This window comes from Fringilla coelebs, assembly GCF_963513975.1.
Source record: "Fringilla coelebs genome assembly, chromosome: 3".
Taxonomy (NCBI): domain Eukaryota; kingdom Metazoa; phylum Chordata; class Aves; order Passeriformes; family Fringillidae; genus Fringilla; species Fringilla coelebs.
In genome coordinates, this window is record NC_140030.1 from 14,167,419 (window position 1) to 14,239,507 (window position 72,089).

Here is a 72,089-nt window from a genome sequence, read left to right on the forward strand (position 1 = left end):
CTATCTGCTGGTCACCTTCAGATAAAGAACAAACAATGCCACTGGCCAATACATTTGCCAACTTTTGAGGGTCATCTGGCCTTGGCTATATGACCGAGAAACTGCTCAGGCATTAGGACCACAAGCAAGGGAGGACTTAGAAAAAAAATCTCCCCTCCCCATCACTGTTTAGTGTAGCAATATTATGGAGTAAATTTGTAGTTTACACAGTAACTTCAGAGCCTGGTCTGTGGCAATACATCCTTCAGCCTTTGGCTCACTCCCATCACCATACATCACGGAGAGAGCCACAGGACACAAGGGCAAAGAGGTGGATGCTTTGAGGCAGGTTGTTTATTTTAAGGTTTAAAGCTGTTGGAATAGGATCAGCTATTATCCTTTCATATCTTTTTTTAAGCAGTTATTTCTATATCTGTGAAGGAAACAGAAAATTAATGTAAGTTATGGCCTTTCCTGAGAACTTTCCAACATGTTCATTTCTTGGCCTTTCTGAGCATGAAATCTCAGCCGCTGTGCTGTGTACATCCTAGGACCAAGTGTTCACTATGCCTCTCTACTGATGCAAAATTGCAGGCTTCTGAGAAAAAAAAATTATTTATTGAACAGGCAAGAACGTATTGAGTGAGTCACTGTGTTTTTCTGCTGTCTGCATTAAACTGGAGTGAAATTGAAATCATGCTTCAGTCCTTATTTAAATGCCTTTTCTTGGCAGGAAGAAGGAAAGTTTGGCCTCCACACTCCGATTGGCAGCATGCTGCTTGGTTGGTAGCTAACACTCAGCCTTACTGGGTCCTCCCTGTTGTCAACAGGACGGATCTTTTCCAACAAAAGCAACATCCTGTCAGCTACTCCTTCTTCCAGGAACCTGCCTTTCCCTCCCCTGACACTGCTCTCTTGCTCCAGGCTCAGGCAAGAAAACAGTGCTGTGTGAAAGTGAGAGCTACAGAAGGAATAGCCATCAGACTTTAAATTCATGCTTCCTATGGGCTGGATAATATTCTTCCCCATTCATAAGGTCATAAAGAGTGAACAAAATGCAGCCTTTGTCTTTAACTGTTAAGGAGAATTAGTTAAAGGGGGAAAGTAGTTTTAATGTGAGGAAGTCATAAGGAAAGAAGGGGATACATTCATAGGAATCTCTCCAAATACCCCATGAATATGATGAATATGGTCTTGGGGGTGCAGCTACAGGAATCCCAGAAAGGAAAACTGAGTTACTTGGGACAAGGAGAACAACCAGGCAGGTAGTACAAAGACAATGACTGGCTTCTCGCCAGCATCCTGCCACTGAGACAAAATCCCACACTTAGAGGCTCTTCTTAAGGGCATACAATGATATATTTCCAGATGTTAAAAAACAGCTGTGTAAAAGTGGAGCATTCTGGGAAGAATGAGAAAAGGAGGAGGGAACAAGGATGGCTGCAGATGATGTGTCAGTTTCTCACTGCAGGCTGGACAGGCAATACTCCTTTCTTTGATGATCTCTTCTCTGAGATTCTACATTCCTCTGTCTTTAGCCCAGATTTGGAAAGACATCAGAGAGACACGGTTCATCGAGGAGAGGGGAAACAGAGCTGCTCATGGGATGAGAGAACTACCAGAGCAATAGAAAAGTCCTTCCATTAGCTCCAAGGGAGACCCAGGACCTCAGGCTGTAAGGGAGAGAGAGAAGACCAGGTGTTGGCAGCCAGAAAACATGCATATGTCTCTTCATAAATGAGATGTATGGGAGAGAAATTGCTTTCTTTCAGAGGGGAAAGGAAAAGGCTGAAAAGCTGACCTAGAAACAGGGGATAACACACACAATGGGGAACATGCAAGAGAGCTGATGACAGCCTTAGGCATGACTTCAATATAGCCTAATAATTTAAAGGAATGGATTAGCTGAGAACATCCCATAAAGAGTGCACAGTGTTTTCAATTAATACTTAGGTATACTCCATAATTATAAAGTACCTTTGGGCTATCCATTTTTCAATAATGTGTCTATATTAATCCTGTGTATTTTTTTTCACTAAATGATGGCTGCTACTGACTGCTAAGAATGTTCTGCTTCAGTAAACTTTGATTTCACTTGCAGTTGTGCATTTATTAGGCAAGATTATCATCATCCAAGTTTCCAGGGTTGGGAATTCATTTGAAAAATATGGTCTATTTGCATTTAATTATCACATATTTACTGAGGAAAAATATAAACACGCCTGTTTTAGGCAAGGAATGGAGCCAGTAATGTACTGCAGACTTGGGATTGTGCTTTTTAATATAATCAAACTACTGTTATAAATAATTCACAGTTTCCACTGTGGAAAAAAAAACTGAATATGGATTTCCTGATAGGTTGTTGTGAAGGTTTTTCAATTTTAAAAAAATGGACACTTTACAAAATACTAAAATTACTAAGATTGCTTGTAGCACATGAGATATTATTAAAATTCACCTTGAAAGAGGATGTAAAAGAGAAAAGAATCCCCCCCATGAGAAGTAACTACCAGCTCCAGCTGCAGGGAGAAGAAAAAAGAAGAAATATAATTTTTTAAGACACCAAAGCAACACAACCAGACAAGAAGAGGAAATGTCAAATTAACTTCTGGGAAACAAATCCTCTGTTCAAAGTTCACATAGTTCCAGTTACTGCACAGACACTTCATGTTGTCACCAGTATAATTGACTCACAAACTGCAGATGAGGGATTCTGACCTTACCACAGAAAAGGCAGAATTACTGAACGAGAAGAGAAGAGAAGAGAAGAGAAGAGAAGAGAAGAGAAGAGAAGAGAAGAGAAGAGAAGAGAAGAGAAGAGAAGAGAAGAGAAGAGAAGAGAAGAGAAGAGAAAGAAATCTCATGGCATTTCAGAATTCCTGCATCAGTTATTTTCATGTCCATCTGCTGTGGTGTCCTCTGTACAGATTTTGGTGGACTCTAACAGAAAGAACAATCAGCTTCCTTTCAGCAGCAGCAGCAGATGCTCATCCTTCCCCAGTGGACTGTCACTGACAGTGACAGAGGACTGTCACTGGCACTCACCAAGCTATTAGCCAACACCAGCCCTCTAGTTGCACTGGGCTGGAACAGGGAGACCCTGCAGGGTCCTGGGGGGCTGATGGGTGGGTGCTTGCTGCTGAGCTAGGGAGCAGGTAACCTGGGGGCATGGCTGTGGGCTGATCTGAGGGGCCATAAATGGCTGAGAAGGAAAGCTGAAGATGTCAACAGGCTTTGTGAGGCGCGTCAGGGACCACATGGAGGTGACCAGAACAAGATAAAGCTCTTTGAACTTCCCTGGTAGCCCAGATATCGAGCTCACGTGTAAAACTGTCAGAGACCTAAGCAAGTATCTTAATGACACCTGAGGGGCACGACATGCTGCTGTGAGAGACCTTACACTGGTCTTAGAGAACACCTGCATTCTCTCAACCAGCAGCTGAAGGCTGGGCAGGCCAGCCCAAGGTGTCTCAAGCGGTGCTAGAAACACGTGTTTAAGTAACTGAATCCCACCTTAGGTGAGGAGCACAGGTTTTGCTTGGTGGCCCCAGAAAGGGACCCTGCAGCCCAGAAGAACTCATATTTTAGGTGAGGAGAAAGGAAACATGCTGTGTATTAAACAAGGTGGGGAAGCATGCCATGTAGTGACTGCTGTGGGAGTGGCAGAAGACCTTCATGATAGTACATTCAGAAGTCTGCACATGACCCTTCCTCAGATACCAGTCATTTCAAGCTGATGGTTCCCCTGAGATGATCTTGTTGAATTACAATTGCCTGAAACTTCTACTTTAAGTAAGTTCAAAGTAGGTTTCTTTTTAGCTTGATTTTGAGACTATCTAAATGTTTGCTTGAAACGTATTGTAAATTTCTACAGGTTTCATCTTTTATTATTGAACAAACTAATATTAATTCCTGTTCCTACTACTGCACGAAGTATAATGTTCCCTTTCATTATATTGCTCTCTAATAACTAGTTTTTACTTTTCAGCTTCCTTCCTCCTCTTTAGATGGTGTCATTGTCAAACTTGTCATGTCTGTCTTCCACAGTCTTGAACGTAAGAGTCTGGTATATCGAGTAATTCAAAAATCTCTCTGTACGAGTCTGTTCTTTCAGCAAAATCAATACTCAATGAGATTCTAATGGCATGAGACAGATCCAATTTTATATTTTTACTAAGCATATCAAGAGCCTCTATCTTTGCCCTAAACACATCATCCCTTGCTTTCGAAATTACTTGCAAAACAATTTGCTACTTCTGAATTTGATTTCTTCTATCTGCCTTTTTAAAAAAATAAAAATTGTATAGGGGTGCATACATTGCCAAAAGCAAGTAAATTTATGCCATCAGCTAAAGATTTGTGACAACTAGAACTTCAGTCTAGATTTAAAAGATGTTGCACAACCTTGGTTTTTTTCCCACCTTCAATTCACCACTACTGTCAATAGGCCTACTTAGGTGTGTAAGACTCATTTGTATGAATAAGTACTTGTAGTTATGTCCCATGAAGAAAACAAAAAAGGCTTCAGGCAACTGGCCAGCTGATTGTTGATGATTTGACATTTATGCAACTCATTCTCCCCATGAACAATAACATTTATTGTATTGAGTGTTCAGGAACTGGGTATAACAGGAACCAGCAAAAGATGACTAAAATTAAAGCTAAGCAGAAAGGAAGGCTATAATGTAGAGCCATGGCTGTTATTTAATTTCCCTTCAGAAATGAGAGGAAAAACCGGGACCATTTTTTTATCCATTCTTCTTCTCTAAAAAGAAAGAAAACCCAAACAACAACAATAATAATAGCACAAGCAAACAAAATCAAGCAAACAAACAACAAAAATAACAAAACAAAACCAAAAAAAAAAAAAAAGAAAAAAAAAAAAAAGCCCACCAAAACAAAATAAACGCAAAACACTGTTACAGACCATAGAAACTCCAGACCCAAGGTTCTGATTTGCAGAGATTCAGCTTTTGCCAAATGGGCGTAATTAACAGTGTGGGATGACTCTAAATGAAAGCAGAATATGAAATAAAGCTGAATATGAAATATCCCAGTATCCACTAAAGAGAATGGTATCCTGAAGACAGACACATCCCCCCACCTACATGCATACTCAGGATTCAAAGAGAATTGCATACAGCATCCAGGCAGAAAGACAGCAAGGAAACAAAAAAAAAAAATTAGTCTTTTTTTTCTTCCCTGAAAAAGTACCTAAAAGGTTAATTCCTATAATCTTACTCAATAAGGAGCCAAATCCTGAGAGAGCAGATGGTCATTACTTTTTAACTTGTGTGTACATTACTGATGTACATCACTGTGTAAGCATTTTTAGAGTTTTTTAAAATCTTTAGTTTTTCATTTAGAAATTAGAAAGAAAAGAAATTCAGTGGCCCTATAGAACATCTAAAATGAAAATCTGGTCCCAGCAAGGTCAATGCCTGGGCTTTGATTCCCTTTAACTGGTCCACAATTTTTACCACAGAGCTTTTAAGAAATCCATGTAGAACCTAGGCTTAGTTTTTCTCAATACTGATGAATGTTTGAATAATTTGCTTGTGATATTCAACCAAAACAGTTCTCAGAAAATAACAAGGAGTTAGAATCAGAACATATACCTCTAGCTTATGTTAGCAAATTAATTTTTCTGATTGTAGTATCATGGTATGTGAACCACAAAATGGAAAGCAATAGGCAGTAGTCCAAAAATAGAGGAATCAGTCCCAAATCTAGAAGAATCTAGATTAAAATCAGAATTTCAGTCTAGAATAGCTGGGGTACTTTGATGCTGGTTTAAGAAGCAGCTTTGTACCAAAGACAGTTTCTCCTTCAGCTCCTTACAATGTCTTGTCTGCAATATAGTGAAGAGAAACATGACTGAGAAAATCAATATACGAAAGGTTAAAGTCAGCAAACCTCTTACTCCACCTGGAAAGTATCTTGGATATGTATGGTTTCATATTTAATCCCTTTCCTGATGGTGATTAGTAATTAGCAACATCCTATTCAGTTAACCACACAGAGAAGTTAGCACATAATTATATTGTCCAGAAAAGATCAAAAGAAGCCTTCTTGTGGGATTTCTGGTTCATTCTTAGCTAGAAAAATGATGTAAGAATTCCCTGTCCCACAGCATTTCACAGTCCTGTTTACAGATGTTCTTGGGGGAAAAAAGCCCAAAACAAGCCATTAAATAGCTGTGAAAAAATAAGCTGCAAAAAAACCACCCCAAACAAATACGCTAAAATTACCTGACGTCTTTTGATCTCATTAGATTGAGGTTGAGTAGTTTGGGTCAATTCTTCTTTTATCAGCACGGTTCACAGGTTGCTACCAAACATGATTTAATACAGTGTATTTACAAATTCTCTCTCTCTAAAACAGAAAAGCAAAGAAAAGCTGTTAGAATGAGCTTATTCTTCCTGAATGAACACCAGTCCCACTTCAGCAAAGAAAAAGCCCTATTGTTTAACAGATTGAGACATGCTAAAGCAAAATCAAGTGACTTGCTGTCTGTTGGACAAACTATTGACTGGAACATTATAATTTATGCTGATTTCAAAAGGCCAAATCTTACAAAATCTAAATGAAATTCTGCTACAGTGCATTCAAGTGTGATTGAATGTAATAAGAGTTGGGGATAGTGGTTGTGCTAAACCCTCAACTGCCTTGCAGCAATTACGAAAATCCAAAATTGCCCACTCTTTCCAGTTTCTGTGTGACTCTCCAAACATGTGGGGAATAGAAAAGGGGATATTTCCCTTTCAGACTGTTGATTTTGAAGGGGAGAAACTGTACAATAGAAGGGATAATTTATTTCATCAGATCACTGCACTCTGCAATTCATGATTCAGGAGCTGCAGCACCATTCACAGAACAGGGGGGAGTCCAAAGGAGAGGGAAGGGAAGGGAAGGGAAGGGAAGGGAAGGGAAGGGAAGGGAAGGGAAGGGAAGGGAAGGGAAGGGAAGGGAAGGGAAGGGAAGGGAAGGGAAGGGAAGGGAAGGGAAGGGAAGGGAAGGGAAGGGAAGGGAAGGGAAGGGAAGGGAAGGGAAGGGAAGGGAAGGGAAGGGAAGGGAAGGGAAGGGAAGGGAAGGGAAGGGAAGGGAAGGGAAGGGAAGGGAAGGGAAGGGAAGGGAAGGGAAGGGAAGGGAAGGGAAGGGAAGGGAAAGGCAAAAGTAATAGATTCAGATCAGGAAGATGCTGGATGACTATGGAGATGTGAGTTCTTTCAATCCATTTGCTAAACTTTTCCTATTTCCTGTAGGCATTGGTACCATCAGCCACCTGAGTCATTCTGCCCTAGAAGCTTCTCAGAATGAAAGCAGAATCTGTGCAATGAGGCATCTACAGCCTGCTCCTTTGTCACTAGTGGCTCTGCTTAGCCCTGCTTATATGAAAGGAATGACAGAGCAGCCTGATGAAATAGGCCTTTGTCATGCAGCATGAGAACTTGTTCCTTACCTAGCTGAATAGAAGAGGCTTTTGGTTTTGTTTATACATAAATGCATAGATTTAAAGAAGCAAGTATTTTCAAATTACACTTATACAGAAATCTATTTTATTACACTACATAATTTTAAGATGTAATATGTATCATATGGTATTAATTACAGGGAATATTTATATAGATGTTATATATTTTAAAAATAGCTAATTAATAAAAATAAATAATGATACAAAATACTTTTTGTATATTGAAACTCAGCTTCAGACAGGTCTGGAACTTGTAAGCTACCTCCAATATGTCATAGGCCAGAAACAGGATCAAAACAGCATTACTCCTGAAGGTTCCTGGTGTGAAATGGCCATCTAAGTGCTTTTCTGTCTTATCAGTTTCTTGATAATATGCATTATTTTTATTATCTTTTGTTTCTGACATTTGAGATATTTTGCAGAGGAATACTGAGTTGGAAAACAATTATGTATATTATAAAAACCACTGAACCACAAAACTTAAAATTCACTGCTCATAAAGAACATAATTTCTGAGAAGTCTAGAAATTAAATAGAACTTCAGTTTCCTCCTCTTTCATTTTGTAACTTACCTGGGGTGATCAGTGAAAGTTGGCTTTGAACATAGGTACACAAAAAATAGGTGGTGGCATGGAACAAATTAAAATTTTTTCACTGGAAAAGTATTTGGCCAGGACTGCATTCCTTTCAGTGGACATATAAGCCCTCAGCAGCTGAATGAAATAAAATTACAACACAGTAGTTAGAGCTGTGCTTACAACATTTCTTGGCTTTTGTAGTTTGGTTCAACTTCAGCACCAAAAATAACAAATAAGTCAGTTCTCCAAAAAGCACACAGGTTGTTTAAAAACTCTGAACTTTAAAAAAAAACCACATCTGAAAATACTTTATTGCATTTCTGTCATTTTAGTTTCACTGTACAATCATAAGAGACGTAAATACGGAGTTTAAATCAGAGGCAGAAGAAAACACTCCAGAAGATGATAAAAAAACCCCTAAAATGACAAAACCTTTGCTAAAATATGAGAGGAGAAAGCACTACAGAACAAGCTGAAAGACATTTGTGTGAATGTATTAAATACTTGAATGCACTGACTGGGAATTATGCATTGCAATGGGAGATGGGACAAGTGACTGAGTAGCAACAAAAAAAAGAACCATGGAATGTATCAAACAGTGAGAAAGGATGAGAGAGTGCTCTGCATTCCTCTCTCTTTGTCTAATTTCACTCTTTTTTAAAAAATAAATTAATCTTCCCGTTTCACAACCTGCCCTTCATGAAGGCTGTTCATTCTGAGTAAGGAAGAGGGATTTCTTATAATTAACCTACCATCATTAATAAATCAGTAAATCTGTGTTGCAATAACTTCCAGCAAGCACTAAGTAAACATAATTTTCAACAATATTCCTTTACAGCAGCATTTCATGTTGCAAGAGACACCGTACTGGGTTACAAACAAGAGGACATACCTCCACCTCACAAAGATACTGGGTTTGCCCTTGCCACACTTCTTTTTGTGTGAAACCCTCTGGAGGCTGGGTTGGGGGTGTGTAGCAAAACCAAACTGCAGCACCTCCTCTTAGGTCTCTCCTAAACTCCACAGCCCTTCCCACAGTGGTGCCCACCTGGGCCTGCCAGTGCTGACTTCAGGTAAGAAGATGCTTTGGAACCCCAAACAGAGGCTTTGCAGACTGACTGCAGCCTGAGGAGCCTTGAAGAGAGAATTCTTGTTCTGGAGTACTTGAAATCAGGTCCAAACATCGGAGATGGATCGATGTGGGCAGCTCACTAGAGTGGCACAGGCACCGTCCCAACAGAAGTTCAAGGTTATGACTATCAACACAAAAGCCTTGTTCCTGGCAATATTTTCAGTACTTGTCAGGACTGAGAATAAATAAATGAATAAGTATATTCATAAAATTAGCAATAGCAATAAACCAGACAGGACTGTACAAAACATCAGTGCAGATCAGAAGGATCACTGTTGACGCTGTCTCGCTCAGTTTGGTTTTATAAACCAGTAAATCATGCTTATCAAACCTGTAAATTTAAACTTTAAAAAAACTTCTATCTCTTTTTTAGCTCATAAATCTGATATGATTGCTTACTCTGAAGTGTAGTTATACAGCGTGTAATGCACTGTTTGCTGTAACTAAAAATCTAATAGCTTTAAAGAAAGCCTTCAGAAGATATACCATCTGTTTTTCTTGAACTGATCTTCCAAGGAATACAGGGAGCATCTAAAATGACAAACAATACCTCAGTTTATGAGATTTTTATGTGACCTTTCATCAGAGAAAGACAATGGAAGGAAAATTGCCCTTAATAGATTGTTTTCTGAGTCCAGTTGCTGAAGTAGATTATTATATTTTGCTTTCCTTTCAAAAGCTGGGTTAAAACCTGCTTAGGTTCTGTGAGAAATGGGTTTTGCAATATTAGGTCAGTTGCAGCTAAAGTTCATAGATAAAATTTGTACAAAAAAATCCACAGAGAATTCAATTAGAAAAGAGCAGAGGCCTTGTTTGAAGAATACCAGGAGGCTGCTGATCTCATAAGATAGGACATATTGTACTTGATCCTAAAACTATTCAACCATTCTAATATATTAATTTTACTTCAGGAGGCAGAAGGACTCTCCTTTATTATGCTGCTATATACAAATATAGAGAAAAAACCTCCTGTCTTTGTCCCAAAGAACTTGCAACCCAAGTTTACATTTTAATAGGATTAGACTAGATATATTCTACCTTATTATCTTTAGATACATACTTTTTAATGTAAAAAATATCTGTTTGCACACATGCTTCTTTTATTTCTTACTTTTAACATCCTCGTTCAAGGCCCATGGAAACCAATGGTAATGTAAATTATTACATTTATTTTCTTAGCCTTTGCGTCAGGCTAAAAGTAGGATACAGCCCTCCTGATTTCTGGTGACTACAACTTTGCCTTCTATATTTGAGCTACATGTTTTGGTCACTGTTTTAAAAATCAAATAGATGTCAGGAAAAGGGTGTAGGGCACCACTAACTTGATAAAATGTCAGTGTCTGTTTTGGGATGACATAAATGACTCTCTGGGCTCCACAGGCTGGGCAGATTGGTTCTCCATGAAATGTCAGGAACTGAGACATCCTTCCTGCAGAAACATAAAGTTCTGTGTGCTGAAACCCACCTGAGAGTATTTAAAGAATCTAAAAACAGAACTGGTTTCTTTCCCTGTTATTCTTCTATATATGCACAGGGTTACACAAATTTTCAATTACAAAACCTGTATATCTGTATGGACAAGGATTTCCTGGAAAGGTGGAGGCCAGGATGCTGCCATCCCATCAGCTCCCTCCCTTTCCAGCTGCCAGTGCTGCTTGTTGGAAATCTCCAGCCTACAGAAGCAACAAAACTTTCCCAGCTCCTCTTGCTGGAGAGATAAGCCATGTTGCTCTGAAGCAGCTGAGGAGCATGTCATAATTTCCCGTTTCAGCTCCTTCCCCAGCTTGGTGCACAGAAGCAGAATTTTGCACGCCCACCCCCTTTCCCATTCGGGACTGTTCATTTATGCAGGTGCACACACAGCCTCATGCTCACATGGCAGCACACAAACCTGTTCCTTTCCATCCTACCTAAGATCCTGTCTGCTGAAGAAAGACAGGGATAAAGTCCCAAGCCTTTATTTATTCAGAATACAATTTTGCAAGAGCTGCATGTGTAATTGGTCATGGGTGATGGGGTTGCAACATCAGGCATGAACCAGTCAACCTATAGAGAGCCAGCTTGAAGGAATTCACGTACTGCTACACTGCTGGCCACAGAGGAACAGGCTGCAGGGATTTGGAGGCTATTTTTTGTGGGAGGAGAGGGTGAAATATACAATTTCTAGGGCACTATGTGCATCAAGACCAAATCTTACAGATCTAGTCTTTGATATTCTGCTGGTAATGACTAGCTGTGCCCGGGCAACACAGAGATGTGCATGCACCAAACACTCGAGCTATGCTGATACTGAATGGATTTTTTCACACATCATTTTAAACCTAACACTGCACTGCTTTTCGTTGCTTATAAAGATGCATCTCAACAAGCACCCAAAAAAAAAAAAAAAAAGAAGACCATCTCAAACCCTACACACTCTTGAGATAGGTATGTGATTGCTCAAGCTGGAAATCCAATTCTGGCCTTCAGCTGGAAGCCAGATATCGTTTGTTGTGTCCACATGTTTAAATCCCAGGAAGCAAACAAATTTCAAGCTACCATCATGACACTGTTTTCATTTTTGTTTTGCATATTAAAGAAATTAGTGCAAGATGCTTAGCAAAACTGTAACACCAAATAAATATTATGTAAGGGCAGTACATAAATGGGTTCTAGAAGGGCAGGATAACATCATAAAGGGAAAGTATTTGTGACTCATTTTTTCTAATTCTTTTAGGAGTTTTCCTAATGTGCAGTGCACAATTGAAATAAATGGAAACTTTAAGAAATATTCTACATAAGGCAGAGTCCAAAAATGTAGAAGGTTATGCAAGGCTAACTGTAAAAATAAGCAGACGAGTCCTCTAAAATAATATTGCAACATTTTTTGGCTTCCATTTATTGGTTGCCATAGGATTTTTAGTCAGTGAGCAACTGCTAAACACAAGGCTGCCTCATACCATAGCTTGGCTTTTAACAGAAGAAAAACATTAACATTGTTTAATGAACACCCTTGTCTGGAGAAGTACTAGCAAATGCTAGGAACTCATTTTCCTACTGCCTAAAACTGGAGAGATTTGCAAGTGTTGTGTTTATGATGCTGTGCCCAATTTAAATCTTCCTCTCTGACAACACACAAATCTCCCTCCCAAGTACAAAGAAACTTGTTTTTGAGGGAAGTTGCTAGAGGAGAAAGTCCAAGAGCAAACAGGTTAAAGTGCCATGTACACAACAGAAAGGATCACAAGGCACTTTTAATGAGCTATTTGAGTTACACCAGCTGCTTCTAGGGCCAGAGAGAATATCCACTGGTGGACACTAAAGGGAAGAAATGGAAAATGCTTTTCTAAAGCATTTAATTTTTCTACTGAACAGGTGGTTAAGTCTGCTCTATGTAGCACATCCTACATCGAGGGGTAACAAGAGGAAAATAAAATAGTGACATGCTATAAAAAGTAAATAAATGCATTTGCTCTTGATCTTTTATTCAGTCTCCCAGTACATCTTGATGTATCATCATTCATCATTACTATTTTTTATGATGCTGATTTATGCTCTCTCTGCATTTGGATTTGTTTCTGTGTTTTGTCCAATAACTGCTAGATGTAGAAAGCTTAAAGCAGCCATATGTATCCATGGCTGAGCATTTTCTCACGTGTTATATAAGGGTCAGGCTCCTTTGGCCTGAAACCCTTCTGGGCCAACAGCATTTGCAAGCTTGTTTTCACAAGTGACCATTTCCAAAGAGGGAAGGAAAGCATTTTCCCACATAAATTTTACAGGTGTTTACATTTCTTTAAATAGCCAGGGGCTAACACCTAGGAAACTCTCAAGCTAACAAGAGCACCCTGTTCTGAGACTCAGGTTTTAAAGAGGTTAGGTTTTTAAAGTCTTCTGGACCACCCTACATGAATGTCCATACCGATGTGTCTACTGACTGCCATTTGAGATGCCTGATACCCACCACATCTCCATCTCTCTCTTCACAAGAGGTTCCTCTTCCATAGCCTCTGTCTCTCATCTGCAAGTCCTGTGTAGATGTCTTGGATACCTGGTGTATCTCAAAGGGAACAAGACTTTTCTGTGTATGCAAACAAATCGGGCTCTGGCAAGCAGGGAGGATTACTCCCGTTTAACTTGAGACATCTATGCCTGAGCTAGTCATGCTGAGCTCCTTTTGTAGTCAGCAGAGAGAAATATAGTTGTCAACATTTAGCTGGACAAATCCTACCCCCAAATTCCAGTTGTGTAAGCCCATTACTTCCAGCTTCAATAGCATTAGATAGTCTGAGTCTTGTCTTTGTCCTCCCTGTTACGTGTAAAGCTGGCAGTGGGTTTCTCTGCCCCTCTGCGAGGAACTGGATTTAAGAGCTGAGGCAGAACAAAGCTTGGGCTTGACGATACTGACTTCAGAAGGGCGGTCAATCTCCCCTGCTGTGCTCTGACAGGGTAACCTTTTCTTGTGAAAACAATCTTGGAACAAGCTTTAAAACTGCCCTAAATATCAGAGTCTTTGGTCTAGTTCTGCAGCAAGCGCATGATGATTCCATCCCAGACAATGAAGCCCATAGCCTATCTACTAACCTCCTGAAAGCAAGTCTTTCCCAGGTCTCTGGGGATTATATCTGTTATTGATTCAGCTGACTGGAGCACACAGTGAATTGATGGTGTCAAAAAGTTGCAAAGTATAGAAAAATGCAGTTTAGACACTTCTTTCCGCTTTTCTGAACAATTGGCATCCAACAGCTACAATGTTGGAAACATTACTTATGGATGGGAGCAGCAATATTCAGAATCTCTTAACCCCATCTACTATTAGAAATAAAATGAGAAGCCTTCTACCCTTTAGAAGAAGCCTGGTGTTTCTGAGATAGATAGCCTTTGGATATAACACACAACACATACATTTCTCCCTTACTTTTATGGTGTGCTCACCATGGTGGCCTCCAAATGCACTCTGAGTGACCTGGCAGCACAAACCCCATGGTAGCGAGTGTCACTTACAATTGCAGTTGTCCTAGATAAAAGCAAAATGTATTGGCAGGGTGGAAAGAGTCAGAAGATAAAACTGTTTAAACAGAATCACCACAGGACTTTCATTCTTGTTCTGTAATTTTAGAAAACAGATTACCAAAAGTCTGTGATTGCTTGCATAAAATACCCTGTATTTGCTATGGTTTTTATCTTTCAGACTTATTTATAGACAAGACTATCTGAAAGCTAAAAACTTAATTTCCCCAAAAATTACTAACTACAGAAAATGGTGATGATGCTGTTGAAAACGTACTGTGCAAGAAGGAGCAGAACTTGTTAAATTGCATGGCATTTTTCAAAATCAGTTGTACAATCCCAGCATGCTTGGTGGAAAAATAAGATACACCCCTCCCCCTTGCTCAAATGGCGAATTAGTAGAGATCAAAATACCACTTGGCTCTTGACAGGTTGGTGTGAGTATTATTCTGGAACAGATCTGTAATGCTGCTACTACAAAAGGGGCAAAGGGTATTATCTTCCCTACCTTTACCTATGCAGAAAGACCACTCCTAAGGGGGAAAAAATGAAGGGAGGAAGGGCACAATCACCCTGCATCTCCTGTGCTCTGAGGATATAAATGCAACCTTGACCTTGCCCTTGCTTTCTACACAAAGCTAAATTTATCTAGGAAAAATGTCATCCTGCAGTAAAATGTGGGTTATCCTCATGGCCTGATCAATCAGCAGGCATCAAATCAGGCAACGTTGACTACTCCAGTTTTATCAGCCACAGACAATAGCAAAATGTCACTGGATTTCTCTGAATCATACATTTCATGTTGCTGATGTTCCTTTTTTAAATTACAGACAGCACATTGCGAACTTTCTGACAAATCTCACTGCTGTCCTGAGGTTACATGAGATCACTGGTTATTCATGTTAGCAGCTCCTCAGAAAAGGCAAAGACTTGATAATCTGCACAGTCCCCAGAAAATGGATTTGTCAACATTTCTCGTCAAGATTAATAGAAAAAAAAAAAAGAAAAAAAAACTTTTTTGTTCTCTGCCATGAATTCTCTGTTGTAATCAAGCTATTGCTCTTGCAAGATATGTTCCTTTGACTGAATTAGAGAGTTTCTAAAAAGTAACAACTGGTAAAATATGCATGTGCTTGCTCATCTTGAGCATCTTGATTTGATTGGCCTTGATTTGAGCTACCAAGGAGAGTAGGCATGTTATGTAATTTTTTAAGCAACGTTTATTCTAATAAAAAGTTTTTATGTAGTAAAATCCTTTTACCCTAATGCAGCTGGAGCCCTGTCAGAAACTCAGTACCCAGAAGAGCTTCAATTTTTACCCACAGATACATTCCATCTTACAGCAGCTCTAAAAGCTGTGTGCATGGATCAGACATGTTTCTTGCTAACATGAAAACTAAAATTAGCAATTAAAAACACTTGGAAATTACCAATAATCTGCTGTTGTGGTGATCACACATAGGAGGAAGTGTAAATCAACACAATATAAAGGAATAAAATGCCCATTGATGATCTGTAAGCCAGAACCTGCAAACTTTAGGTTTGCAGGCAAATGTCGAGAGCAGGGAATTTGACACTTTTTTCAACCTATGATATTCTAATTCTGACTAATTCTAATTCTGTCTATATTTTTTCCTTATTTCCAGTGACTGGATTAGACCAAATTTTAGCTATACCCTGTTATGAGAGAAACAACGAACCCATGTGGAATTTAAAAAATAGTCAGGTTTCTGCATGTGTAGAAATCAGACACTTTACCTGCTCTGCCCCAAACCTTGAGGAATTTGGCTGATCCATAGACCACACTATTGCTGGGTGTTCTTCTTGGTCTGTTCAGCCTGGAGGAGACTGAGGACAGACCTCACTGCAGTTACAGCTTCCTTGGGAGGGGAAGAGGAGGGGCAGGCACTGATCTCTGCTCTGTGGTGACAGTGACAGGACCTGAGGGAATGGCCTGAAGCTGTGTCAGGGTAAGTTTGGGTTGGATATTAGGAAAAGGTTCTTTACCCAGAGGGTGGTTGGGCATTGGAACAGGCTCCCCAGAGAAGTGGTCACAGCACCAGCCTGACAGAGCTCAAGAAGTGTTAGGACAATACTTTCAAGCACATGGTGTGACTCCTGGGGACAGTGCTGTGCAGGGCCAGGCATTGCACTCAATGATCCTTGTGGGTCCCTTCCAACTTATTTATTCTGTGATTCGCAGTTACAGGTGGAAGTCTCTGTTTATAAGGGCACATTTGGTCACAGACAAAGGAAGATAGTTGTGTTCTGCTACTTTACTCCACATCTCCAGCACATTCCTGCAGATGGGGGAAACAGAGGCAATGTGGCTTGGCCTGCCATGGCAGCAGCTGGTACTGTCAGCTTGTTCTGCAGGGCCAGCAGATGAGGCTGCTGGGGTAGGGGCTGCAGGCAGGGCAGTGGGCAGAGCCAGCAGCCTCCCACCAGCCAGCCAGCAGCAATTCTCTTCTGACCAATGACCCACACTTGGGTGAGCAGGCAGGAGTGTTTGTGTCATAGCATCCCTTCTTGTTTTGTCACTTTGAGGAGGCCAGAAGTTCAGACCTGGACTCCCCTGCAAGGAGGGCTGCCCAACATGCACCTGCAATAAATTGTGTGTGCAACACTCATTCTTAGTGATTTAGATGGGGAAAACTCCAGCCCAATAGCAGCACCACAGATTTTCTCAGAAGCCTTATCAACATGTTTCAGTCTTTCCAGGACTGACTCTGATGTCAGGGCAAGTGGGAAGCAGGGACAAATAGTTTCTTTCTTTGTGTGCTGCTTTCCCAGTACACGTTTTGCCAGCCTAATCAGATGGAGATAAACACCTTGCCATAGACCGTGCAACTGACGTCAGCTTTTTGTGTGCTTGGAATGATGTCAGCACCAGCTTTGCAATGCTACAACCTCCTAAGCAGAAATAAGCAGAGCAGCGACTCACCTACTGCTTTGGACAAGCTGCCACACCAAGATTATTTCCTTTTTGCCCTGCTGGCTACAGATGCTGGGTGAAGGGGGCAGGAGAATCAGAACAATGGGATCCACTCCTGTACTCAGCCAGTTTTTAAGAGGAGTCTAAACAAATTTAAATTGAGTTATATAAAGAACAAATGACACCTCTCAGCACAGTAGTAAGGCCCTTAAGAAATGGATTCCACTCATTTACATCAGTGCAAATAATATCAAATTAATTTCTCAGAATTTACACTACCATCACTGTAAATGCATTTTTCCTCATATTTGCATACACTCACCAATATACATAAAAATTTACAAGTTAAATACAGCCTAGAGTTTCAAACTTGTATAGAGGCCTCTGGCAAGGCATTTTTAGAGGATTGAAATTTCACACTAATAGCAATTTAATTCAGATGTCAAAAAGCCAAAATGGAGGAACAGAAACTGGTACCAGGAACCCAAGTGTCAAGAACATTGGCAAATACAAAAGTCAGTGCCAGAATCGTGCTGATTTAAAGGGTTTTTTGGTTTCTTGTTTGGGTTTCCTTCAGGAATTTTCCTCAGCAGTTTCTCCTGTTCCAGGGGAATTTTACCATATTAGAGGTCATTTATACCTCACTTTATTTACACTTTGATTTCAACTTGTCTCATCATGTTATCAATTTTCAACATTTGCTTCTACTGAAGGAACAGGAATGTTACAAGCTAGTTAAGTTGTTAGCTGGACTGTCACTTATTAAATTAGCAAGTTTTTCATAGAAATCTTTGCCAAGACTTAAAGAATAAAGAACTGATTATTACTAATTCTTTTGGTATTCATTATGCTATTAGTCACAGAGCTCACTCATACATTTCCAAATTTCAACACAATCATTTCAGGATGAAGAGTATTATTTTTTTCCCTTCTTAATAATTTCTGCTTGGCATCAAGTTTCATGCCCTTCCTCTCCAATTGCCAGGAAAGCAGACTTTGGGATTCAATAGTTTTGGGCTGGGTTTTTTTCAGTTTATTTTTTTCTTTCCAGAAACACAAGTTTACCAAGGTTATTTCATCTACAAGAGAATGCATTTTTAATTGACTTGTTTATCTCCATAACACATGCACACCTCAGCAAGACTAAGGGATCAGGTTATATGACATCATGGTGCCAAAGGAATAATTGTCTCTTGTTTGTGCAGCCCTGAAGAAAAGCCTGTAGCTTGGAATCGCACAGAGTGCTGCACTGACAGAATACATATATTGTAGCAAAAGAGAAGTACAACTTTTTTCTTTTTTTTTTTTTTTTTATTACATTTGGGAGGCGTAGAGAAGGAAGGGCTGGAGGGCTTCCAAAGTCTGCCATGGGCTCATATTCTGTGAAGTGGTTTTATTTGTAGACATGGCTTTTCACCCTGCACATTTTTGAGATGATCATCCTTTTCCCCAGGACTGAGAGGACGCTAAGACTGTGTGATAGCCTGCTCAGCAAAGTCCCAAATCCCACTGCAGTTGGTATCCAAATTGAGGGTGGAGCAGCACTTCTTAAGAAAGCTGTCTCAAGCACCTCTGCAGCAAGCAGCACTATACCTGTGTACTCAACTAGCAGGGACCATGAAGCAGAAATAACAAAAAAGAGCCGGAAATCAGAATCACAAATCCCCCTCTTGGGTTTAGCTTTAGGAACAAGGAAGCTCCAAAAACAAGACACCCCTTCAGCATTTTATAAAACTGATTTCAGCTGCCAAAGGATTCCTCTGCAGCTTTATCCTCAAATAAAAAATTCACTGCAAACGAGCAATCATTAGTCAGCTGCATTTTTCGTATAATTACTGGCAGTGAAAAAGCAAGCGTGCAGGTTGCTGGAAAATAAGGTCTAACTACTTCCACCCAAACAGAACAGAAGCTGTTCACATAAGTTTTAGTGGGGGAGAGGGAAATCCTCAGTGCTCCCCTTCTCTCTATGACTGATTACAATCTGTTTTTTTCTATAAAGCACATTTATTGTGGGAGTTTGATTTGAAAGAATTTCAAGTAATTTAAACTTTGGCTGCAGGCATACAGATCATTTAAAAACTGATCTTCAAGTGTTTCTGCATGTTAATAACATTTCTGGTGAGTGCTATAACCGAGTTTTAGTTCTCATGCTACCAACTGAAACACATGCCAAGAATTACCTAGGAAGAAATCATGTAGTTCCGAGTTAGCCAGGCTGACAATAAACCCTGTGGTAGCAGTTTTAGTGCAATATTCTTTATTTTGCAATGGGGAGTTTTGAGGCTGGGGCGTTTCTTTAGAGGTGACGACCTACAGCTTTTTGAAACTACAGAGGTGCTGAAACACCTCTGTGTGGCTGTTAAATCAAAGCCCAGTTCAAAATGTCTTTTCTTAATAGACCAGAATTCATTTATCCTGCCTCACATCCTCAAAGCATCTTATTACCCTACATGCTCTTATCTATGTCACTACTTGCGTCTGTTAATTACTAAGGTGAATGACAAACAGAATCAGGCCTTAAATAGAAGGCACTAAATCAGGAGATGCTAATTCAGAACCATCCTTTCTGGAAGAGAGGTGCAAATGCAAGGTGCACATTGCCCCAGGATTTTAGAAAGCGCAACTAACAGCTCACTCCATTTTGGTATCTCTCTTCATCAGACAAAGGGTCTCCCATCACCAAAGTTCTCACCACATTTCAATATCCTTCTTGAAAAAGGTAAATGGGCTTGCTAAGACACAGGGATAAGCCAAAAGAAAAGAAAATAAAAGCCAGCTTTATTCACAGCAAATAGTAAAATTTTTGATGAAAAGGCTTACAATGTTACCTTGTAAATAAATGTAAGTGCTAAGTTTTCTCAGCTCACGGGACTAGGCAAGAGCCTGTCAGCAACACAAAAAATACCAGCTGAATGATCCTAAAAGAGGAAACTCTTGCAGCACCTCAGACATTGAATAAGAACACTGTTCACCACTGAAGTTTAGTTAAATATGCACAATTTTATTTATTGAAGAGATTAGGACAAAAACATTAAACCAAATACATGACAAAGCACCAGAGGCAGTAAAACCCCACCATGCACATCACCAATCTTTCCTCCTATAAGGTACTTATAAAATAAAAAAAGTCCTTCTTGACACAGCACCATCTTCAGAGTGTAAAAACATTACTCCTTTATATTCTTAGTTACCAAAATAGAACCAAGGCAGGTCAGCTGCAGCTAGCTTTGTCTCTTGATAAAGAACTGTGAAACATCCTCTTGAGAGTGGGACCATAACTTTCCTGCAAGGCAGGCAAATAGCATCCATACGTCAAATGCCAAGTAGCTGTACGCACATGCCACATACTATAATTAAGCACAAATTCAAGTAACATTTACATACTACAGAGTCCACATGTACCTACCCAAAAAACATGACCACTTCACAAAACGTATACAGGCAGTAATATCAGAACAACTGAGGTACTGGAAACACAAATATTTATGCCAAGAGATTTCAATATCATACAGCAATATAAAAGCGGTAATAAAAACATTTGCCAGTCTAAATCAAATAAAGCTATCTAGGAAAAAAAAAAAAAAAAGAAGCTAAATAAAAAGTTATTTAGGGACAGAAATACCTGAACAGAAAAGAAGTGTGTTAACTACAGCATGTAACATGTCATCCCAAGTCAACCCGTAATTGAAGTACTGGCTTAATACATCACTACTGTGACATTTTCTTCAATAAATAGAATAAGTCTTGACAATACAAAAGGTGCATATTACTGTGTATGTTTCAAGAGGAATATCTGTAATATAAATGTTCAGCTTATTAATACCCTCTTATTTCTTAGTCTGGACATAAACAAAAATGAAAATCAAACAATTCTTTTCCCAAGTGTAAAGGAATTCAAAGAAAAAACCCACAATACTCTTCCTCAATAATAAAGAGCCCTCTATTTACACATGGGCCAGTCAGTAAAGAAGAGATTGGTTCTCAGATGAAGACACCGTTAAGGGCTTTCTGCCCTCGCTAGTCATATACGTGCAGCATGGCAGATATGGAAGCCAGTATCTCATATATCTTAAAAAAAATTATACAGTTTTATTCTTTTTTTCTCCTATTATAGCAGTAATGCAGTTGAAAGTTCGAGTTGTAATAGCTTCCTGCAACAAACCATTTGACACAAAACAGAACAGCCTGTTAAATGACAGTTACTTCCCCTTAAGGGAACAACGCATTAAAATGTCATTTCCTGACAAGAATATTAAGTAGTTTATTTAGAAGAAATGACTTGAAAATAGCTATCAAGAGACATGAACTGAAATTTTGCTTTTTTTTAGCACCCACTTTTCATGTCCGTCTTTGTGCACCTAATTTTTTTCTTGTATTAATCCCATTAATTATTAGACATCTGATTAAAAAAGTTAGCCAATTGTATTTTCCCTGAATAATGGCTGAAGTTAAATATCTAACAGTGCGATGCCAAGATGTGAGCTGAGGCAAAAAAGTTTCTATTTGTTGTGAGTTACCACTGGTTTTAATGGAACAGAAACAGGAGTGATACAGCTGCACCAGAATTGGCATGTGCAGTCTCCTTGGCTCCAAAAAGGTGAAGCTACAATTGCTCCATGCTGCCTTTTCTCCTCCAAATCAATCTAACCTGATAGCAAGCTCCCCCCGCCCCCCCAATCTGTCCCCATGCTACATTTGTTATATTAGCTCCTTGTGGAGGTTCCTTTTCAATCTGAGGACCTCTGAGTGTCTTTTGCTACCAAGCTAGGCTGATGCAGGATGTGATTGAACGCGGTCAGGAAGGGCTCCTTCATGTGTCCATCTCCAGGTTGTGTACCTTCTGAACACCAGTCTTTGTGCTCAGTTAAAGAATGGGTCCAAGTCTTCTTCCATGTTGACATCAGGCACCAGCTGATCTGATACTTCCTTAGCACCATATCCTGAATTCGATACATTAAAATCTGTAGAAAACCATGGATGGTCCAGAATTTCCTGTGAAGTCAGCCTTTCTGATGGCTCTCGACGCAGTATGCTACGTATGAGGCATTTTGCCTTAGGGGATAGAGTTTCTGGAATGTTAAACTGCCCACGACGGATCTTGCTGAAGAGGGAACTAGGCTCAATGTCATGGAAAGGATAGCGTCCAACTAGCATGGTATAAAGCATGACACCTAGACTCCATACGTCCGCTGCTTTGCCAGAGTAGCTGCCATTTGTGTTCAAGATCTCTGGACTCACATAGGCTGGGCATCCATGCTTATCAGAAAGAGAGTCATCATTTCCTCTTAAAATATAAGCATCTTCTAGGCTTTCCAATTTCACTCTAGTCCTGTGGGGAAAAAAGAAAAAAAACAAAACACAATACTATCAAGGTAAGCAAACATCAAACACAAATTCTGGCTGTTGCAATTGCATCGTTACAATAGTCAATACTCTACAACGTTTGACAACTGCAGAAGTGCATCAGTTTAAAATCCCACTCACTGCAGTCCTTACAGATAAATTGATATTGTCTCTTCCATACTGGTTAGAGATATTAGACACATACAGGGAATACTGCCACATATACAGATACAAGATTTCAAATACAGACATGTCCAGTAAAGTCATTAACAAGTTTAATTAATAACTTATTAAAAAGTTCCTTTAAAAAGAGGAAAGGGACTGCCATATCCATGCTTTTGGTAATTTTACATAGACATGATTCCCAAAAGGGAACATAAACCTCAAGACCTCTTCTGAGCTAGATGCACTCTAACCTACCCATGTAGGATTCACACCCAAATACAAACCCAGTCCTAACTACACAAGGTTATTTTGACACCTTCATACTGGCAAAGCCACTCTGTACACCTGTAATTCCACAAGGTTTAACAGTAATAAAATGGTCACTCTGACCCTAAATGATCCCTCTGACCAGCCAACATTTCCCTATATTCCAGCAATTCTAAGAGAAATTGAGAAAGAGAACACTTTTAACAAATTTCAGTCTTCCCAAATAGAATTTTGGGCAAAGGGAGATCAGGTGAGCTGAAGGCCAAGATTAAGAGTAAGCTTATCTACCCAGCTGAGCCAGAGGAGCTCCTCACACTGGAAGGAACAGAGAAGCTGGCAAAGGACTTGCAGAGATGACAGGAAAGCCATATCTGGATTGCAAACTCCTGCTGCCTGCAAAGCACTGTGAACTTGTCATTGTGCTGCAGTAATTATCTCTGCAAGAGAATTTTCTTCCCTTATGGATATCACACAGAAGCAGAAAAAAATGATGCAGAGCTGCTTGTCATAGCACTAGATGAACATAACCTTTCTTTCCTTTCACACTGCTAGGCTTTGTATCTATATTTAAAAATCTCTCCCTGTTGGAGGCATCCAAAGGATTACCAGGTACCCTTCAGACTATTTCCCAGCAAAAGGTGGTTTAGAGAGCAGTCACTACAAGGCAACAGGGCTGGTCCAGTGCCTTGGGATGGCAGAGTGACCTAGCAGAAGTGCAGATCTTCCTTTTAACAATCTGGGGTCATAACTCAACTTGGAGTTTTAGTGCCCTCATCCCTCAACCCCACAGGTCTGTTGCCATCACTCTTAGCCCTGTGTCATGGCCCTGCTCTCCTACTACAGACACTGACAGGCAGGGACTGGACTTCATCCCAGAAGGCAGAACTTGCGTCTCTTGACTAAACCACGTAATTTAACAGGCATTAAAATAGACAAGGAGAGCCTTGTTTCTTAAATGTTTACTGAAGACAACACCGATTGAGCTTGAGCTGCGAAAGACATCTGGGCCAGCTTTGGCTTAGGCTTAGTTCCAGGGCAGCTCAGCCCTATCTTTTTTGAACCAACAGAAGAGCATTTTACTCCTTGGAGTACTCCAGAGGCAACTGTGCCATAAACTTTCATGACACTTGGACCTTTTCAACAGCTAAATACGTTTACTAGCAGAGGTGAAAGCCCCTCTGGCAACATGCCCCAAATGAGGAAGTCATAAATACAGAATTCCGAATACCTGGCTCCCAAGCACAGTGTGTCAGGGCAGCTCCTTCTCTCCTGAAACAGGCCAGTGTTTGCTCCTCCAGTTCAGTGCTGATGGGCATTGCTCAATACACCTGCTTCCTCATTAATTACCACTGCCATCCTAACAGTACTTCTGGCCATGAACAACCCCCTCATTAGCACTCAAACAATACTTGACAGCAGCAATGCACCTCACAGGAAGCGGGCTGCAAGGAAAAACTTAACTACAATTACCAAGACCACAGAAATTTCCCTCTGTACACAAAGCAGAGGGTCCACAACAGGAGAGTGACTTGAGGAGAGTCCTTTCACAAAGTGCTCAGCTTTGACACATTCCTGCACCTGCACAGCGTAGGAAGAGAAGCAAGGAGAAACGCCCAGAGGGAAAAAACATGCCAAAGAGGGCAGAGAACAGAGCAGAGGAAATGAAAGGGAAGGCAGGGACATGAGTTGTGGTTCCATTTGCATTGCCCACCTCAGTTTTTCCATAGAAAAGCATGTGTAGCAATAAAACAGTGGGGCCAGATACTCAAACATGCATTAAGTCACTGAACTGCCAGACAGGAAAGCATCGACTCACTCCTGCTAACTAACAGAAGCAGAACACACACACAGGGAGTGGGGCAGAGCAGGCTATTTATAAACAACTTCCAGGAGGGAATTCACCCCCACACAGAGCCTGCCATCCCAGTGTCAACAACACAGGGAAATGTTGTTTACTTTCCTATCCTATTTTACATTTCTGGGAGTTGCCAAAGACTTTAGAAAAACAGTTCAATAAGAAGCTTTTATATTACATAAAATTATTGGCACTCCCTGATCTCTCATTTCCTACAACGGACACAGTACAAAACCACAGAGAACAGGCTGCAAGGTGTGTCAAAAACTCTTATTTTTTTCCAAGAGAAGAAATAATTTCTTGACAATAAAAGAGAAGCAGCACACAAAAGCCATATCCCCATCTTGCTTTCCTTGCAAGGTGCTGCAGCCTCCACACCTAACAGCGGGTTTTGTTTAAGCAAGCAAATGGAACAACAGCTGGCCCTTATCTGCCTGCTCCTCTGTCAGCTGTGGGCAAATGAAAACACTCAAGCCAGGTTTTTCATCCTGCTGAGCTGACAGGCTTTGAGGAAACAAAAGGTCCCAAATTAAACAAAAACACAACCTTCAGTCCTCTTCCTCCTGCTCAGCCCCAAACCCCCAGCCAGCGAAGAGCCTCCCTTGTGTGCAAGGTGCAAGTGGTGAAATGGCTCCTCTGCAAGCAGGCAGTGCTCCTGCTCACCAGACATGCCTTTCCCTGGCAGACTGCAGGGCTGCATCCCCTGAGCACACACTGCCAGCTGCATGGCCTCAACATGGCTTTCTCCCCTCCCAGGTATGCCCAGGCACAACCTGGCTGTTCCCAGCTTCATTTGCAAAGTCCGGTCTCCTCGCAGTAGATGAAACACAGAGTTTCCATCCGTAGAGCAAGGAGAGCACAGGAGGATGGGAAGGGCTGTCTGACTTGACACAGCTGGCAACAGAAAGAGCTCACAGGGTGGCTCTGCCAGCACCCCTCCCCACCAGCCAGGACAGGGCTGGGCAGACCCACTGCAGCCCATTTTCAGGGACAGATTACTTTACCCACCTCAGCCTCACAGATGGAACGCGGTCTGTGCAGCGCTACCACTGGGCACTGCACAGGTGTGTGCAGACAGCAAATCTCAGCCCCCTTTTAGCAGTCATTGCACGTCTTTCCAGGCAATCAAAAAGCAGCAGCCTGGCTCAGAAGCTGCAATTTCCCAGTGCACAGCACCCCATCTCTGTGAGAAACAGCTTCCAGTTCTGCTGGTCTTCCTTTCCTCTGCATTTCAAGCAAAGAGCTCTGCTTTCTGCAATCCAGTGATGTTTTAGGGTTTGGTTTTTGGGTTGTTTTTGGGAGGGGAAAGCAGGCAAGGGAGTATGGAGGGGAATGGGAAAAAGGGGAGTCGAAGTCTAAATACAGAGAAATGCAGAGACCTGCTGAATGAAAAGCAATCTCTCTCCCCCACACGCCTCTCTCAGAAAGCACTGAAATCAAATAGCCATGAACAGGAATAAAAGCCAACAACAACAAACAGACCCTGAAAACTACAAGTCGATTCTGAGAACACAAAACCTCCACAGAAAAGGGTGGGGAGGGCATCCAACTGGAGATTAACTGGACAACCCAAAATTTGACATTTGTTAAGGCAAAGGACAGAAAAAAACAAACATGAAGGTGTGAAATCACAATCAACTTTGAAGTGCCTCCCATCACAGAGGGGGAAAAGGACAAATAAAAATAGTCCTCTGAAAACCTCTCATTCTCTAAATCATTAACTCACATCAGTCCCCACAAGAGGAAAAGGATCCTCACAAAGGATCCCCGCAAGAGAAAAAAGTTTTCCAAAAGCACAAAAGCACCAGCATTTGAGCTCGACAAACAGTTGCGACAAAATTAATCCCCAAAGTTCAAATGTAAGCCAGTGCCCCAGCCGGATGAGAATCACTTTGTACACGTACTGCAGGGCAACAAAGACTTCTGCCAACGCTTACGTAATTGCAATACATAATTTCAAGTTTTAATGCAGACCCCAAATAAGCACTTGGAAAAAGAGCATTATGCATCTATCAGATCATTGATAAAACAGTGCATTAGTTTAATGCATTAAAAAAAAATACAACCCTGAATCATGGCTATTTAAAAAGGGGAAGCTATTCTGCCTATGAATGCTTTCCCATTACTGGTGAATGAAACCACAGAAGTGCAATCAGAGGGCAGCAGCAGCCCTCGGACGGGAAATGCGTCTTTGTCCCCATAGAAACCGTCAGGGAAACCCATGAAAAACAATACCACTCTGAGTTTCTTATCAATATGCCATTCATTACTTGACTGCATTCAGACTTTGCTCTTCAGTAATGTAACAAAACATAATCAATTAAACGTCTTCCAGAAGGTTCTCTGATGCAACCTTCAGAGCACTCACCTCTGCCTTTGTTGCACGTCCCACACTTTTTTTTCAACAGGTTCACATTATTCTTCTCTCAAGAGCTTTGGGACTACCAGCAAATTGCTATCCTGCCTTTTGACACTGAAACCAGCATGTAAGAATCCAACATTCACACTTGCTCTCCAAAAGCAAACAATTTCCATACCAAAATCAGTTGAATTATTCAGAGGGCTCTAAACTCATAAGGAAGGAGAAAAAAAATGTTTCACATTTAAAACAGAGATAACAACTGATAGTCTGAGTGTTGCAGAAGAAAATCCCGTCACTGCAGTGAATAAGCAGTCAGTAGTAAAGGAGACTGCACCTGAATCAATGAAAGCAGGTGCCTCTGCTCTGTCCCCAAAGCCCTCTGTATGAGAAATAATACCTGAGCAACAGCTGAGCCAACCTTCCCATTTTGGGAACACTAACTGCAGACCAGGCCCACAATTTTTGCACAGCCACACTCCCCATATCACAGACAAACCAGCTGCTTTTGGAAGAGGCTGAAGGAGCCATCCTGCTACGGATACACCATCCAATTGTTACTTCAGCTGGGTAAAATCAAAATGTCCAGATTTACAAATTCTATGCAGCAGACTCTGGATATCAGGAAACAAAGATCACTGTCATCTGAATTACCATTTTTTTAATACAATTGCAGGTAAATATAAAATGGCAATTTCTAAAGGTGCTTCACAATATTCCTCCAACAGTAAAAGCTGAAAGCACCCCAGCAATGTTATCTCATATTTCAATATTATTCTGACTGAGACCAGGAAAGCCTTTCTCTAGGTAGAGGCATTCAAGCCATTGACTGCCCAGTGGATCAGGGATTGCTCCTAGGTGGCCAATAATTTACAGGTCATTTAATTGAGGTCAGTTGCCCACACCTCATCATAATGATGAGAAGAGCATGCATGCAATTAGAGTCACAAGGAGGCAAAAAAAAAAAAAAAAAAGAAAAAAAAAAGAAGCTCAACATTGGAAGCTTTTGCTAATCGATTTTTTTTTTTTTTAACCAAGGGAATCTCTCCTAAATAATGCAGAAGTAGGTATTCTTCATCAGGGAGGCAGTGAGACAGGGAAAGCAGTAATGAAAGCCCTGGCAGATGATTTGCAGCTTTGGTGAAAAGACTCCTTCTGAACTCACCACTACCCAATCTCCTTGGGGGCAGAGGGGCACACAGGAGCAGGAGGAAATGTTATGCCATCAATTTAAATCCTGCTCCTTCACCAATAGATCCCTTTCCATGGGTGTTCACCACACAACATCCTACACAATTTCAGAGAAGGAAAAAAACCAAACTCTGCACAAAGGCTGTTAGACAGCCTCTTGCATAATGAAACAGGCTCAAGGATATGTTTCAAAAGACAACTGGGACTTTCAGACAGCCCAGGTTTACAGGATGAACCTTGTTCCTAAGGGAAGATTCCTTCACTGGTACTTCCGCACAATAAGGAAGCCTCTAAAAATTACATCCCCCCCACCCTTCCTCTGCAGGGATGCTAACAGCACAGTCAGCCTTGCCTGCACCCCCCTGACATGCAGTACCCAGCAACTTAAGAGCTTTTAACTTGTTTTAAGCTGGTCTGGGCTTTTTCCCTACAGAATTCCACTTCCAAATGCTCTGACTCACCTCCAGGAAGGACTGGTGCCCCAAAGACCTCAGTTTTTCAACACTCAAATAGGATTGGTGGGCCAGCCTGTCCTGTAGGCTGCATACTTCGTTTCTTCCATGCCCTTATTGCCTAAAGACAAAACATGCTCCCCAGAGATTTGGTAGGTAGTGATGCATGTGTTGGGGTGCAGGCTGTGAAATCCATTGCAGACCCTTTCATGGAGGAGCTCAGTTACAATATCCTGAGCAATCCATTTTTCTAGAAGAATCTGACTCAGGGCAGCTACTTCACCACCTCGCTTTTATCCTGTTAGATTACACTGAAGATCAGAGTTTTAAAAGGCTGTGCTGTCAACCATATGCTGTGTTTCCCATCTTTTCTAGGATTTTTGATACAATGCATGATGAAGCTCCACAGGGAAAGAAGATGACAATTTTTTTTTTTTTAACATAACTGCATGTTGTGAAAACACCCCTGCACTTTCTGAGCTACAATGGGTGCTCAACATCTCTAAGGCCATGCCATTATTTCACAACCTTACTGAAAACCTTTTGCTTAGATGTCTGCAATCCTGTCTCCAAACAATACACATCTACCAAAAAAGCAGGTGCTCAAGACTAAATATGCCCCAGGTTGGCTCCTCTTTACAGTCTCCACCTTTCCTCTCCCTCCCAAGCCTGAAGCAATCTCCCAGTGTGATAATAAGGACAATTAAAAGAGAAGGCAGCAGAAGAATTTCACTCTGGCAATGCACTGCAGCTGTGGCTAGTTGGGCTCCTGCCTCCCTTTCTCACTCACCCCTAGCACAGGCATCCAGATACCCTCAGTCCCCACTCATAATTCAACAGGGACCATTTTGCAGCAAGTCTATGGATGGAGGTTTTCAAGTCTTCTAAAGCACCAGCTGTTGAACTGAGTTTGAGATGTCCTGAGACACATCTACTTCCAGGGACTACAAAGCACCTTTTGTCAGAGAGATCAGTCCCAGGATGGGCATCTCAGGAGAGACACTACCCAAGACTGACAGGACAGCCAACACATACCACAGCATCCTGCCTGGACAGGGAGAGTGAAGATGACAAGGCCCTACTGTGATCCACCGACACTCCAGGGGTAAAACCTGCTGCAAACTCCAGCAATGGCTACAACAGCAAAGGCTCTTGACACTCCTGGTCTCACTGAAAGGCCTTGAGCTGACTCAAGGTCCATTTGAGTTCCCATCATCATCCCAGGGCCAGACAGCAGCCAAATCTTCCCTGGCTTTTGCACTGATTTATAACCTTTGGCACAGCAATTAACCTGTATGACTATCTATGCCCTCAGGGGGAGATTTATGCACTTCAGAGGGTGGCTGTGCTGTTCACCACCTGCAGACAGCCTCCCTCTTCCCTCCTGCTGGGAAGGGCACCAAACACCAAACAAACTCAGTGCTGCTCCCAGAACAGGGTGAGAGAACAGAGACTTAGTAACCACACCACATAAAGGCAAAGGGGACACGAACCCCTCTGTGAAAAACAGTTGTACAACCACTTCACCTTCTACCCTAAGCCTCACAGCAGATCTGCTGTCCCTTAAGAAATCTGCCTTCCTCCCTTATTCTAAGAATAATAATTTCTAGTTTGAAATCTGACCTGTGAGTCTCCACTATTGAAGAACTTGTACTCTTTGGTCCTGTGGCCCCATTCAGGATAGTGCAAAGTGCTTAAATGACAAAACAGATGAAGACTGTTTTTATTTCTATATCTTCAGGTATTTTAAGAGCATACCCATTTTGTTTGATTTTCTTCCACTTTAGGACTCTCCTTCTAGGACTAAGGGAAAGCATTAACTTACATGTTCTCTATGGAATTCTGAGGGTAACAGCAAACTCTAACACATTGATGAAAAAGCTGCTGACCACATTATAATCTGACAAATACTGGGGAGAAAAGGTTACTACTGACTATAAAAAAATGAAAGGTCTACATGCAAAAAGGTTGGTATATGCATTTGTATTTTTTTGTGGGATCAGGTTTGTATCATGAGGATTAGAAACAACATAACTAGGTCATGTTAAAGCATCATCCACTCAAAACTGAGAAATTAAAGAGGAAAAATTATTCTAAGAGCACCAAGTAAATATGTTATGCTAACACAAGCTTTCTAAATTAGTGTATTGTACTGGCTGCATTCCCCTGGCATAGAGCAAAAAGTGTCAAATCCTGTTTATTTTTATTGAATCCCACCTGCCTCATATTTACTCAAAGAATAGAGGAAAATTATAATATCTAAATACCAAAATTATCTTAATTTTCCCTTCAACAAGTATGATGAATGTACAAGGTCTTTAAGCTTCAAATATTACGACAGCTAATATTTTAATATAATTAAAGGCTTAAAAACGCACTAAAGAAATTAATAATTCCCTGACAGCAGAAATGTTCTTGTATTAAGCAAACCATTGAAACAACCAACATAGAAATGCTTCATTTAATTCTGAGATCTTTCAGATGGCTCTTTCTCAAAGCATCTGCTATGTATCAGACTGATGAACTGCTTTATTAGCTATATACTGTGTATGGCACTATTTTTAGCACAACCCAAAAAAACCTGCCTGTTCTGCAGCATCATTATGGGACACCAGCAAGGAGAAGGGCACAGTTCTGCCCAAGGGCCTACTATGAGGACAGGCTGTACGTGGGAAATGGTAAATACCATGACATGAGCACAGATAAAATACTCAAAAGCAAGAGCCTCACAACAGCAATACTAACCTGGCTTCATACCCAGGACAAAAAAATATTAAACAACACAGACGGAAGGAGAAAACATTCAAGAACGCAGGTTTTATCATAGGTCATTCACTGTTTTGGATTCAAGTTTCATTCTGAAGTGTAAGGACACAGTTTTTGAAGTAACTGAGAGGTACTTTAGAAAGTCTGTTGAGACTCAGCATGGCAAGTCAGTGTTGTTTTCCATATATTCAGTGCTCTGGAAGTCACTACAATCACTTAATAGATGTGCTGCTGCTTGCTAACCCAGTCTTACAAAACATTTCCAGCCATGCTGTAATGTCTTAGAACTTCTGCTTCATCAAAATCAGCTGTAGGTATATGGAGTTTAACTCTGAAATTTCAATACTACAAGACTGGCTATTTCACTTATAGTTTACCAAGGGATCTAAAGACATCTCCCCCTAAAAAACACAACTGCACTACCTTTTATACAAAAGAAAAAACCCATGTAGCAACAGCACATGTCGTTTTTATGGAATGCAATTCACCCTATCTTCAAACTTCCTACAGTTCAGGATTTAAAGAAACTATAAATTAACCTTAAAACACAGACAATTTTTTTCTGTTTGTTTCCACAGTGGAATTCTGAGTTTCATTTTAAGTGCTAATGTACTTACACACATGCAATAGTGCAAGACATGATCAGAGTCTCTAATGGATTTAGCACATTAAGGAGAATACTTCTAGTATGATTAGGACCCCTACAAAATGCTCAGTGCTACCAGCCGACAACAATAGTTTATTCCGCCTTCTTAGCTCCCAGCTCATTAGAAACATCCCAAGGCACTGTGATTTGCAACATCCAAATAACACACATTTTTACTGAGGACACCAAGGTGAAGCTAAGAGCACTTGTGGTGCTGCTAGATCAGGAGCCCAAATCTTTGCAAATTCCAGCTGTAATTTAGATAATGGGAATGGGGTAGAAGAGTTTTAACACCGTATGCACCACCTGCAAAACTTCAGGAGCCCTGTTTTTTTACTGAACTACCATGATCTCATTAGGATCAATGAGAGATGATGTACTAAGAAATGCTTTAAAATTGATTTTCTTTTTTAAACAAATGGAACTACTTCCATATAACCTTCACATTCCCTCTGGCTCCTCCAGTCTGGCAGCTCCCAGCTAACAGCTGACAAGCATCTTACTTAAAAAAAAAAAAAAAAAAAAAAAAAAGGCACCAAGTTTTCCATTCATGTGTTGCCTGCACGCTGGATTTCACATCTTTCCTTCTACCAAAATTAAGGTCATGAGAGTCTTCAGGAAGAGGAAGTTCCAAAGTGGTAGATACTTAAAATGAACTGCAGAAAAACAGCCTTGAAGAAATAGGAAAAGAACTGCTAAGAAAGAGCTCCAATGAAGAGCAGGTGACGAACAGCAGCAGAGTTCACACACATTTTTCAAAACATCATTTTTATCTCTTCTCTCCCCCTCTGGTTCATTGTGAGCACCAGAGAGCAAGGGATGGTGCAGCACCCATCTGCTAGGCACGGCTGCTGACAGCAGCTCCTCGAGGACTGCTCAGCACACAGGAATCCTCAGCAGCAGCCTCAGACACATGGGAGCTCGGAGGGGTGCAAGCAACACACCAACACCTCTGTGAACTCTGGAGGACCAGGAAGATTTTTCATTTCTAAATATAGCAGGAGATTGAAAGTGATGACTGATTACAGTATGATCATCAGAGGATGTGAAAAAAGGCAGTCACTGCTGTTTGGTTCTATTTCTATCTCACATTATTTCATCTCTGTTTATTTAGCAGAGAAAGGATTACAATACCTTCCTACTTACAAACCAACATTACATCCAGAAGAAAACCGCATTATGATTATCTTAAAAATAACCAGCAAGTCCTATTTGACCTTTAAAGTGAATTATTGTATAATTAGCAGACAATGCTCAAAACTGAGCAACAGTGTCATTTTGCAAACAGCTAAGTTAAAAACATTCATAAAAGCCAACACTGCTATTACAGTACACACCACTTTTCTTGGGTGGCTGAAGGATTTGGCCCTGTGCCTCCTACGCTGCACTCCGTTCCTAGTAAGCAGCAGGGTAGGAGTTCAAGAGCATTCAGCTCGGGCCTACATCTGCTCCCACTGCACTGCTCTGAGCTCATGCTGCCTTCCCTTGGAGGAGCTCCTCCAAGTCCTGTTCTTCATGCAAAACCACACATGTTGACATACATCCCCAGGAAAAAAAATCCACTTAAACATTAGGACGCTATCAGCTACAAGAGAGAACAATCCCTCTCTCAACTATTTTGCCTAAGTTTTCTTCTTATCTGCATCAGAAGTTCTAGAATGGTGCTTAGTTATTAAACTGGGAGTAAAAGTTGTGGAAGTGCAGTTTATATCTACCTGCTCTGCATTTCTCTATGAATGGACATTAAGCTCATTTAATTTTATGTTTTTTTTAATTTGAAAGAGATGAGGAATCAGACCTTGGGGCTGCAGTAGAAAAATGCTTTGCAGACAATCATCTGAACTGAATTAAGAAGTGAAAATATATATTATTTTTCAAGTCTGTAAATAGATTAAAAGGAGAAGCCTATTTTGCAAAACTCAGATTGCAATAAAATAAAAGTAGAGAATATTTAAACGGGATGGATTGTCATCTTTATGATGTCATTTTTATTTTAAGACCAGGAGCTTTTCTTTCCTGAATGAATCGTGTACTAGTTTTTTCTAATTTTTAGATCACCAACTTCCTGAGCCTGTGGAGAACTTAGAGAATTTGGCTGTTGCTTGTAATTCCCCCAAACAGAATTGATATGCACTGGTTATTTTTAACAAAGCTCTCTAGAACATCCATTTCATTCTGTAGCAGTTTGAACAAGTTTTCAGACAATTTTTAGCATTCAGTTAAAAAGGAAAAACATCTCCCCATTCACTACCAAGACCAGAAGAAGCACAAAGGCAGGTTCTGCTCCCATTTAGATGTTTGGATTTTTTTTTAATGGTCACCTTCCAATTTAATCACTCTGTGAAAGCCTGACATGATTCTGACAGTATTGATTACCCTGATACCTTATGTGGAAGTTGCAAATAAATTCATTATTCAAGACAAAAGAAGACTGGTAAACAGAAGGAAAGAGATAGGAAATGTCCACAGGTACAACAGTACCACATCAGAAAGAGCACTTCAACAATATACCCAGAGCATCCAGTGCTATTTCTTTCCCTGTCTTCCCATGCTCCTTCCCCAAATCATTTACACAGGAGGGTGTCTAGGGAACAGCAGTTCCCCAAGTACTACAACAGCTGGTACTACAAACAAGCACCCCTGGTGCAAGGCAGTTTCAGTCTTACTATGATTAGTGACCACATAATACTCTTACAAGCAGCCTCCAGACCCTCCCAGCATGGAAAACAAGATGTCCTCAGAACAGTCCTACAGAAAACAACTGACTGCTGTTCCTCTTTACACCTCCCCACTGGAATGAGCCATTTCAGTCCCCAGTCCTCTTTAACATTCTCTTTTAACACCAGCAGCCTTTATAATCGTACAGCTCTTACACCAGACACCCTTTCAGAGGGAGACCTCCCCAACAGGAATGAGGAAACTCCCCTAGGTGGAGATGCAGAGGCCAAGGGCTGATGCAAACAGCTCTCTATACTTACTTTACTCCACAACCTAAGCCAGAAGGTAAAACGGCACATCCATCCCATGACCAGGTTGCAGAGGAAAATAAAGTGTACTACAAACAAAGGCTACAATATCCTGCAACTCCAACCACCTGACCTCAGGCACCCCCAGCCATAACGAGGGAGACTTACCTTTCTTCATCCTTGAAAATAAACTTCCGCAGCTTGAGATCCCGCAGTACCAGTCCACCATCATGGCAGTGTGCAACAGCAGAAGCTATTTGATAGAAGAGTTTGGCTGCCTCCTCTTCTTTAAGCTTCTTGCAGGTACGAACAAACGAATGCATGTCCCCATAGCTCCTTTCAAAGAACACATACGCTTTTGTCTCCCCAAGAATTATTTCAGTAATTTGGTTGATATTTTTATGCGCAGGCAGACAAAAACATGGTGCTAATAACTCCTGGTAGCAGCCAATATCAAACACCTGCAGGAACAATGACAGTAAAGCCAGGGTTAGTGACATGAAGGACAGTGAAGTCATGGTACATCTGATTCTCCTAACAAAACCATCCCTAAGTACAATTTATGTCACTGCCGAAAGCTGCACCGGTGTAAACAGGATGTCACAAACTCACAGCACTGAGGACAAGACAAAGCAGACTGCACAGCTCCACAGAGAAGACATGTAACCTTGACAGGAAAGGCTAGTCTTCGAAACTGGTAACAAGCATAGTTACATTAGCTAACACCTGATCAAATCTACAATGCAATCTAAATTAAGCTGTGAAGACCAGAGATGTGTAAGGGCAGTACTCAGAAGGAAGCGTGTGTCTTTTCTATTTTCCATCCAAATAAACTCATAAAAAATACAGCCAGTAGCTTTGTATTGAGAGAAGCTGTCACATTAAATCCACCCTGATACACATGCCTGGCTCTTTTGATTTTATTAACCCATTAAAGCCTTAAGGATTTTCAGGCTTAAAGTATCATCTATTGCTATTCCTATTTACTTCCTGCCTTTCTTTCATCTCTGAAAAACAGCAAAGTCACTTTCACTTTCCAAGTCTCAGTTCCACAATGGTTGTTTATAAGATCAGAAGGACAACCCGGGAAATAGCTCTGCCTGTTGGAGCACAGACAAACACCCTTCAAAAGGCAAAGACAAAACCACCCTGAACTCTCTGCATTTCAATCAAGTGCTCCATTAAAAGCAAAGTGTCCCTTTACTACTAAGTATGTTATCACTGATCTTATGAATGAGCTGTAAGAACTAAAAAAGCTGCTGGGAAACCCAAATATAAAAAGTTACTATAATCTAGTGATGACGAATGAATCAGTATTTGAGTCAATTGAGAAAAGACCACATTACAAGAAAATGAAAGACTTCATTGAGAATAACAGAAGTCAGTGTGCTAAAAGAGACTGAGCAAAGTATTGATAGGAGTGATTTTTATTTTTGATTATACTTGCTGCAGAGCAAGTATTAGCATTTCCACCAGCTCAAAAATTCGATTAATATGTAACTTACTCACGAGTGATTTGTTACTTTAGTAAAAAGAATTTAAGGTAGTCATGTGTCCTTCGAATGAAATATAAAAATGAAGAACTGGTCTAGTTCTCTAACCACTGTTTTAAACTGCAGTTGTTTTTTTCCTTTCTGTATTACAGCATTTGTGTTCTGACAGTGGGTATTTGTACCCTCTCTGAGAAGCAAATATCTTCCTGTTTTTTCTAAAGCTTTAAAAACCTTTAAAAATTGAGTGAGAAAGATGCAGTTCAATCAAAATTTACCTGAGGCTTCAAAACATGCATATTTTAATGCTTCAGAGCACAATCCTAATGAACTCCTTCCACAGAAGAGGAACCAAATCCCAAGAAACTGAGACACCCCCTCCTCACAGACCTCCTTTTCCTGTCACCTCATACCTGCACTGCCTTACCCCAGCACAAGGAAAAACAACCTTAAAGGCAGACTGCCAAACAGAGCCAGCACATTTTACGGGGGGGGAGGATTAGCACTGAGGCATTCTGGTGACATGGTGCACCAGGGAAGCAGAACCAGGGCAGGGAGGGGGTGTTGCTAAAATCCCTGGTGTGCAATTCATTCCAGAGGAGAATTCATTGACATTTGGATCTCAAAACTCGTAACTACTACATTATAAGTGAATGGCTCTTCTACAAAGCAGCTGCAATAAAATAAAATTTAGGCACGAATATTCATGTTGCTCAAACCCTCATGCAAAAAGACATCTTTCCAGAATTCTCTCCTAAACAAGATTATCATAATGTAAATTAGTTACATTTTGTGGTTCTCAGACTATGTTAAATAAGTAGCTCCGGATATGTACCAGTACTGTGTTTGAACAGGGGGTAGATAGGAAGCACTATCATACTGCTACACTGTCAAAAACCTTCTATAAAGGGCTTCTTTGTATCCCAGCTTTTAAGATCCCTGGCCTCAATTCAGCAAATGTCCAATAAGCTGCAGTTTGATTTAGGTCTCGCTGGGAATTAGAAGTGAGAAGTTCCCATTGTTTGGATGCCACAGAGCCTTGAAGCAAATAACGGCATCTGTACAGTCGGTGGGTGCAGCCAAATGAATCTTGAGAATCATCAGTATGTGTCTGCTATCCAACCCAGCGTTTCTGCAAGCAATCTCTAAGAGCATCTTCAGTAAGACACCAGAGAGCACCTCTCTTTGCCGGGAGGCTACTTGACAAATAGTTGTCATGATACTGCAGGCATTTTAAAGCACACATTAAATTAAGCTGAGTTCAGGACTGACAACTGCATCCTCAGAAACTAGGAAGCCAGGCTAAGATTGTATTTTTGGAGCACAGCTAGTAGTGCCTCGCACATATGGAAAAACTGATACTATTCAAATGTCAGGATCAGCTCAAAAACATACAGCTTAAATGGAAGGGAAAAAAAAAATAACGGCCCAGTCTTTGTGAGCTGCAGTTATACTGTTCATACTGTTATCAACAGTGCCTTAATCCTGCAAACCAAACAGGAAACAAAGAAGCGCATAGCCCCCGCTTTACTACTTGCCATGCAAGTTCACCTAGAATTTCATGCAGAGCAGCGGCTTTGTGAGATCTGTTTATTTCATGAAAAGATGCCAATGTCCTAGAGTGCAGCACTGTACTACTGCATCGAACTGGGCTTTCATTCTCGAAATTCTCATGTTCTGTTTCAGTTTGGTAACAAAGCATCCAGTTCAGCATGCAATATTAGTTCTTAGCAAAGCCATGGGCCTTTTTTCCCCTAAATAATCACATGAAGTCCTAGGCTGCCTTAACATCAGGTTCTATAACTCAATCAGTAAGCACATTTAAATTACCCTCTGAACTCCAATCTTCACAAATAGCAAAGAGGAGCAATTATTTTCACTTCTCTGCTACAGCCTAGTCCATAACTTTTTATGAATCAAGTATGAGAAAGTATGAAACAGTCAGCAACACTATTATTAATCCCTGGAATACTGGTAAGCTATAATACATCTACTTTTCCATCTAGAAATTTGCCAAATGGCATTAATTCCATAGTTTGGGAATAATACAAACACTGCAGTGTGTGCTGCAAGGTTGCAATTTGCTATGTAGTTATAAAAACTACTACTGGGTAGTAGTCCAAACTGAAATAGTTTGCTGGACCTAAGTCTGTCTCATTACAGACAGTAAGAATCAAAATTTGGGAACAAAGGATAACATTCCCTCAGCTCCAAAAGAGAAAAACACCCCTCCACAGATGTGCATGCACGCGGATTTCTTTTTCCCACAGCTCACCTTTTAATAGTAGGAGCAAATTGGGAGGAGACAGAGAAAAGCCGGCAGGCTACAAAGAGTGGGATAGCTATTCTGTCTGCACTTCTAAAAACCGTAGGTGTGCAGGTTTTATTCTTGCTCAGTTGGGCAGTGGGGGAGGATGTTGTTTGCAAACAACCTCCACCGTGAGGGAGCTCAGACTGATTAATTAGATGTGGTTCTTCTTTTTTTTAAAATCACTTTTAAGATAAAGCTGATGGCAATCTGCCCCCAGGCCTCCGCTTCTCCATCCTCTTCCGTAGCCAAAGCACAGAATTGGGGCAGTAAAAACCGAGGAAGTCAGCAGGTCCCAACACCTTAAAATTAGCTGGGGATTCCCTACTCCATTTTGAAAAGTGAGTGTGTGGAAGATGAGGCTTTCTCCTGGTCTGAACTCACGTTAAAACCTACTTCAAGAACGACTCTTTCCAGAAAAATATCCCCCTACCAATAGAAGGCAGACCTGGCTCCGGGCCATCGCTATAACGTGGCCATTGTCTGGAGAGAGGGAAAAGTTACAGGATTCGCCTATAATCCTGTCTCCCTGCCTTTTGTTTCTCTACTATTCAATAAATGAGGTACACGGCCATGCTCGCCCTCCTGCAAGACACGGGAAACCCAGGCGCGACAGGGGAGAACCGGGGGAGGGGGAGAACAAGGAGAGGCATTACCTTGCAAACCAGCTCCTCGCCGCTGTGCAGATGTACGGCTCGGAAAACGTGGTCTCCCTCGAGAGGCTCCAACAATAAGTATTTCCCGATGCAAGAAACGCAATGCGACAAGTTCGGGGTCTCCGGCGGGCTCGGCGAGCCTAGATTCGGGCTAAAACTCTGGCTTGGCTCGATGGACCGTATGGACGAGAGCTCTTCAAAATCCTGGGTTTTATTCCGCGGTCTCCCATATCGTGCTATCGTGATAGGGGTTGACCTTTGTATGTTCATGAGTATGGAGAAGACCAGCCGAGACGCTGCACCGGAGCCCTGGCGTGGAGCGCGGTCCCTCGCCCGTCCAGCTGCGGCTGCCTTTGTGTGGCGGGGGGGGCGGGAGCGGGAGCGCGGCGGCGGCGGGCGACCAGCCTCAGCGCCGCGTCCTGGGCACAGGGAGAGAGCGCTCAGCCCGCGGCCCTTTGTTCCCGCCGCCGGCCGGGCGCGCAGCGGCGCGGAGCAGCGCGGCGGCGGGGCAGGGGCGGCCGGGGCCGGGGAGCCGGGGAGCGGGCGGCGGCGCGGCCGGGGCTGAGCGGCCGCCGCTCCCGCGGGGCGCGCAGCGCGGGCGGTAACAAAAGGTCGGTAACGCGGTGTGCGCAGCGGGACCGTCCTTCCGCTCCCCTACGGCCCGGCAGCGCCGCGCTGCCGCGGCTAGGCTGTAGATGGCGCGGGAGCCTCGCCGCTAGCGCCCGGGGCGCTCCGAGAATGCCCCGCGAAACAGCGAGGGAGCATTTAACTTGGGCCGACAAAGGAGCGGGACCGCGGCGGGCGGCTCGGGGGAACCGCACCGGCACCGCGGGAGCGCGGCGGAGCGCGGGGCAGCGCGCACCGCTCCGCGCTGGCGGAAAGAAACGGGCTGTCGTTGTCGCGACAGAACAAAAAGTGCAAGCAGAGAATAGGGAGCGCTCCCACGCTCCCCCTGCGCAGCGGATTTGTGAGCGGGGGCTCGCTGCCTTCGCCGCGTTTAATGGAGTTCACGCACAAAGAAAAGAAAAACCGGCGCGGCGAGAAAGGGCCGAGTTCTTACCGCAAGGGCTGGGAGGGCGATAAGCGAAAGGCCATAAAGGACAATTAAACAGAATCGCTTTAAAAAAATAAATGAAGAGAGCAAATTTTGTTTGATGTTTTTTTTTTTCTCTTGGGGACAGAACATGGGGAGGTCAGGGTAGCCGCGCCGCTCCCCTCCACCGAGGCACCGTCTCCCCCCGGCGTATCAGTTACTACTTACGTGGCGGGGACGCTGGCTGCCTCCGTGCTCGCTGCCGGCCGCCGCACGCCCGCACGGTGCCCAGCGCGCAGCCCGACTGCCCCGCCGCCGCCGCCCGCCCCGGCCCGGCCCGGCCCGGCCCCGCCGCGCCCCGCCCCGGCCGCCCCGCCCCGGCCCGCCCCGCAGCCCCCCCGCGCCCGCCGCGCTCGGGGTAAACAAGGTGAGACGTCCTTCCGCAGCCCTGCCGAGCCGCGCCGGCAGCTCAGGGGCGGCCCGCCGGCTCGGGGTCCTGGGGGGTATCCCGGCGTGTCCACCGGCGTGTCCACCGGCGTGAGCAGCGCTTGCAGCGGTGGGATGCTGACCGCAGCTCCCCCGCTGACAGAGCTCCGGCAGGTCCAGCCTTTCCGGGGATTGCCCTTGCGGCTGGGGTCGAGATGTTGGTATTAATTTTAATATCAAATAAAATAATAACAGTAATAATGGTAGTGGCTTTAGCTGCCCTAAAAGCAGAGTCCGCTCGGCTGCCGGGCGCGGGGGCTGATGCGGTATCTCATGTGCTGGCCGATGATTTTTCTCAATGAATCAATCGCTTTTTTCCGGGCAGCGCGGGGCCCCGCTTGCTTAGGGGAGCACAGGCGCTTGTACCCTGGTGCTGCCGGGTGGGAGGAGTTCTACCGACTCCAGACTTGTCTTAATCCGTCCCAAAATTAAAACGGAGGGGAGGAGGGAGTGCGGGGGAAGGGAAGACAGGGGGAGAACGTAAACCTTTTCACAGAGAAAGCCATGAATGAGGTCGGTCTGTCTCCGCCCAGCACCACTGCGGGCTGTAGGTTTGGTGTTTTTTGTTTTGTTTTGGGGTTTTTTTTTTTGGTCTTTTTGTTTGGATTTTTGTCGTTGTTTTGTTTTGGTTTGGTATTTTTAGTTTTTTGTCTTTTTCTTTTTTTGTTAAATCCGCCCCCTTTTGTTTAAATAACAGGAGTTTAGCTATATGTTGAAATTTGATGAGCAGTCCCTGAACTCCTAATGAGCCTGATATGTACTCCCTAGTTTTTGTCTGGATGTTGGTGGTGATTTTCTTTGAAACAACGACCAAAGAAAGCCCAAACCAAACCAAATACTCAAACCTCCTCCCCCAATACTCTCCTGCCCCCCAAAAAGGAGAAAAAAGTATACAAGCTAACAGGAAGAAGCTGCAGCCTTTGCAGGGCAATGCCAAGGGACTGTCTGTGTCTTGAGTGTCTTTACCCCACATCAGCACAGGGGAGGATCAGAAATGGGAGAAGGGTTGTTTTGGGGGGAACACCTGCGAGTTTGGGTGATACCTGTTTTCAAGGGGCAGAAAGAAGTGAGTATGACAATAATGAAATAACCAATGGAGGAGTCAGTCCCAGAGGTGCCTGCTTTGAGGCAGAGAAACAACCTCTGAACAGGGCTCCAAAGAGGCTAGGGATGCTGCAGTCAGGGTCCAGTCTTGACAGGGGAGGCTTTGGACGTGGCTCTCTAGAGCATTGCACCTGCCTCATATCTTGTCACTAGGAGCTGTGAGTGCCCTGGTTTACTGTTATAAGATAAATACCATGAGAAAAGGGTTGTCATGATTTTAAATTTGGCATGGAGAAGATGAGCTTCTGGCAACAGAGGTGCCTGGTGAATGTCACTTGGGTAGTGAGGGAGGGCACAGATACAGTGATCTGCAGCAACCCGTAGGATGACCTGCAGACTCAGTTTTTGCTATTTGCTGTAAAATGAAAAGGTGCTTTTCCTGCCTTTCCTCACTTATTCCCATCACCTCTGAATAGTTTGTAACTTTTCAATACCATTTTTAGAAATGAGATGAGCAGTGCCGGATACTGAATCATTGCAAATAAGGACAAGCCATAAAGTTATGCAATATATTCTCCAGTATCACATCCTGTGATCCAAATCAAACATTCTTTTCTTAGTAGATGGCTTTTTACACAATTTCTCCCTTCCTCTCCCCCTGCATACTCCTTCTGACTATGACAAAGACCTAGGCTCTTGCATCAACCTTTGTTCTGTAAATGTTTTCTGTTTAACTTTCTTAGTTACCCAGCATCAGCTGGAGTCACAGTCCCTAGCAACTCTGGAAAGGCTATCCAGAGCTTCCAAGGCCAACTGGAGAAAGGAGTGAAAGGAGAAAGGGATGAAAAGTGTAATTCATCCTAAGCCTCTGGTTAGAAATTCCTGATTTATATCAGAATTGGGATCTACATCTGGAGAAGGGATTCCATATTCAAGTTTGGAATGGAGAGATTATAAATTTTGAGTTATGAATTAAATCTACACTGTAATGAATAGAAGGGTATTACATGAGTGTGCACTGACACAGTTACCTCTCCATCAAATGAGTTTTACTCTTTCAGAATATTTTAATTATTTCACTCCCTTTGCTACAGATTCCTCCCCAGACCTAATACTTTGTAAACTTTGCTTTTGCTCTCAATTATGTCAATGAAGATACTGAAATTTCAGTCCAATGTTAAAGTAATAAGCTCTGAATGAGCAAACCCCTTTATCTGCCTCATAGAGACATTAGGTGTACATAATTCTGTGCCATTGTTTCAGTCTGTGTCAGTCAGCTGAAGTTGTAGAGGAAGATCAATATATAACATGTGAGATGGGAAAATGAATGAGTTCATAAAAGTTAGATCAAAGTCTGAACACCAAGTCAGCATTGAAGCTTTGTCTAACTGCATCCATTTTCTCATAGCTGTCGTGCTTAACGAAATGAGAGAGATGTTACTTGAAACACATCAGTCAGAATGTCAGGGCTAAAGGGATGCCACTGGCTGGTCCAAGTTTAAATGTCATGTTCACAACACCTAGAAACACCAGTCTGAAGTAAACTGTGTTGGTAGTTTCACTGTATTTTCTCATCCAATTGAATTAGAGAAATTTTCTCAGTGTGTCTGATAAAACAGTTAGTGAATCAATGGTACCTACCAAAGAAGTAGCCAGCAGGTTGGCATATGAGAAAACTATCACATCCCCCCATGATCTTTCTGAAGACACATCAGAATGAAGTTAGTTAGGAGGGATTCCTTTAGGACAATTTACTGACCGACTTTTGCTCTTTGGACTTCATTGTGCTGATCTACCTTGTCTGGAAACTGTCACCAAAAGAGACAATCCAATTAGAAGTTTCTTTATCTTTTAAACAGATCCTACAATTATCTACTTCTTTGATGATGTTGTCCAGTAGTATAGTGCTGAGTTCTTGCTCTGGAATTGCTCTTTCTGCAGGAAGTGCAGCTGCAGGAGTGGAAAGGGGGATGTGAGGGGGGGGTGTGTGTGATGTTCTCCCTGGAGCATTTTTCCTAATCCTAAGTATCCCAGACGAGTCTATGGAGAAGGCCTTACATTTTCATGCTAGGGAAATCCTCCACCAAACTCTCCCCTATTCTCTATCCAGGGTTTATTAGCAGGTAAACAGCAAAAAAGGATGTAGAAATTGGAGTTTCCTATTTCAGGGACTGAGAAAAAATATTAAATTAAAAGTGTCACATAAATCTGACCTTGTGGAAAGAAAAGCATTTTTTTCTGTAATTCTGATTTTCAGTCTGTTTTATCTTTTAACATCTGCTTTTGCAAATATGGACTCTGTGTGGACAGGAGCCAACCCTCCCCTCCAAGCCAATAGCAGTCTCTTTCTTCCATTGATGTCAATGAGCTTAGATCAGAGTACAAGTCTTGTGAGTGATCAAAGACAGTCCTACATTTAAAAGACTTCCTTTTCCAGGTCAATCTGCTCCTTGTCCCTTTACAGAAAATATATTATCAGTGAACAAACACAAGCTAGAACAAAAAGGATAATAATTTTTGAAGTGGTAAAAGAAAGACCTTAATTTTACTTTTTTGCTGATTTACAAAGTGCAGAGCTGAGCCTACTGGGAACATTAAACAGCTATTAAGTGCTGAGAACTGTCATAGTGAGAAGACAGTCTTATTTCAGCAAAATAAATCCAAGTAGCTAGCTCAAAATATGCTTGAAAGTACCTCCCCATCAGTTGTCAAGGCTAGATCCCCATGCCAATTTGAATATGTTTTTTCTATTTTTTGTAATTACTTTTACTTATCATTTATGCTATAACTCTAGTATGCAAGTAAGGAAGGCTAAGGAAAGTGATAAATCATGGGACAGCAAAGGGACAAGTCTTTTAACTATGCATCAAAAAGGCAATTCAAAGACATGGAGACAAGCATCTCTTCTTTAAAATATCTTATGATTTTGACTTTTGGTATGTACATCCATTTTTTTTTTTTAATGAGCTGCTGTCAAGAGGTAACTTGACAAGAAATGTACCCATTTGCATGAACTGCGTGTGGGGCTTACGTGTGTGTGAAATAAGGATACAATAAAGTATGTAAGGATAAATACCTATGTGCCATATCTGCAATCAGAATCAAGCCTTAGGCTTCATTCTTCACTCAAACAACAAAAAGAAAAGGTGTTGTTGAATAACTCAGTGCAAGATTTACAACTAACTATAGTGCAATAAAAAAATAGAAAAAGCCTCTAAAATATAATTTATGTACAGAAGCCAGTTAAATGAGATAGAGAGAAGCGAGTCCAACATTTCTGTGAGCTGCCTTCTTGTTATATTGTACATTAATTGCAAAGAAAAAAGCAATTAACGAAAGTTCTTTGAGGTTTTCCATTATATGTTTGTTAATATGGGACCCAAAAAGTGTCTTTGTTGTCCTCAGAAAAATCTTTCTGTGAATGAAAAAATAGTCTGCTCAGGAAGCAAAGAAGTTCTCAGCTCAAGAGTCAGTGATCTTTCTCTCTGGTTCTGGATTCGCTTAAGTATGAGGTATTTCCCAGCAGTAGTATTACATCCCCAGGTCCTGGCTATGGCTGTGACCACAGTCTGTTCCCAGCCTCATCATTCCCAGTAGTTTACAAGTCTCCATATGTATGTTGAATGCATTGCTGATGGGTTTCAGCATTAGCAAAAGCAAATTGACCTTCTAAATCACAACACTGCCCTCCAAATCTGACTGTCAAGGCTGTGGGCTGTTGGCTCCCACAGCTAGACCTTACATTTCTCTGTTACCACTAACTCTCATTATTCACAGATGGCACCATTCCCAGAAATTAAAAAGTGGTTGTGTTATGTATATCCATATCAATCCTATCCCTTGCTAATTTAAATCAATCTTACATAGTGGAATTCTCTTCTGAACATCCCTCTCTTTTAGCTTTATGAAATAACCTGAGGAAAAACACTCCCTCATCGCCCAGATATAAGTACCATTTCTTTTATATTTTCCACATTTGAAGTTATACTGGTATTGCTAAGAGAAGAAAAAGGGGGGTGGGGCTTATTTCTTTTTATTTCTTTTGTAATGGGCCGGGTGAGTAGAGCAAAGCCATGGATGTAAGATCAGGAAGAAAAGTGCTGTGTTTGCACATCCCAGGGAAACCCTTATAGACAAGAGAAGATATGAAATGCTGTGACTAGGTATTCCTAACCTTTTAAGATTGAACACAATCCAACCAGTTGCCATTAAGGTCTCTTTTCTTTTGGGGATATATGGCACTCATTTTTCACTTGAGGTTTCCTTGGGGAGTTGTTTTACAGGCAAGTGCATGACCTGAACCAAATCCCTCTTAAGCAGGTTTTGCTTCCTCAGTTGCACCCATCAGCATGATGCTGGTGGAGGCGAATGTGAGATGGAAACATGACAACTGGATGTGCTTCTAGGAGCTGCTCTCCAAAACCTCACTGTAATCCTTTGTCTTGCCAGCTTTTTGGGTAGCACTGAAAAATAAGCAGGCTCCCAAAGCAGAGCTAGAAAGAAACATCACCCCCATCATTCACAAAGTCCTTCTTGATGTGCACAAGACACTCCCATCAACTAAATTTGTATCCCACTCTTCCCTGAGGAACATTTCTTTTTTTTTAATTTACTTAAAAATGTTTGTTACAGCTGCATTCACAGATGTAAAAGGTGTAAACCACCTCAAGACCTTTTCTGACTCTTCAGCATGAGTAATTAGCTTACCTGGAATTGATTGCAGTTGAACAAGAGAAGGACTTGAGAAGGACTAGACAGAAAAGACATCCAACTTTAGCAGAGAAAATGGTAAATGTTTGCAGTAGTTGCCTATCCTTAATGTAACAGAAATGATGTGTTTTCAACTTTCCATTGGACTTACTTGTATATTTTTATACCAGAGCAAAAACTCCCCTATTAGGCAGTGTCTGTTCCACATGAAAGCACTTACAAACCATAATCAAGTTACTCCTTAGCCTTTGCTTTGATATACTAAATCTAAATAGACTTACCCTGTGGAGTCATTCCATTTTACTGCCAATTTTTTTATTCATATTCTTGTGGTTCTTCTCTGAACTACCTCCAATTTGCCAGCATCCCTCCTGAGCTGCTGATATGAGGACCAGCATTATTCCAATACTCGATGCTACAATGTCGCATGCAGAAGTAACAGAAGCCCTTTACTGCCCTTTGATGGATGGCATCTCTGCACACTGAAGGATTGCACAGACCTTCTTGACAACACGATTTCAGAGGGCTCTGGGGATCAGCTGGCTCTCAGGACCCACAATTCATTCTTCAGTCTCAGCTTCCCAAAGAAGAATTCTTATGTGAAGTAAGGGCTGAGGTACTTGTTCTTAAATCGGTTCTTTATGTTGGGTGACATAGAAACACCTGGTACTTCTTTTGCACCTGCTCCTTAAACAATGCCAAAAAGGCATTATCCACTTCTGCCCACTTCCAAATTTTGGTTCCTTGAAAAGTAGTAATAGCAAAGGCTATTACTGCTATTACTACTGCTATTACTGCTTCCTTCTGTACTGCTGGAGCCATTGTTAACACGGGCTGGTAAGCAGTGCCTGCAGAGCCCCCTCTCTGAGCCCCACTTTAGGTCCAGCTGTTGGATCCCATGCTAGTCACCTTTAAAACAGGTTAGTTGTTTTGGAGAGTTCATCATGTTAGTTCTGATTCCTGTCAGAATCACTCATAGTACTGTATGGCAAATGCATCTAAAGTCAAAGTATAAAATATTACCACAATTCCTTTTATCCACCAAATTTGTAGTCTTATAAAAATAGCACATTAATTTGATAAGATCTTTCTTGCATTAATCTGTGTTGATTGCCATTAATTAAATTGCACTGTTTTAGTACTTTATTAATTGACTTTCCTATCAGCAACTCCATCACTCTGCCTGGAATAGACGTCAAACTGACAGGCCTATAATTACCTGGTTGCCCTATTTTGTCTACAGAAGTATTGGCAAAATATTAACTTTCTTCCAGTTCTTCCTCAGATGACTGGTTTTAGCCAGTGTGTGCATCTTTCTCAACTGTGGCTTTTTGAAGATCTAATTAAATTCTTCTGAGTTGCTGTAAATTATTATTCACATTTTTGTTAGTTTAAATTTTCTCCTCCAGGCTGGCTGATAAATCTCTCAACTTTTTTGAACTTTTTAGAACAGGATCTTTCAGGACAACGATATAAATTTTACTGGTTAGGACTCTATCCTGCTTGCATGTAAAACATAAAATGCATTTTAAAAACACAGAAAGCAAAGTCGTTGCAACAAAGTCATTATGACTTCCACCTAAACAAACTCTAAATTTTGTGATTAATACTTCCCTGTCAGGATGAGGTCTAATGTAGAAGTTTCCCATGCCAGATACAGCTCTCTTTGAGTCAGGAAGTTGTTTTGTGTATTTTTTCTTGAAAATCCAAGAATGCCTTAGTACTTGCATCATGAGACATCCCTTTGCTCCCCCTTCAGATTTATCTTGCCAAGACTGAAAGTGCCATATATAGTGAAAGGCTTTTAAAAGGCTAATCGTGAAGGTCACCCTACACCCAGAGGTAGGGCTGGTTGGATGAGCCAGTTCTGTTGTTTGGAACAAAGCCTTGCTTCATGCTACACTTTCAGTGTAACCATGCGGCTGGCACTGAAGGCTGAAGTCCGTGAGAGCACAAAAATCTGAGAGTTTTCCTGGAGTGCTAGCCTGGCTATCATCATAACACTACCCAGAAAGAGTTACTGTCATGATTCTGGCAGTTCTGTGCTGCTGCTGCCCAGGTGTGTCACAGTCTTCAAATGATAAGCATCAGATCTGGCCCTATCTGGAGAGGGAAAAAAAAATCATGTCATTGTCCTTCTGGCTGAATGTAGCAGAGGTCCCTTTCAGGTCCCATGGAGCATGAAGAGTAGCAGCTCTGCAGGCACCAGCCTGTACCTCTTTGTTTGCAAAGTGCTTCCTGTTTGGATTTCCATGAGCATTTTTTTACCCTCCATTTACTTAAGTGATGACATTGACCAGACAAAAAGATATATGATCTTACTTAAAATGAGCTTTTCTTCTCTTCAAGCATAGGAGTTTTGTAGGGACACTAAGACCATAAAACGACTTTACAAAGTCAGAAGGAGTCGTCCATCTCGCTCAGTGTCTTCTCTCACACTCAGGGCAACAGTGAATGTCCATGGCAGAGGATGAGAACAGTGCAAGCACATAATGGCACAGCCTCAGAGTGGTCTCTCTGACTCCTCTCCCAGTGATTGCAGCCCATTTGCTTGCTGAACCAGTAGCAGTTCCTTTCTATTTGATGGCCATCAGTGGATTTCTCTACAGCAAATCCTTCTGATTTGCTTTTGAGCCCTCATGTGCCCTTAGCAACTGCAGCATCCTGTGGCCTGGCATTCCATAACTTAATTGTATATATGAAGGGGTAACTCTTTGTTTGAACTTGTGTCATTGAAACCTCCTAATTTCATTTGATACCCGCTTGTTACTGTGTTAGAGGAAGCAGCAAACAGTAATTCTGCACTTACTTTCTCCCTGTTGTCATGATTTTTTAGGCTCTGTATTATATCCCATCGCTCTTCCCAGCTGAAAAATCTCCATCTATTTAATAATTCCTTTTATAAAAGATCTCATTTCACTCTTCCTTTTCTGCTTCTGCTATACCCTTTGGGATGGGAAACTGGAAACCTACTCAATATTCAGGATATAGCAACTGTATGGATTTATAGTGACACACTGTTCGGTATTTCTTTATAATAGTTGTTGATACTGAATTGCATTTCCGATCACTACTAATTGCTATGCTGAATGTGACAGTCTGTGCCTATGGCTGTATTAATGACTCCAATGTTTCTGTATCCCCTCCATGATCAGAGTGCATTGTTGGGTCATGCAGTTCAGGTTATTTTCTCTGTTGTGAACTGGTTTGCATTTATCAATGTTGGATTTCCACTGCCATTTTATCACAGTCGTTCTGTAGCTCCTCAGAGTCAGTTTTCCTTTTTATTACCCCACATGAGCAAACATTGCAGGCACATTATTTACTCCCACTTCCTGATCACTTTGAATATTACCTACAGGACAATGTATGTATTAGGTGTTCAGTATTGGGAGCAGCTGGCACCACAGAGTAATGCCAGAGCCCACCTCCAAGGGGATGCAGTCTGTGGAAGAAAGGCCAGACTAGAAAGAATGAACTCAGCCTTTCTGCAAACTTTTTTTTTTTTTTGGGGGGGGGGGGGGGTCAGAAGTGGCCTTGTCACCTCTTCTTCTTGAAAATGAAGAATGTACCTGAAGATCCTAAGCAGAAATCAGTCACCCTGGGCTCTGTCAGTAGCCAGCAATGGCCCTCCTTAAGGATAACTTAAATACTAGATGAGCTAAAAGGGAGTTTTCTGTCTCTGCATCAACAGTAGGTGAAAATTCTCTGTTATTAAGCACCTGTTTTGAATATCTCCAATGAGATGAGATAATTCCAGAATTCAGTTTGTAGGCTTTTTTTTTTTTTGTGAAATGTAGACAGTGCAGCTTTGCAAGCAGAGGGAAAGCAGAGTTATATAGTATCACCTAGGCTGGAACACTGGCTATTTGAAGCATGTTATAGCTGATCTATAATTCACATGCTTATTTTGACAGGCTGGCTCTTGTTAGTTTTCAATGGGTGTGGGAGGAAATAGCAGTGCATAAAACTTGCACATTACTAATACCATTGCCATATAAAACAAATATTTGAATAGGAAGTTTCAGAAATGATTCAGTGCTCTAACTACAGAATATCCTACAGGAATTTTTTATAGTAACAGAATTAATGAAAAGCAAATCCTATTTCTCCACCATGGGCATAGGGTGGTCCCAATGCAGCAGAGCCAATGTGATACTCCATCTCAGGGATAGAAAAAGCAATCTCTACAGATTGCTGGCCCCCTGGGTGACAGAAGCTTGCTTTGAAAGGACTCCTTGAGCTGAGAGGTTGCTATATGCTTTTTAAGTGTCTGTACCAGATCGTGTGTGGGTGCAGCAGACAGGGGCTAAAAGCCCTGAGCTGCAATACAGAAGCAATTGAAAGACACTCTGTTGTTGCTGCTCTACCAACTGCAAAGGAAAACTCTCTTCCCACCCCTGCAGACTATTCTAACCGCATCCTTTGAAGGTACTGAAGTTATTTCACTCACTTAGCCCACAGTTTTCTCAACATTAAGTCATAACTTGAAAGCTATGGGGTGAGGAGATAATTGTTACGTCAGTAACAACATTTCATTCAGACACTGTCATAAGCAAAGGATTTCTAGGTGCTGAAAACGTCATATGATCACCAAACAAAGAAGCCAAAATATAACTTTAAAATTAACCCCCTTTGCACCATGGATTTGTAGTTCACTGAGAGCGATTTGCATGAAGCTCACTCTCAGATCTCTTTCTTATCTGCAGTATGGCTGTTCATCTGTAGTTAGAAACAGCCTGCAAAGTTTGACACAGATGCTGTGCCTTCTCATGTTTTGTGCTGACTTTGTCACAAAATAACTTGGAGCTTTCTCAGTTTGTGTCTCAGATCTCTATTGGAAAATGAGGGAGAAGCACTTTGTTAACTCCTGGAGAACTGCGATTGTTTCAGATGCAACAGTAAAAAGGGGACACATGAATTTGTGAAGCTTAAACAAATTTGATGCCTCCCTGGCACCACTTTGGCAACCCTTACTATGTGCAGTGGCACAACATTGTCTGTGAACTTCAACAGCTCGGTCAAGGAAAATTTCTTTTTATTTTCAACTTCCAGTAACTTTTAGAATGTTGATGAGCGTATGATAGGTTTTTGACTCTGGAAAATCCACCTCAGACTGGAGGATCTCCTTTATCTTTTTGAAAGAAGAAAAGCCTGCTAGTCATGTCTGCTTTGTTCCTAGAATCACTTTTAGATTGAAATGTATACTACTGTTTTTTACTTGTATCTATTTTAATGATCACATATATATGATACTGCAACAGGTGGGGTTATTTATACACATGGAAAAAGATGTTAGATCTCTAAGTTGTTCAAGATCTTAAAATAACTTATGTACCAAAGGAATCCTTTCTGTTAACCTTAGAACCTTAGAAAAGGGTGGAGGTGTGGGGAGGAAATGAATGTGAAGTTGTTTTGCATGAATGAATAACTGTTGCCATCTAACCTTTCTATGTATGTCTTCAGTGTGTTACTTCCTGGGATTACATGTTGGGGTTTTTTTTGGTTTTTTTGGTTTTTTTTCCCTGGCTTCTTCAGCTAAGATGGACAAATGGTTATTGAACAGAGAAGTTTTACATTTTCAAAGTGCAGAAGACCTGAGAAGTGAATATTTTTTCTCAATCTTAGGTATGTAGAAATTATTGAAAACAATATTAAGACTAAAGAGCTGTCCCTTAAACTCAAAAGCTTGTAACATCCTGCAGTGGTGATGCAACAGTTCACAAGACTGAGTGAATAGCCAAGTGTAATACTGATCCCTTTTACTTTGCCAGGCTGTGACACTGGCAGACTTCCAGAATAAGCCAATTTCAGAAGAGTGGAGCCTCCAAATACGATCTTCTGTCAGTCACAGAGATTTCAGCTCCAGGAAAGGAAAGATTCATCTGGCAGATTATAATCAGTACTGTACAAGATGGTGAAAGAAGTGATCTTTCCCTAAGCAGGATGCCAGCTACTCCAGGACCAGTCAACACCTTGAACTGTGCTGGGAAGTGGTGGTGACTTAGCTCAAGTATCACTATGTCTCATCCCATTCTTGTGATGCAAACCACTGTTTTTTCAATAGGTGCTACAGCGGTAACTCCCAACCTGTGCTGAAACAATCAAAATGCTTCTGAGTTTCCAGAGCCATCATCGTTCTGGGCTTTCACAGAGAGAAATCAGCAGTGTGGCTGGCAGTCACACCTGATTTTTGGGCTCTTACTGCAAGACAGACCTGCCATCCCCAGCCCAGTTCCTGGGGGATGCTCTGCTCCATCCATCCTGTTGTAGGGTAACAGCTGCAGGTTTCCGTGGCTCAGCCTGGATGGTGTGTTGCAGTATGCGAAGGCTTCAGCTTGCAAAGCCATGGTCAGAGAGAAAGTTTATGACCAAGATGTGCAGTAGCATATCACAGCTCCTCTAGAGTTTCTATCTCCATAGGATCCAGTGCCAGCTTGCAGAAAGAGGGGAGTTTGGGAAAAGGTTGGGTAGGAATTACAGGTTCCTCAACATAAGGTGTGGGACCCAGAACCAGAATATAATCAAATAACCCAGATATACTGGCTAGCTGTGATAATAAATAGACCTGAATGTATTTCAAAACAACCAAAGACTGTTGTTATTTAGGTAGAGTGATCTTCATAACCTTTTTCTAACCTGACTAAGCAACCTCCCAAGTTTTCTTTCCTTTCTAATTCTACAAAATCATACAAAGGAGTATAGTGTGTCGATGACAAACCTGAGTCATTTGGGTGATCCTGGTAATGGGATACTTCATTTGATATGAGCTTTAGTTTTGGTGCATTCTGTGGCTCCTGCCAACACCTTAAGAAGATTACCATTTCTGGTAAGGGCTCAAAACATTAAAGGAAAACTAAAAAAAGAGCAAGTTCTTTCAAGAGAATAAAGCTGATGCTGTGGGCAATTGGAATGAACTACATCAGCTTTCAAGATTAAAGAGAAAAACTGCAAAGAAGATTTACCAGTTGAAACTCTGTGTCATTAGAGATCCCCTTTTTTGCCATCAAAATAAAATGAATCTAAAAAATGAAGCTGTATGTGTGTTTACTTAGGAGTAGGAAAAAGCAATGATTCCTCCACCTACCGCTCAGCTGCTGCTTTATATAATGAATGACTACTCATTTTGAACATTTTTGGTATCTTACCTAAATTAAAAAAATGAAAGGGCAGTATTCATTGAAAGAAACAGTTGCCCATCTTGATACCTGTAATTACCTATTAAAACTTAATATTATGGGCAAAAATGTAATAGTCTGGCAATCAGTAGTTCCTTATTACAATTATGAGCATAGTTAGTTGACTTTCTGATGTTAAGGTTGACTAACTGTTGGTCAAGGGAAACACTGTTTTTGTTGTTTATAACCTTATCAGACGTCAACAAACTGAATTGAAAATACCCCTGCCAGACATCTGTCTCGGCCTCATTTAATGTGTTTCCTTTTGGAGAAATTCACCTTAAATGGTGCTTTGGGAAAAAAGAAAAAAAGAAAAAGGAAAAAAAAAAGACAACAGAGTCTGTGTTTGGCCTCACGTGTCATTCATGACTCTTTAAGCCCTGTGCTTAAACAGCAAAAAAAAAAAAGCAAAAAGAGAAATCTTTTTTTCCTACCACTGGGGAAATATTTTTTATCATGATGGCCCCATGAAACAAACCCATCTGGCCTACCCAAGTACTGCCAAAATATGAGACCTAAGCTCACCTAAGAGGTCTCTGCAGTGACCACGTTGTGCCATGAGCTACTGAGGCTAAGCAGGATTTTCTGCACAATACAGAGGATGTTTTAGAAATGTCAAACGGGAACCATTTCCAGTTCTCCCTTCTGGACTCTCCTGTCATTCTATATTATCAGATAGGTATAAAATGACAGTAAAGGTGCATATTTCTCTTGCTTTATTAAAGTGTTCAAGTTACTGAAGCATTGATCTTCCTCTGCATTTTTCTCAATGTCTCTTGCATGATTATCTATGAAGAGATAATGACAAAGAGGTCAAAATGGGTTTAGTATAAATTCTATACAAAGAACAAATTTAAGGTAATTTCCTAATAAAACTGAAATCCTTACTTTGAACAAAAGGGCTAAAAAAATAAACCTGCACAGCTAGCACCTGTTAGAAAATAGAATTACTGAGGAAGAAAAAAAGCTAATACCTAGTAGGATTGATATGAAAATTACTAACACTTATATATGTTATAACAGTATTCTTAAAATATTTATCTCTTGGGAATTTTAGTGCGTAGCAAAGTTATTGTGGGTGTGACTAGCCTGGCTCACTCTGGAGAGTGTTCAGAGTGTCTGTCTGGAGAGTGTTCATGCCCTTAAAGAAGAGGTCGCTGTGTCAGTGACAAAAAAACTACACCGCGTACTAAAAGTTCAAAATATTTATTGTATTTACCAGTGGGTTGGAGGAAAATAGTGCATATAGCAGTTAGACACAAAATGTCCCTTTCAATTTTAATGACACATGTCTCTCAAATTAAAGGGTCGTATAGCAGACTACATGCCAGGAAAAGTTTGGATAGAAGATCAAATCTAGAGTAGATTGCTCACGAGTAGCAAGGAACTTGAATGAAAATTGTGGTGCTTTAACAACTGAAAGGCTACTCGGGGAATAAGGTAAACATTCTGAAAGGACATTTTTTTTTAGAAGAGAATAAAGGAGATTTCAAAAGCTAAATCTCTCAGCTTTCTTATTACATTGTGTTTACATAATCATATCCAGATGCTTTAGGCAGTTGTCGCTTCCTGTGCTTACAGTTTGCTGTTGTCTCATCATTCCTTTATTAATCTTTGTGAGGATTAGCAAAACAAACAAGATAACTGTGAAGCTGAAAACAATTTCGTGCTGCTTCCTATGAGAAATTGTTTCCAAGGAGCAGTGTTATTTTCTTATATAATCTGAATTTCCTCACAAAATGTGTTGTGAATTTTTTGCTATAGGTAAAGCTTTCAGTCTCAGAGGTAGCAAGGCACTCCTCTTTCCTCACTCTAAAGCACAGGTAGGATTCTCTGTGCCCACGGCTCACAGCAGGAACAAGGCATTGGCATTTTACAGTCTCCCATCCAGCCTTTGTATGCAAGACCATGCACTCCCACAGTGGCCTGTAAAGAACAGCACATTTCACATTATTGTCTAGCTAAAAATAGGCCATACACTTACTATAACACGGCATTTACCAAGCAGCTATTTCCTCTGCCTGTCAGCAGAATAAAATATACATAAATAAAGTATCTTCTACACACTGAAAATAGCACCCTATAATCATCCCAGTGCACAAGATGGAGTTATTGTGCAATGACAGCACACCTTGTTGAATGATAGTACAGAGCTTTTGCCCTTTGCCTAGCAACATACCAAAGCATGGGATCAGGGTCTACACCCTGCCTTATTGCTCAATTAGGACCTGGCAAACGTCCCTCGATGTTCCCCTGGCCTGTATCCACATATTTTGCTAACATATGTAACTTCACATTGATGTTGATAAGGACAGATATGGTTTTGTGTCTTCAAGGTCTGAGGCTGTTTGCATCTCGGGTTCCTTTGCGGGAATCAGAGCCATCGAAGGAAGAGAGACTTTCTTGGCTAATGCAGCACAGGTAGCCTTTAACAGAAAGTCTTAATTGTTGAATCAAATTAATTAAGTTGAATATTGTCCCAAAGAGTTGCAAAGTAAAGAGGAAGTTGCAATAACCCCTGCAATCTCCTTGACAAAGTATCATAAATATTATATATGTAAAATTATAGTTTAAATTGAAAATATGTACTCAAAGCATTATAGCTTAATCTTTAGAAAAACCTGCCTTTTTTATTTTACTCTAAGTGTATGTAACTGAAAGGCAGTGATTTTAAAGCACTGTCATCCCAAGACTATAATTATTCAGGATTAGCTGGTCGCTCAGAGTCCCAGGGAAGTAGGATCACTACCTTTCTTCTCATCATGGGAGCCACCATCTCATTTCATTAGAGTCAAAGAAATGACCACCTTGAATTCAACCTCTGTGTTGAACTTGCAGCTGCTGGGAAATTTCTCTTCTTTAGTACCAGTTCAAGAGTAAAGTACATCTCATTTTTGTGAAACAGTAGTCACACAGAGTAAGGAATGGTAAAATATCTAAAAGCCCTCTAATATATAAAAACACTAAATTGCCACTTCCTCTAGGTTTATCCTTCATTTTCTCTAATTAGTATTTCTAAAATCGGCTTGAAATAATTTTTATAGTTTCCTGGCAAGATTTGACCAGTAATTAAGGTGATACTTCCTCTATCTTAAGAGTCAGAAGTACCTAATTGTACACTTGGGGTTTTGAAGTGAATTGGACAAGATCTGAAAAAGCAGAACTCCCATCTAGTCTCCTCTTTTCTCCAAACTGAAAGGTTGTCTCTCCCAATAGGAGCAGAAGCTCAACTTTATGAAAATGTCTCCACAGATATTGTCTTGTATTTCAGAAGGCCTCATTTAAAGGAGGTTTTAAGTGCTTTTTTTACAGTTTCCATTGAATGATGTTACAAGGCCTGGTAATCACAGGATCATCAACAGAAGTCCCAGAGTGCCAGTTTAGCCATACCTTTGGTCTGGATGGAGCTCACAGCTGGAGTGGTGCCTGTGTCCTTAGGACTGGGTGACAACCTACCTGAGTACTGAAAAAAGTTGAGGTTTTCCTAACACACACTGATGCAAGAGACCCTAAATTCCTTAAACGTGGTCTGTCACATTCACAGGACAGAAATGTGTAACAGAAAAGGTTGTACACAATCCAAATGGGCCTAAAATTAGCATATTTACAAAATTATGGAAATATTTTCTAACAATAACCAGGAAATAGAGAAAGACTTTTCAAATGAGTTACACTAAAATTTCACCCATTGCTAGAGCTCAGTGAAACCACACCAGTGAACTGATAAATAGATTTTCTAGCATCAACTAAGGCACAATCTCCTAGTGAAATTTTTGCAATGATTGTGACACTTTTGTTTTGTGGATGCTCTGTTGTGTAATCAGGAGGGAGTTCATATTTCATCCTTACTTCTTCTAGGGACAGCTAACATCATAGCTCTGTCCTATGCAGTTCCATATTTTCAAAACACTTCTAGCAATATGATAACTATGCAATTTCTATTTCTCTGAAATTTTGCAAGAGATCCAAAATGTCTTTGTGATTTGAATGCTTTGGGGATTTGAATGCTTATGTTTATATTCCACAAGACCATCACTCTCATGGAGGTACCTTTAATTCAGCTTGTGGAAGATGGATCTTCTACACTCATCCTATCAAGGAGGTTGCAAAAAGTTGGTGATGTACAGAGGAGGAAATTGTAACTGAATCCAAAAAGTTGGGACCATAAAAATTACCTTCCTATGTTCCAATTAGTTTGTCTCTTGAGACCAGAAAAAAAAATAAATTACAGACTTACACATACACTCATTAGAGCAATGCATGACAGTCAAAAAGCCTTTCCTAGTCTCATTAGAGTACAACAGAGAGTGCCGTGGCCAGACCTTTCAAAGCAAGGTTTTCAAATGCAAATTACCAAAGTCATTGAGAAACCTGATCCTCAGAAGCTCTAAGCACCTCTGACTTTCATCAAAACATTGAAACTGCCAGATATTAAGATTGTAGAGCTTTGCAGCACAGGGTTTTCCAGCAAATCTAAGCAATTTCAGAGTCAGCATTAGTTGCACCACCATTACCACTGCTGCCATCAGTGCACTGCTAATCAATCCTCTTACACCAGAGTAGACATAATGTCCTTGTTTGAAAACCTTCAGAAAAAGAAGCAAGAACAAAAGAATCAGCATCTTGTGAGAGATAATAGGCCCTGCAAATAGCTGTGTGCTGGAGGATGCACTGCTGGGACACTGCCCTAAAATTCACACACACACACCTTTTAAAACCCATGTTTGTTTAAGTGTCAGAGTTCATCTTGCCTCACACTGAGTGCATGAGTGCCAGTTCAGGGTCCATTGGCTTGATTCATAATATTCTAGAAAGAGACTGTGGTGCAACCCCTGGTTTTGCAGACCCAGAAATAATTGTATCAAAAAGGTGTGTATTCCATATAGGCTACATTCTCACACATATCACCAGCATAAACAAGCCATCTGAGGGCCATCATTTGCCCCTACAAGGAGATGTTTCCCCTGTGTGTTGAGGCAAAGTCTAGAACTGCTTTCTGCATCTTAATAGAAGAATCTCACTCTAGCAAGGAATATTCCATGTTGACACAAGCGGTGATTATGATAGCCCTAGTTTCAGTTGTATCCTTTAGATGGGCGCAGATTTAGCTGTAAGATTGATGCCTTGTTTTAGCTTTTATATTTTTCAGATCAGTACTGCTTTAGTGTATAACTCTAAGACTCCATAGCCTCTCAGCTACTCTTCTCCCATTTTATTCAGACAAAACCCTTCCTCTCTAGGCCTGAAACTCAAGGACACCTTACTGTCTCAGGCCCCAAAAAATGTAAACAACAGTGAATTGTGGGAAAACGTGGAGTTAATTACTTCATTACCTGAAGCAATTAACCTCTGATATGCAAATAGACCACACTTACATCTGTATGAAAAACTCATCACCGTGGTCCAACTTGAGTGCAGCCTGTGCGAGGCTCTTGCACTGCCCAAGGTGTACCCTTTGAAGGCCTTTCAATATTTTTGATTATGATTATATTTTGAATACTATTATGCTTTTCCTAACTCTGTCTAGCCTCTGTTCGAGGTAGCCTCTCCAGGGCAACAAGATATCTGTGTGCAGGTAGGCTTGCCATTGGCATTACATGTTTCTGCATCATATTGTGATGGTTTCACTGTCCCCATCTTCCTTTGAGTTTGCATCTGTGTCTTATAAATATTGAATATTTACAATACCACTCAGTTAGGTCAGTTAAGAATGACATATAAATTCTGTAGCCAGCTGAATGTGGAGGTTGCCACCATTGTAAGTCATTCCTGAGTTCAGTGCTACTATTCCCTTTTGTGAATAATCCCTCTGTATGTAGCATTTGCTCTATCATGGCTTTAAATAGGATCTTTGTCACCTGTTAAAGAGAGCAAACTCTGTCAACCTTTATACTTACCTCAATTTTAAAAGAATAGAGTGCTGCAAAGGAAAATGTTACTCAGTACCAGACATTCAAGACTTCCAGGACTGCTGCACGCTGCTGAAGTGTGGAAGTGGATAAAGGGGTGGTGGTGTTTTTCCATTTCATTGTAAGTACAAACTCCTTCTGAAGGCGTGTTGCAGTTGTTTATGCTCTGAAGAGAGCAATATTTTTAGCTTTACCACTTACAGTACTGGGATGTATTGCAAACTTTTTGATTAAGCATCATAGGCTACAAGAAAAGCTTGGAGCTGTAATGCCTCTAGCACATTTTTAGGCAGTTTCCATGCCAACCGTAAAAATTATGAGCAGAATGAATACAAGAAGTCTTTTTGAAAATAAAATAGTGCAAAGTTAATGCAGAGCCCAAAGTTTTGGAACATGGTATTATATTGTTGGAAGATTTATCATGATCCATATATAAACCTACTGGTTGTATCAGGAGCTCATCAACTGTTGCTAACTTAGTCTGCAGACCTGTGGAGCTTTCACTCAAAGAATAAAGCATCTGTTTAAGCCTTTGCAGAGTTTGGAATTACTGCAGAAGCATGAGCAAACCTTCAAGCAAAGAATCATTCCAAACTTGAAAACTATATGTTTAGATGCATGTTAAGTAGTGCACGGGAATCATGGGATTCCACTGAAATTCCTAGATAAGATCTCCATTATGCTGGATGAAAGTTAGTATGCACAGAGAAGCACAAATGCAAGGGGGAGGTCATTCACCAGTTACTTTCATGGACAAAACAGACTCCACTTGGGGAAATTAGTATAATTTATTGCCAGAGAAGTCAGAGTAGGATAATGAGAAATAAAACCAAACCTTAGAACACCGCCCACTCCTTCCTTTTTCACAGTTTCAATGTTACTCCTGATCTCATTTCTCTCCTTCCCTCAAAAGGCACCATGAGACAGAGAGCAAGGGTTGCAGACAGTTCATCACACGTTGTCTCTGCCACTTCTTCCTTTTCTGGGAGGAGGAGGGCTCCTCAAGCCCTTCCCCTGCTCCTCACTGGGGTCCTCCAGGAGCTGCAGGTGGATGTCTGGTCCCACAAGGACCTCCCTGGGCTGCAGGGACACAGCTGCCTCACCATGGGCAGCACCAGGGGCTGCAGGGGACTCTGCTCCGGTGCCTGGAGCCCCTCCTGCCCCTCTTTCTGAATAGACCTTGGGGTCTGCAGGGCTGTTGCTTTCACATATCCTCATTTCTCACTGTGGCTGATGTCTGGTTGGGTTTTTTTTCCTTTTCCTATCTATGCTGTCCCAGAGGTGCTCCCACCACCACTGGTGAGCTTGACCTTGCTCAGTAGTGGGTCTGTCCTGGAGCCATCTGGCATTGGCTCTATCAGACATCAGGGAAGCTTCTGGCAGCTTCTCAGAAGTCAACCTGTAGCCTCACTGCTACAAAAATTTGCCACCCAAACCCAAAACACTGGGCTACTGTAATTTCCAGGAGAACGGTTTAAACAAATTTGGGATAGAAGGGTGAAAAAGAATCAGTTTCAAATAATGTTTGCTAATGGCAGATGTGCAACTTCATTCCCCTGGAAAACAGCGAGTTTTGAATAAATAATTTGGAAAAAAGAAGCTATTTGTGGAATTCTCAGTGAAAGCACAATCAACTCCAAGTTCCTGTTATTGAGAAACACAAATGTGTGCATATATATATATATATATATATATATATATATATATACACACATATATATTTGTATATCTATATAAAGAAGACATTAATATAATAGTAATTATATTATATTACATTATGAAGACTGAAATAATTATTAATTTCAGGAAAAAGTAATTCAGCTCCTAGTTCTTCCACATCCCTCGTTTGCAGTAATCTCTTGTTGGCAGTTGAGAATGAGTTTTGGCTGTGTTAGTGATTCAGAGCAGTTGGATGTCCACCCTTCTGGTCAGTGCAATCCACATACCTTCATCTGGAGACTAGAAATTAATTTGCCAATCAATGAAATTAATATAAAAGAATACTAGTTCTTCTCGTGACACCAAAGATCAATCTAGGCAAAGAGGAGAGGAGCAGAAGAAATATATTGTGATATTTTGCCCTGTTTCCTGCATTTCTGTTTAAGGGTCATTTTGATGTTTGTGACTAAGGACAGATTGGAAAGGGACAAACAGAGAATGGGATGTGTCGGGTGTATTGCTTTGGCAAACTGGACCCATCCCTCAGGCTTGGGTTCGATATTCCTCTTACAAACCCTCTTACAAAAGTACTTAAAAAAAAAAGATAGAAAGTCCATAGTTCTTGAAAAGTTGTGTTTGAAAATTAATTTAAACTTACACATATACTGGTTTGCCTATATGTTCTCAGGCATTTCAGTCTGAGTCAAAGACAAAAGTGGAAACGCTGTACTTTCCATATATTTTCATAGTGTGTTGTTCAAAAATCTATTATATTCATACTTTAAGACCAATCTTTATGATATCTCTTAAGGAGATCCTATAATAGATCTAGAAATCTTTGAATGTTGACTAAAATTATATTAATAGATTTTTTCTTCAACGTCCTGTTCCAAAGATGCAATTTCCTAATAAGTTTAAGTGATAACTCTTCCTCACAATGGTAAGAAAGAAGAACTTGAAGTATTCTGCTGTGTTTACTTCAAAATGAGGACTTCGGCTCCTATTAAACAGAAAGGCACTTCTGATGTTACTTTATCTTTTCCATTTTGATATGGGATATTTGATTTTGCACACTGGACAATGAGATTACTTAGGATTCCTTCTATGTGATCAATTCCAGGCCACTGACGAGGTCTGGCCTTGGGAAGGTGGTTTTAGAGTAAATTTACATAGTTGTTAAATATGTGAAGTGGCAGAAAATCCAGCTGCCTTTCTTTATTTATGGCTTGAGGTGGAAGTGGAGGAAGAGGAGGCAGTGGTGGTAAGTGCAGGACACTGAATTTTGCAATAGGTTTAGGAAGACAGCCAACATAAAGAGGAGAAAAATGTGAGCAGCAGCCAGCACACAGGCTACTTTACTCAAGTTAGATGAATGTTGATCTGTGTCTTGCACCAGGTCATGTAAAGCAAGAACGAGGGTAACATTTCCAGCTATACCCTAATGTAAAATAATTGTGGTTTAACAATCCACACAACATATGTGACAATAATTAATTAACAGTTAGCCCTTTGTAGCACCCACAACACAGGGCTTCTAAGTATGGCTTGGAGCCCTCTGTGCATTCATTTACCAAAGCCTCTGCACTTGAAATTCAAAATAATCAGTTTACCCTTTGATAAGTTAATCCTCCTGCTCCCTCCCACATCCTCTCTCCCAGACCCCACAAAGCCTCAGAAATCTGGGTTATGGAAAATTGCCAAATTGAACCCATTTAGGCCTCAATTACCAAAATGATTGTATCCTAGGATTATACTGGAGTATGAGCTGCTCCCCTCTTGTCACACCACACTGCACCTACTGTGAGTCTGTGGGTCCATTGGTCTAAGCTAAATTTTACTCACTGACATAGCTCCCTAGAAATGAGAGGAGATTCTGGCCCTGGTTTTAAATATTTGAACAGGGTAAAAGCCAAGAAGGGTTGGAAATTATTTAGCCTGCTATTAGGAGATATAATTAGACATACTTGGGTATAATTAGACTTGGATTAAATAAAGGGGAAAAAAAAGCAGCATGCAAAAACAGCCTTGCTAACAGTAAAATCCCTTATACATGGAAATAGAGTGAAAATGTGTGAAAACCACAGTGGAATTTAAGTAGGTGACAGCACAGTTCTTTTATCTTGCATTATAGAGGATCAGTTTATACCCTTTGTTTGCTGAGTGAGGGAGGAAGGGTGACCCTGGTAAGCCACGAGCACAGGCTCTGGTTTGTGCTCAGGGCTGCCCTCATACCTGAGGTACCCCATCTGGCCAGGGGCTGCTGAGCAGGATGTGTCATCTCTCTCCAGACCTGTGTGGGTTTCCTTGTGTAAGGCACAGTGTTATATTAGGTAAGATCTACAATGAGCCTTTTTCACTCCTCCAGCAAAGGTGGGGTTGTTTCTCAGAAGGCTCCACTAGGAGAATAGCATAGGAAAGAATGATGCTGCTGCATCAAGCAATGACCTAGCAGAGAAAATCCTGAGACTCTTATGGGGATATGCTGAGAATTAAGACTTTTTAGCTCCACACAGAAACCATTCACAACTTAAGCCACAATTTTGCAGTTCTAGTAACTGAGGTTTACAAAGGTCCACCACAGGTATTTTCTCAGAAGATTAGCAAAAATAAAAACAAAACTGCATAGAGAAGATTACTAAGGTGGAAAAATCAAGTACACAAAATTTAGTGAATTCAAGTAACTTAAATTCAACTGTGTGCAATCCTAATTCTACCCTTTTGTGTGTTTTGATACAGTCTTTAATTGCATAATCACATACTATTTGGTGAATAATTCCAGACCCAGGGCTGATTTGGGATTGTGTGAAGTAAATAAGGCATGAGACCACACACAGTGAATGAAGTGGGTAAAAAAGAATATTGAACAGCTGCCTTGTTTACTGAGTACCACCCACTAAATGAGGCAGCAATTCTGAAGAATTTAAAAAAAAATTGTACATGATCAATATAATTAAATACTCAATCATAATGCTTAAGTACAAGGAAGAGCAGAGAGGCTATGTGGGCAAATCAAGCCCCCTTCCCTAAATCTGTCATTTAGTCAAACCACACTTGTTTTGCTGTTTTTCACAGGTTCCAAGAATGCCTGTTCTCATTCTCTCCTCCCAGTGACCACAGTGCACTTCTCATTCAGTAAAACTAAATCCAACCTAGCTTCATTATAAAAGCTGGAATTGCTTTCTCAGCCTTTCATACTTGCTTGTTTTCCTTCCATACAGTGTCATAGTAAGGGGGAAGTTCCATGACTGCGTGACTAAGGGTACATATATGCCATATACAGAGCAAAGTGCATTTGATCTGACATTCAGACAGTGAATGTCACTCAGCACAAATAACTTTTGTAGTAGAATGTCAGCATGTCATTTATTTTTCCATGCTCTAAAATAACATAAATCTCCATAGATAGTATGATATATCGCTCAAACATATCATAGGAAAGTTTCATCATTCCATTTGCACAGGGATGTTTTGGGAGGATCTGGAAAAGTTTGCAAACTTCCTACCAAAGGTGTGGGTTGTGTGAAAGTCTTCCACTTCAAAAGCACAGAAACATAAACACATGCAAAAAAATCCTTCCTGAATAACCAAAATATGTTTGAGTCTACATGTTTACAATTTTCAAAATCCTTGTCCCATGCCTGATGACCTTTTAAAAAGTAAAACATAAAACCCTGGATCAGAGTGGCCAGCATTAAGATTGATACATATCTGCCTAGATTCAAAAGGGAGTGCATAATTCTCTCTAAAATGTTATGAAAGAAAGTATTACCCCGTGGTAGAAGTGGAGGCCAGAAGCCAGCAAGGTGTTTCTGTTTGTGTCAGGATTTTTTCTTTTTTTTTTTTGGTCAATGTTTGGAAATCACATCATCTGTTTTTGCATAACATCCTCCCTTGCAACACAGAACTAATGTGCTTCATAACTTTTATAATGCATTTTGAACTCTGATGAAAGTCATTGCAAAATTGCAAAGTATTCTTAAAATTTGTTCAGAGCTGAAAACCCATCCATATTGTCTGGAATTTTCTTCAGATATCACTAGGAGTGAAGAATCCATTGATCCTGATTTCCTAAAAAATATTTGGTTCTTCAAGGTATAGAAGTGAAACTTTTAATCACCTCTCATTTTAAGAACATGTAACTTTAATAAATTTACACATCTAAATTAAGCACAGATATTGAGTATTTTTCTTGACCTTTTGTGCAGCAGCTTTCCAGATCAATGTGTTACACTGTTTCAGAATAATCTGGAGGTACATTGCTTCTCAGAAGTTGCTACCCTCTGCTTCAGAGATTCATACACATCTAGTACATGAAAAAAAATCTCTGGGTACTTCTTGCCTTCCTCACAGACATGTTGTGAGCCTTAATGTGGTATTTGAGCTGCTTGGGTGAAAGATGTTCAGTGAAGGTATTTTTATGTCTCATTAAGCATGAAAAGAAGGATAAAGGGAAACTAGAAAACAAAGAAAAGAGAAGAAAATGCGACTTTAAAGGGTATATGAGTCAGCAGTGTCAGTCATGCAAGTTTGTTGGGTAACTGAGAGTCTCTTCATGTTCTAGAGCTTTGCTCCACAGCAGGGAGATGCCTAAACAGACACTGTACCTACAATAAGAGTACACATGATGCTTGAAATCCCCTGTCTTTGCTCAGTACTATCACATACAATACATCTTTGAATTGTTGCTGAATGGATAATCTATATTTCATAATTCAGACTGTCGGTATTTCCTTTGCATAATTATAACAGCAGGAAATATATAAGACCTTTGTGGAACTTGAAAACTCTATTGCCTTGGGCCATATTTAATGTGCAATAAATTATTCAGCAACAAAGCACTCTTCATTCTATTTACAGTAAGTTAGAACTAAGTGTGTGAGGTATACATAACTAACATGAAACAGAATTCACTATCGCTGCCAAGGCTGAAGTTTTTTCTGAAGCCATTAGTCTTATATTCAGTGAGCCAAATCCCCATCAGGTGAAAACTGACATAACCTCATTGAATTTACCTTGGAAGTGTGAAGAGTGACCTCTCTTATCTCCATCTGAGAAGCAGAAAGGTCAAAGGATAAGGTGGTGTGGAATCTCACATTTAAGTAGATTATAGGACATTCCTTGTGTTTCCTTCTCTCTTCATCTACATATACTGCTCTTGAATGGCAGTCTGTCAACAACATTGTTGGAAAAGTAGTACTAGTTTCTCTGACTGAATCCACCAGTCTTTTTTAGCAAGTGCCTCAGCTCTGTTTACAGATAGTACCAGAACAGGTGATGAACCATACCAGTCTTTGCTCCTGATGAAAAGATTGAAAAGATTTTTATGTTCCATGGAAGATGTTTATCAAGATCTACATTTAAGAGACCCATTTGATCCCCGCAGATTTTCACATGCTCAGACTGGACCTGAAACAACTTATATATAACTTATTTTTATATATATATATATAAATTCTTCTCTACTAATGAACAAGCCATCATCTCCAGGTACCTTAATGTTGTTCTAGATACAGCTAGTAAGATACATGTGCTACAAACTAGTGGTGTAACAGGTGAAGATTTGATTTATTGAGTAAGAGTTTAAGGTAAAATTACAGAAGTCAGAATTAAATTAAGATGTATGCATATCAGCAGCTTTAAGAAGGAGAAGGTTTTTGTGGCAGATCAAAGGCAAAATAAGGCATCTTTTTTTTTGTCTTAAATATACCAAATATTTGCTAATTCCTTTGTTCCCTCAGTCTCATAAAATAAGAAAATAAAAGTTTCCCTTGTGTATGTTTCTAGATTCACAATTTCCATCAATTCTCTTTTGACATCCAGCATTGTCCCCGTATTTGCAGTCTTTGCATTTCTGCAGAAAAAAAGCAGCCTATTTTACCTTCAACTTCTACTGCTGCCAGTAGGGCAAAACTTTCTTAGCAGAAATCAGATTTCCTTTCCAGTTTCAGCATATTATTGCACCTGTCTTCAGTCGTGGGCATAGGAAGCACTCGGCCTTGCCAGGAGAGCTCCTGCAGAGGTTCTACCCAAACCCTTGTGCTTTATGAGGCAGCTTGATGTTCCTGATCATTAAAAAGATCATTCAAAAGATTAAGAAAAACTGTTGGCTCATGGAAGGTAAAAGAGGCAAGTTTAATGTCTGAAATGGTCAATTCCTAGAGGTTCCAGTGGACCATGAAGTAACTTGATTTTTGTCAGATCCTGAATAAGACGAGGTGGAAGTCAGCTTAGGTGAGAAAAAACAATTATCTATTTGTGCTCAGTGCAGTCAGCTTTTCCATGTGTATGGTCTATAGTCTGGGCTCCTTAGAAGATGGAAGCAGCCTGGGTTTTTCTCATTGCTTAAAGCACAACCTCATGTTTTTGTAATAAAAACTAAGTTCATATCTTCACACTCAAAAGTGACTTTACTCCACTGTCTTTAATGGATCCAGGCCCAAGGGAGTATCAGTGAGGAGGAGAGAGGAGTCTGCCACACACCCCTACCATGGCAGCAGTCTGCAGGTGGGTGTTGAATGTTCTTCTCCAGAAAGCAAAGGTGGAGATTTCAGTTCCTTCTGTAGGCAAAGGAACTCTGCTCATTTAGTTGAAGAATAAGCCACTGAGGAAAAATGAAGTCTTTGCCTCTCATAGAAGGAAACAGAAATCCTAGGAGATAGAAAAGGGTTTGTTTAAGTCATAATATCACTGTAGGCTGAGTCCTGAGCAAGGTATTGAGTTTCTTATCACTTGGAGAAAGGGATGTGGCTGAGCACGGATAGAAACAGAACTGGCCACAGCTGAACTTATCACTGGCTCATACCTCAGCGAGTGCAGTCTTGTGTTTGCCACTTAAGTCAAACTTCTGGATCTTTCTCTCTGGTGCAGCCTAAACCAGCATTCCATGAGCCTTTTGCAGACCATCTGCTTTCTCAGAGCTTATGTGGATGAAGAGACAATCTTAGGCCAAGTTCACTCCTTAAAACTTAATTTGAAAAACTCCAAATTAAAGATTTTGTTTTCCATGGAATTCTGATGGTGTGGAACTTGACTGTCAACAGAAAGGAGCCTTTCAGTGTAACTCTGCAGCTTAAATTCTTGTAAAACTTTTATTACTAAAGAAGGATTTGCTGATGTACTATGTGTAGGAGCAGATACACTAAAATAATAACAATAAAAAGCCTATATTTTATTTGGTCTTGCAAACATATATAAGCTTCATGGAATCAGCAAGTTTTAAATGTACTTACAGCAAGAAAAGTCTATGCCTACCAAGTTCATGGTGGAAAATGAGAATCCTTTGCAGCTGTTGCTGTGTTATTTATAATACAAGTTTGGATCAAAAGATGGGTTTTAAAGAATTCCTAATGCTTTACTCTGCTGCCAAATATGTTCAGCTTTTAACAATGTTGAAACAGGCATTTCTACAGTGGCAGTTCCTCTAGGGTGATAAATCCCAGTTTATGTTTTACAGACGGAAGGTCTCCATGATCACTCTGCCTGTATTCAAAAGCCAGGATCCAAAAAAATCACACAAAGCCAAAGTCTGAAATCATATGTAGCATTTGCCTTCATCCCATTCTACTCACTCTGATTAAAAAATAGGCATTCTTCAATAAATATCTTCTATTAAGCATTTCATTTTCATTACATTAAATGCTCCTTTCCACTCACATGCTTGGCATCAATGGTAGCTGTAGCCAGTCATTTTTGCATACTGAATCCTTTGTTACACTTTTAAATTGCTCTGAGTTTGTTTCTGTCTGACTTTTGACAGTGCTTTGCAAGAAGTTCATGTGCTGGACAGTATGACTGCTAAGCTGAGATTTTGTATGCAGCTCTCTGAGCTGTTAAAGTGCCACTTTCTAATTCAAATAGAAGCACATCAAAGCACTGTGTAGTATTGTTTTTCTTCTCTACAGCTAATCCCTGTGTCTCAGTGGTGCCTTTCTATTACAGTGATTACAAAACAGAGTTTTAAGTCAAACAAGATTAAAAAACATAGTCCTGTGACTCCCAACCTAATTCCTGACAAATTGGTGATGCACCAGATGCTCCTTCCCTCGGGATGAAATGATACATGGCTCTCTTTGGTTTATCACTGCACAGACATGTTTACTCCACCCAAGTTGCTCACATGGGGTAGAAGAAAAGGCTGTTAGGGAGGCATACTTTCAAATGCCTTTGGGAATGAAATGGGGAGAAGTCAGATTTCTTACTTCTTCACCTTTTGGTGCCCTTGTTCACATCTACTTTATTTTAGTAGTTTGGAGGAAGGAAGGAACTGGTATGTTGAGGTTTGAGCTGTTAAATTGTGGGAGCTAATGCTCATTCCATGAGCCAGACAGGAGAGTCTTCCCTGCACATAAAAGAAGGCCAAGAGCTGTCAAATATCATGATCTAAAAATACGATGAAAACTTCAGCTATTGTGCTGTGAACTTCTTAAAGAAGCCAAGGAAGAAAGCAAAAATAATTTAAGAACGAAAGTAAAATCCTTCCCAAGCTACCTTTTCAACTCCAATTGCAGGAAATTGTAATTATTTATGGACTTCATTCAATTAAAGTCTGTGAAGTCCCTTAACCTTTGGTAAGCTAAAGCAGATCAGGAGTGCCAAGGTGATTTCTTTTCCACATAAACAGCTCCTGAAGGGACAGGGATTGGCAGGGACACCATGTGGCATTCTGCAACTCATGGTCTAGCTAATATTTCAGGAAACATGATACCTGTGAGCTACAGGCCCAGTCCTGCACCTCTCAGTGTTAGTGGCAACATTACTAATGATTTCATTAGGAGCAGGACCAAGCCTGCTTTCAGCATTAGACGCTCTCAGTGCTTTAAAGGTGAGCAGAGGAATTGTGAAGAAGATTGAGACTCAAGAGGCAGATTTCTGTCAACAGGAAGAGTGATCCTGTTTGGGTGTCTGTCCCTGTTGGTACTGGGTGTTGTCACTTGCCTCTCTCAGGCACAGGGACCCAGAGAGACCCACTCCATACAAGCAGTGATTTGCCCTTTCTGCCTCCAGCCAGTGTGAGCCACCTTTGCTCACAGCCCAGCGCTGGCTGTCGAGCCTGAGGACGGTGTTGGTGCAGCAGCTCCATGGGACGTTCCCAGTGGCTGACAAAAGAATAAACTCCACTGCAGATATGGCCTGAGGATGTTTGTGTGACCTGCCAGGATGAGCTTTAATAGTTATTGCTGACTGTAAACTAGGCAGGCACCAGAAGCCTAGCAGAGGTTTGTTCACCCATTCTACCTGTTACAGCTCCACAGCCTGGGGCTCTTTCAATAAAAGCTCGAGCCTGAACATCACTAAATGGAGCCATCATACAAATGAGCTCTTTTACCCCCCTCAGTAGCTAGGAAAAGAATAAGCTGCAGCAAAACTTTCTTCTGTGCAAGCTCCTCTACAACCTCAGGCTTCATTCAGTTAACACTGGACATAGAAGAAAAATATTTAAGATTGAGAATAATGTTCTTTAAGACTTTAAGCTCCATCATGATTTCATCAGTAAAATAATCTTGAACACTAAGTATTAAAAAAAAATAGGAGAGGAGTCTCTGTTAGGCTGTTGTTGAAGCCTATGTGCTATGAATGCAGGTTCAAAACTGGTTAAAATGTCAGTATCGAATTCTTCTCCTTCTGGGGTAACTCCTCATCCTTTTCCTTTTTTGACTATATATGGTTATTATATACATGTTTTAAGTTACAACTAAAAGAATCCTTTTAGCTGTAATTCCTTTTGTTTAAAAGGAATGTTTATTTTATGCTCGTGAGGTAAAATAATCCCTAAAATCATATACTTTTCTTTGTGCTGATTGCTATTTTTTGATTTAATTTCAAATCCTAATCTCAATCTAGCAACTATCTCCTAGGTCTTTGCTGAAAAGTGTTTGAAAATTCAAGATCCCCTGAATCAGCAGCAGTAGAAGGGTACTTCAGTTAATTTAGCCAACATAATTGCTTCAGGAAAGGTCGTGAAAAGTGTTCCTCTGGAACATTAGATAGAACCAAAATGTAAATGTATTAATCTCTACAAATACTGACAGAAGAAAAAAAAAATTCCTCTTCATACAGTCATGACATCTCCCAGGACTAACCAGTAACTTGATCATTTGGAATCATCAAAACAATGGCAAGGGAACTAAAAAAGAAAAATACTTAAGCTCTTTAGAAAGAAAAGTTAGAATTTAAAATTAATTGGTGCTGTGTGGCACAGAATATATGGTGACAGCAAGCTAGAAAGGGAGAAAAACTGAAAGAAAGCAGTGCTTTTGCACTGCTGCTCTGTATTCTTGGTATATCCTTTCTTAACATAAGTGTTAACACTAAATAGAATGCAACATGGTGCCAAATGCTTCAGAGTTGATATGGACTGTGAGTAGGCTCTGTATGTAAATGTATCATTGCAAGGGTATGTGAGAAGAAACCGCTCCGCCTACAGAGAGAGGTGCAAATGGATGCATATACTCCACACAGGACCTGATGATAGCAGGATTTTCATCTATAATCATTAAATGCTCTTAGTCCTCTTTTCAAA

The 72,089-nt window shown here is 40.9% G+C and overlaps 1 protein-coding gene across 1 annotated transcript; it reads right to left on the bottom strand.

Annotated features, from left to right (window-relative positions):
* Positions 1-20,084: 20,084 nt before the first annotated feature.
* Positions 20,085-40,883, bottom strand: TRIB2 (tribbles pseudokinase 2). The gene is made up of 4 exons (XM_084201548.1): positions 40,813-40,883; positions 39,552-39,970; positions 35,266-35,558; positions 20,085-22,416 (listed from the first exon to the last, which is right to left on the bottom strand). The coding sequence occupies exons 2-4, from the start codon at positions 39,819-39,821 to the stop codon at positions 21,948-21,950; spliced, it is 1,032 nt and encodes a 343-aa protein (XP_084057674.1). The 5' UTR covers positions 39,822-39,970; positions 40,813-40,883; the 3' UTR covers positions 20,085-21,947.
* Between the last annotated feature and the right edge of the window lie 31,206 nt (positions 40,884-72,089).

Coding starts and splice junctions, on each gene's coding strand:
- TRIB2 (XM_084201548.1), bottom strand. CDS start 39,821: ATGAACATACAAAGGTCAACCCCTATCACGATAGCACGATATGGGAGA. Junction 35,559..39,551: donor GCGAGGAGCTGGTTTGCAAG/GTAATGCCTCTC, acceptor TTGTTCCTGCAG/GTGTTTGATATTGGCTGCTA. Junction 22,417..35,265: donor ATTTTCAAGGATGAAGAAAG/GTAAGTCTCCCT, acceptor TTTTCCCCACAG/GACTAGAGTGAAATTGGAAA.